Consider the following 72,089-nt stretch of genomic DNA (forward strand, 5'->3'; position numbering starts at 1 on the left):
ATGTTGGAACCTAGTGTTTACTTGGTCATCTACCATCCATAAAAGAATCTTTATTATCATAGGTTTGTGATACAAAATTTCGATAAGTAATATATTTGAATAGAGCAGTGGTAGTCCAACGGTGGAGAATTTAGACTTGCAATCATAAGTTACGGGTTTGATTTCCGAGTCACAATGTTACACACAGCAGATTGCCACTATCATAAACAGGCTTCCAGAGGATGGACAGCTACGTCCTTTTGGCACCCTGATAGCACAATCGCAGAGATCAACAACCCCCTGCCAGGCGTGACGATAATAGCATATCTTCTCATAGATTTCTTTGGCCGAGGCTCATAGGCGTGGGCAGAATTAATCCAAAAAATATTGCGCTTAATTCTTTTCTATATTTTCTCAGTTTATGTAAAACAATAAACCAAACATGACCATCGCTTATAAATATTGAATATAAATAAGTGGATAGTGACCTCGGTGTGCCACTGACACCGCCTCCAGCTCGCTACGTCGTTTCGAATACTGGAAAATAAAATTCAAACGATTTTTTTCTTGTTTTAAACGGTTCAGCGATGCGTATCGGTAAGTGGAAAGCGGAAATTCTGTGTCAGTGGAAATCGTGCCAAGGTGGAAAGGTTAGAAGAGCAAATGCAATATTTGCACTCCGCTCTGAGGAATTAATGTTTTTATTTCGTTTCAACTATCTTTACGCTTTGCGGAATTTTAATAGTAAAAGTAAAGTTAAAAATCTCGGCGATCGCACCACGTGTTTATTTTGATCATCATCGTCATTATCTCCATAAGAAGTCCATTTCTTGTCATAGATCTACCCGAGTAATTCCCTCCTATCGGAAATAAGATATCCAATGACTGTTGACGACCTTAAAAAGGTCATTTGTATACTTTGTGAGTGAACGCCCTTTCCGACCCGTGGTTTCCACTATAGAGACTTAAATCCCCAGCGGCCGTCTATTCTACGCTCTACGTGGCCGGCCCCAGCTATCAAAAATAAACTTCAAAATATATATCATAGCTATATATACAAAGGAGTCCACCTTTCCATTACGTGAAGCAAAATGAGACAAAATGCCTTTAGGTTGCCGTAGGCATATTACTTTTACAGGGGTTAGAATGGGATATGCAAAACCTCCACCGACTAAAGCCACCGCAATGTCCTTCATCATCACTATAGAGAAAAGCCCCAGGATCCTAATCTTCCATTCATAACTCTCTCAGCGACGGCCTATACAAATTTCTATCTCGGTGAAGAAAAATCTTCACTTTTCAAGTAAAGTTACACCAGAACTATGTGCACCTCACTTCTTGGACCCACCACCTAACGCTGGCAACGGACTCCTTTAAGTTCTTCACCCAGAGGCCAAAGGGAACCAAAAAGCGAGTAGTTCCTCAAGTACTGGCTCTTCTCAGCCCTTGGTGGTTTTCAATTACAATTCGGCCGTCGAGGATGATTATTACGAACAGCCTCACTATCGCTGCATCCCTACTTAATAGGATACTTAATAGTGTCGGAAGACGCATTGTAACATTGACAATCCTCTCTCTCCGTGACTCTGATTTCGCTGTAAACATAGAGAGATATGTTTCTCTATCGGTCATACTTCTAATTCAAAGGTCTCTTGCTTGTCTCGAAAGCTCTATGTACCAACTAAGAGCGACCGCCCTGTACCAGCCCAACACTTCAAGCCAAATATATTACTCTTCGCTTTACTGTAAATGACCAGGTTATGTCAAGACGAGGCTGAGGCAGTTCAAAAGGCGCAAAGAAGTTTGCGTATTGCAACAAACGATACCCATGATTGTAATAAGAATGCATCAGGGAAAAAGATATTCATTACACTGCAATGTATGAGACCCGTGGACCTTTTCATCAACTAGAATGATTATGTTAGATATTACAAATATTTTAGGCAACTAAGTTATCGAACAAATGTGGTACAAAATACTCCACTGTATAGATTGTGCCTAAATAGTAACGAAATAAGGTCCAAATTTATTATTTTCTGTGGTTCATTATCGTCTGGTAGAATCACTGTTTTTTTTTTAAATTATAAATGTATCTAAGATTTTATTACGTTATTCATTAGGTCAAAGTGCTATTTAAAATATATGGAGAAGGACTACGTCCAGTAATGGACGTTCCACCGTTCAAATCACAACAATGTAAACTACATCAAGTACTGAAACTTAAAATAAATGTATATTCCAAACTGCGAACCAAATAAAAAATAATTTGTATAATTTCGTACAAGTAAAAAACGCACTGTAAATTAAACAAACTAAGTAACCAAACAGCGATGTTTAAACCGACCGGCCTGGCTCTCCGAGCTGAAGTTTATTCAAAGAGCATAAAATAAAGTGCATTGAAAAATATAAAAGTGGCAGCGTTCTCATCGCGGGGGTTCCCCGCCCCGCCTGTTTCCCGGGGGTTCCCGGCGCGAGCGTATTTATTCCAACTTCCCGCGCAAATATCTGAAGGGAATTATGCAGCGAACGTTTGATCTAAAAACACAGCTCGCGGGAAAGTGCGCGCTGAATGGAGACTACGCCGGCAAGATTTCGAGCACACACCAGCTCTACGCTTTTTCGACGGCTGCCATTTTTGAAATGAAGTGTGAGAATGAAAGAGTATACTTCGCATTTACGGTTTCACGAACTTATTACGTTACATTGGCAACCGGCACTCTAAAAGTTTTGTGCGTTGCCTATACAGATGATTTCTGAAATAAGTGTATTTCTTTTGTGCATTAACGACATATAAAATAAAAATACATGCAAATAATATAGTTAAATAATAAATACCTCGAGTAACACGAGGCGGTTTTAAACATCTTCACTTTAAGTGTAACACTCTACCCAAAAATCAAATGATAAACAGTGATTATAAAAATTCCAGTACTACATAACAAAATTAATTATTGTTTACTATCTATCTCTGCCAACTTTAGTCTGCCACAAATTACAACCTATCGTATTTAAAAAAAAATATGGTGTTCATACGCGCACTAATGCTCACAGTAAAACGAAGGAAAATCGCTTACTTGGGACACGTTCTTCGACACCAACGATACAATCTCCTTCAACTTATCATGATGGGAAAGGTCGCTGGTAAAAGGAAGGTTGGTAGGAGAAAGAAGTCGTGGCTTCGTAACATTAGAGAGTGGACCGGAATCGCCAGCGCTGCTGAGCTATTACGCAGAACTAAAAATAAGGAAGAGAGCAGGAAGCTGATAGCCAACCTCCACTAGTTAGAGAGGCACTTCAAGAAGAAGAAGAAGAAGTGGTGTTCATCGCGATTTTTATACAGATCGGTTGAAAACGGGTGTGAAAGCTTAAAAGATTTTTGCTGACAAATAAAAAATATACATTCTCTATCTGAAATATTTTACACCAATAACCAACAAAGATACAAGATCGATCAACAGTACATTACAAACACCGTGTCAAAATAAATCAATACTTAACCTATTTCCTATTAATAATATATTACGCGCTGTCATAAAATAAAAAATAAATATAATTGTCTATGATTTATTTAGATATAATAGCGATATGTTGGTAAAGTATAATTTCAATGAATTGTTTATACTACTGTAATTATTCTGTAGCCATATAGTGTACTCAGTTTGTATTCTTCTTTTCAAGAAATTCAAATTAAAAAAAAAACGAAAGGAACATGTCAACTGTCAAAGCAAAAAAGATTGCGAATAAAAAAATGTCGTGAAACGAATTTCGTTGTTTGTTATTTTACACAAACTATAACTATAATAGCGAATATATTTTGCTAAAATAATATTAACAACAAAGAAACAAGGCAATGGCTTTAAGAATATTTATATATAATTATTTACAATGTTCAGTATAACCGCATAATCTAAAATTTGTTTGATTCATTATACACCAAAGCATGTTAGCTGACGAATCAAAAGAGAACCGAGCGTCAATTACTACCGCACATCTTTTTAACTGTATTAAAATTTATTAATTAAAAATGTTTTCTTTAATCTTATGTCTATCTGTTGAAAGTTAGACTGTTCATTTTATCCACACGTGTAAAATAACGGTTAAATTATGAATAAAACTTTATTTAAATATACAAGAATGTGGATGGAAAAAGATATATAAAATAAATTATAATTGCAGTGTACAGAGAAAAAACACTGCAGTAAGCAACAGCTGTCTCATTACTCTGAGTTTCTCATTAGTAAAGACATGAAAAATATTCACCTAAAAATATATCACGACAGTTATTATTTTTAACTCTAAATTTTTTAAGTACCATTCACATATATGCAAGTTCACGCAAAACGTTGAAGTGGGGTTTAAAAAAATTTAATCCTGCTGTTAGTATAAGTTTTTTAACGCAAAAAGATTATTTATATTATTTTAATTAATTTTTGTATATTTATATTGAAAATGTCATAAAATACTATTTACTTTGGATTAGTTTTAGCAACATCTGTTGTAAAATAAGCATAAAGTTTATTACGTGACTATTACGTTTATTATAGAACTGTTAAGATACTTATAAATCCGGTAGATGGCAGTAATTTAAATTTTACATGTAAAAGAAAATATAATTAAGAATTTTACAAATCCATCAACGTCAAAATAAACGAGAAACAGAAGTTAATTTTGCCTAATTTTTTATTTCTATTTATGTAATTGCATACAATATTCTGTGAACTTGAAGACAAAAGCTGTACCCTGTGTACCAACATCCTCCAGTGAAATGTCATAATAATGTCAAGACACAAAATTTAAGTGACATCCCTTAAACGACATTGATGACAGTTGAAAAGTCAAATAGTAGGATATAAACAAAGTTTCACGAAAGGATGGCTCTTTTCGTATCATAGCTAAAAATTTAGACATTTGATTTTATGATAAAAATGGCAGAGAATAAAGAGTACAGATGTGTCCACTGCGGGGAGCCGAGTGGTGCTTTATTTAGAACGTACGGACCTTCTGTATTAAAGCTTACCAAATGCGTGCGTATCACTTGCACTCGGTAATTTTACTAAAATAATTACTTGGTTTTATTCTTAATTTGTTTTATTCAATTATTTAAGTACACCAGCAGAATACAAGTTAAAAATATAGTACACGTTGCCCAACAACAGTATAAATAAAAAACAGTCAAACACGAAGAGATAAACGATCCTGATATTTTAAAAAAAATAACAATGTAAAACGTCATATTTTCGTTATACTGTTTATTATGTTTCTGCGATAATATTTTTAGGGTTTTGATACATATCTTCGCATAGTTATTGTCATTGCTGAAGGTATTCATCCTGTGGATAGGAGTTAAATTCTTAATTCATCTATTTACTTATTAGATGATGGCATCTATTGTGCATTGAAAAGAGCATAGCGTGAAGATTGGTGTTAAGTGTTGAGTAGATTTGGTCCAAGCAGCAGCAGCTGATGTTACTGTGGCCGCTCAGACATTTGCCCTTGTATTTACCAATGTCTATCAATTGTTCTAGATCATACCTGTTTTTTTCTATATGACCTGAAAACCCCATAACTCAGTACAGACAGTATTTGTTAAATAATAATTAAACAAAAATTTAAACAATCTATCAGGCAGAATTATTATTAAAATTGATTTTAAAATTAAACAATGTCACAAAATACTTAACATTGCCATTACTTATAAATGATGGAGATAATCCATTATTTTTCCCTTTGCTAGGTAGATCAGGGTTTGCAAATTCTGTTTATTAGGCATCCCAGCTGAAAGAGTTCCAAGGCTAATAATAATAATTAATTTAAAATGTGAACAACATTTCAGAAGAGCTGCAAAAACATTGTGGACAAGTACATAGAGTATGACCCGGTGATTGTCATGATAGACCTTGTGCTCATGTCAAGGGAGGCCCAGCGGCACATCCTCTACAACACTGACTTCAAGGTATATATATATATGCATCTTTGTTTGTCATTCTTTCTGTTAATCTACTAAGTATGAAATATTTTGGCCGATTCAAATGTCCATTGTCAAGTCAGTACCCCAATTCCAGAGTTTATATCCAGTTCAATGAATGTTGAGAGTTAAAAAAGAAAATTGTGTTAATGTCTTTTTATTTTCTTATATTTGGCTACATTTTGATGTGGTTATTAATATTATTTTCCTTTTAATATTAAGAAAAAGGTTTGAATCTAACCATGTAGGCTGGCTATGAGAGGAAAAGAAATTGTTAACAACTTCCATGACTAGAACTGCTCTGCCAAAAGTATACAACTTGGAATAAAAGCTACATAAGCTGAAATACATTAAAAAACCCTGCAACAAAGTTATGGGAATGGAATTTTTCAATCACCAAGACTAAAGTCCATCCTAACTAAAAAAGGGACTAATATATTGCTACATCCGCTATGCAGCAGTAGTCGTGCAATGAAGTGCACCACCCGCCAGCCCGCTGATATATGTGCATACGGCAAATAATGCGAAATACAACTACCACCATTAATTCACTTTACATGTGTTTCAGCCCTCCATGGGGCATCATCCACGAAATATGATGATTATGACTTTCAGAGCAATTTTGTAGTACGGTATGTTCTTTTTCAATTTTCCAGGCATATTGGAAGCTGTTCATAATTCTGACAATGCTGGAGACATATGCAGTGTGGCGGAGTGATAGCCTGTTTTCAATAGCTGTTAATACATTCTGCGGGGTGAAGAGTAATCATACAATTAATTCTACAAACTTGTAAGTGTATATCTGGTGTTTTTTTTAATTTTTACTTTCCATTACAATTAAGTACCAAGGAGTCAACAAAATATCTAAGAATAAATTCATAAAGAATTTGTATGTGGAGTTAGCTAGAGGTATTAACGTAAGGTAGGTAGGTAGGTAGGTAATAAGGTAGGTATCAGTGACTTCAATAATCTGTTGAAGGATTTATACATGTTAAGAGCAAATACAAGCTCATTCCTGGAAGGAGGTTTGAATGAAGGATAATTTAAAATTTGGTTATATAGGAAGAGATGTACAGTCAGTAAAGGTGAATGTTAATGTATTGCAAGTAGGTTTCTTATCCTACAATGCTATGGATCAAAAAATATCATTTCTTTATAGAAGAACTTTTATCTATCTCGCGTATGTATGTACAGATTACCAAAGGAAAATTGATTTTTCTCATCATGAATATGTAGAAGCTATAATACGTCGTGCGAAAGAGAGAGCACTCTACAATATCTCTCACCTTGTGATTGGCTGACTTTTGTGGTATTTTATTGATTAAATATTGTTTTAATACTTTTAAGAACTAGTATACACACACACATATATATATATATATATATATATATATATATATGTATATATATATATATATATGTATATATATATACTGTAAAATAACTAATATATTACTTTTTAAATATAATTAGTATTTAAATTAATTTCAGAAACATTCCAATTAACATTTCACTGCCTGATGCATGGTCAGACAATTGCAAGGGTTGGCTTGGAGATGGACGAGGAGATGACACAGATCTGTTTATATGGGAGAAAGACTTTTATGTACAGTTCATATCAACATTATCTGGTGAGTAAAGGAAGCTGCATTTAATTGTTAATAATTAGTTTTATTATTCTATAGAAACCATAACATGTAACTATTGGTTTAATTACATTGGAATGAAAATTATCATTGGTATAGGGGGTAGTACAGTAAAAGTTTCAAAAACACTGTACAAGTATAACATAATGACCATATAATGCTTACATATGACCCCATATAACACATTATATACATATTAAGGAAAAACAACAGAGGTCATTATTTTTTTCCCATTTTGGATTGTTTCTGATGAAATTGATGTTCTATCGGTTTGTTCTCAATATTTATATTATTAAATATTAATGCATTAAAAATTAAAATAATATTCAAACAATATTCAAAAATTTCTCTTGCAAACAGTTAAAAAATCCTTCCTAGGTCTGACTGTAGGCAATTGTAATAAAGCTATATATGTCTGCACAAGATATCTTGTGTTTTATATTTCAAATTAAAAGTACATTGTTAAATAAGTCATATTATAGCATTCTATAATTTTTCGTTAACCAATATGTGTCGAATTTGGTTTGTTGACTCATATGATTACAATGGTAGCTTACTGTTCATGTTAAAATAATCGATGCTTCATAAGATATTTTAAATCTCACAGTACAGAAATATAGAGTTATTCCTACTTTATAGAATAGAAACAGGTAATATTGCATAGTATAACGTGTTATATGAGTTGTTATATATAGGATGATAGGTTGCAGATGTAAAAGCTTCAAACGGTTAAATGCTTATTTGCTTAAAAATTATATAATATAATAAATAACGTAATGATAACATTGTAAGAAAAAGCGTTTTCAAAATTAGAATTACCACATATAAAAATATTTTTTATTTTTTATTTGTCGCTTTACAACATAAAAAATGAATTAATATAATACATTTCAAAGTGATCTCTTTATAAAGGGTGATTGGTAATAAGTGTAAAAAATCTCACAAACATTTACTTTAAAAATTTTATACCCAATCAATCATTCTGTATAAGGAGGAATTATAATATTTGTAAGTATTAATAATTATTCAATTTTCATTTATTTTCAGGTATTCTAACCTTTATCGCCACAATTCACTTTCTAATGAAAATATTGCAATTGTTTGCAGTTAAACATAAAGGTAAGATTGTTTATGTGACTAAAAATATAACATTATTTTATTTTTAATATGTAAACACTAAACTGCCTTTTCCTTCTTGTTAGTTCTTTTCTATTGTTGCTCGTTATAAATGACCGTAAATTTTATTTTATGCTGTTGATTATATATCATTGTAATATCTCTATATAACTATGTATATATACTCTAGTGTATAAAATATAATATGAAAACAAATTTCGTATCATACAATAAAGCTATTTTGACTTTCTAATCTGATCTTAATTCGAAGGTTGTGTGTCAGAGATCACCTCAACATAAATTGTTTAATTCTTATTTAGTTTAATTATTTTTATAAAATATTTTCAGTGTCATGCAAGCAGTTGGTAAAAGCGTTCTCTTTGGCTGACACCAGCACAATGTTTGCGCTGCCTATGCTAGTGTGGGGCAACACTGAAACATCACCGGAGACCAGGCTGGTGCATTATTCACTAGTCTTTATCTACAGTTTCATTGTCTTCTGTAATGTCTTCACGGGTGAGTCGAATCACTTTATTGTAATTTCTACCATCTTGCTTGCGAATACTGAAATTTTTCGGCCACTTAGACCTCAAACAACTGATGGTGACCGTAAAACTCGGGCTACTATCCCTCGGCACCAATCTTCATGATGTACTCCACAATGACAAAAACAGGAATAGTTGGAGAAGAATAATCAAGATTACTCCGTGTCCAAGGGATCAGACCCTCAGGAATGCTGATTGTGATGTTTGATATATGATAGGTAATGAGAAGAATTAGAGAAATATTTTGATAGAAACTAGAATCAGATTGTTCTTCCCTATAATGGCATCGTTCATGCTTCTAAAGCTTTTAATTCTGAGAATAGCCCACGACAAACAGACACAAGGTTTGTTTTTTATGGTCGCTTTTATAGTATCTTTAATACAGAGAGCACTTATTTTCCAACTTTATTAAAAAAAAACTTTTTTATATTTATGGAATTTTTTACGAGATAATTGAGAGAATTGAAGGTTTCTAAATAAAGAGGTTGGGCTTTCTATGTTTTTTTTTTTTATTTAGAGGTAGGTATAGGCGACTATTTTGAACTATTTTTTTAATTTGGGAGGGGGGTTATTATGAAATATCATTATTAAAACTTGTAGTTTAAGAATTAATTCTTCAGACATTTAATTCGTTTAATGATTTCAACTATACAATATCAACTGCTGGACATAGCATCCTATATAAATTTACAATATACCATCTGTCCACCCTGTGGGCGGACATTCACACACATGTTATACAAACATAATTAAATTGGATTACTGTGTTTAATAAGAAATCCGTGCACATTTGATATTAAACATTTTTTTTATCTGCACAATGGCTCCTATAAAATACACATCTTGTAAATATATGTTCTATTCATTTCAGTTCTGTATGAGATACCAACTTTGGTAATACTGCCAGTACTCTTCGCAAGTACCGCCGTGAAGTACTTCACAACGTTCCACATGACGCCGATCCTGAGAGGTTTCGTAACGTAAAGAAGCAGTTCATATCACAGAGTATTTATTTAAAAATATATACATCACTTTACAATAAACTTTTTGGTGATTGTTACATTTTTTTTCTCTATATATGCATAACAATATGGTTACAATGTAAAAATGTTGCTAGTTTAAAACATTACAAGATAATAATCAGATCTTAAAAATACTTCAAGAACTAAAGAAACAAACTTTAATTTTATTAAAAATGTCATAGTCATTTTTGTTTTTTTTTTAACATGGCGCATATTCTAGTTATGTCTGTTATTCAAATCTCACATAATTGATGCTGGATTTTGTAAAATACTATTTTATTTACAATATTGTAATTTTTCAAGACATTCCCATGTCTGTAATAAATAAAATGACATACAGGAAAAGATAAAAGTTTTACACATCTTTTTAATAACATTTTGGTGACTTAATTAGCACAGATTACATATAAAAGCTTAAAAATATCTTCTCTATGGATATATAGTTTCATATTCGAAACTTAAATACACAGAGACAATAAAAACAAAGCCAATATATATGAAATGAAATATGTTTATATTTCATTTCATTTTTTACCATTGAGATTAAAATGTAACTGGTACCTTCATTCAAGACAAGAATGATTCAAATATAGACAGCCATCAACAGGGATTTACTTAAAAATTAGAACATTTTAACATATACAGTTTCCTATATTTATTCCATGAAAAAATTAAAATTTTATATTAAGGTCAGATTGATTAATTAATTATATTATTTTATTAAAGATTATATGAAAAATAAACAATCTTGGTATAATCTAATGTCCACATGTCAAATAGACACTTCATAACAGTTAAAAAATGTTAATTGCATTTAAATAAATTATTATATTTCTTGACAGTTCTTCTTGTATGAAAATTCGGAACCTCTCAGTAGTCTAATGGGTAAATATATTTAAAATTTAAGTTGTAGCAATGTCAATGAAAGTGCTTATCAAAGAGTTTTGTAATAAAAAAAATTCCTACCGGAGTTAACATCTTGTATTATAAAAAACATAGAATTTTTTATATATACAAAAATATTATGCAAGGGTAAAATTAAATACACTTGTTCGTTTAAAAAGTCCCTCTCATATTTTATAGATATAGACATCTTCGCGCGAATCTGTGTGCGTGTGCTTGTAAATATGCAACTGTATTTTATGACAGCATTGCGGGTACAGTCAGTATCCACGGATTCAAATTTCCTGGATAAAAGTAAGTTTATTAGTTAATCCAGGATATAGTCTTTGTGTGCATCCAAAATAAGTTAACAATATTAATTTATATTTTTAGTAATATGATTCCAGTAAGATTGTATTATCTGTCTTACCTGTCACAAACACACACAATACGCGCAACGATAATTTGAACCATATAAAGCAGATATATTAAAAAAATCATTGGTTATATATATGTATTACACTTAAATTAAAATAAATCATAATCTAAAATCAATAAAATCATTATTTAAAAATAGATACAAATAAAAATATAATAAACATGATTGAAATATATTTACAACCCATTAAAATCACTTTTAATCTTATCTAAATGAGTATTCCGACTATATGCAGTTATACACTCAATGCAGTACACTCGAATTACATTTGTCATTTGGACATATGGTAATTATTGACCAACAATCAAGGTCATCCGTCTTTGTGAGTGGACATCTGCGGTCCCAACAGAACCTTAAAGCCCTATTGTCCATCTATTCTGTATGTCTCCTGCGCATTGACAACCACAACCATGTTGGTTGGTTTCATTTATCAATGGTTTTGTTTATACCTAATTAGATCCCGTAGAGAAATGCTGAGTATACCCCAGGCTCAGAGAGTGACTGTAGGCTTGTCAATAAATCCAAAAGAAAGAAACCTCGTTTCTCTACCATAGTAGACAAAAATTTAAGAGGATATTCAGATGTTTGAAGTGTTGAATATATCTCTTTTAGACATATATATTTACAATTGCTTCAGATGACAAATCTACCTGATCTGTCTTGAATAGTTTTTTTATTGTTTAATTTAGAGAAAATGATAAAATCCATATTCTTTTTGCATATACAAGGTGTTTGGTTATATGTGGAATAGTAATAAATGTGTGAATGTATAGGCCATTTGCAGTCAATGTATGGTATGTTTTTACGAAAAAACAATGACTTCAAAAGCTACAAATAAGGTAATTATAGTGTAAAAAGCGATTTATAAATTCGTATCAATACAAATTAAAATTAATTATTGTTTACTGTATATCCCGGCAGACATTGTTGCCTGTACTATTTCAAGAAAAAAAAATTATGTCATATATTTAAGTGACTTTATACAGGTGATTGGATGTAGGTGTAAAATGATACAACGCTTCTTACTGATAAATAAGCCACACATTCACAATCCCTTCAAAGATTTTACACCTGTAACCAACCACCCTGTATATAGTAATAAATAGCATGGTTACAATTACTTGGAGATGACACGTCTAGTTATCCACTCTCTGCTTATACAGTAACTATAATTAAGGATATCTGATTATAAAAATAAATAATTATTAATTAATGTGACATGCGTTTAGGTCAATAATTGTAATACATATTTGAATTTTCATATTTAAACCACTGTTTTTAGGTTTAGTAACAAAAATTTAGTGTGCAAAGGTGTAGTCACTGCTTGAGGTATGTGAGCGATGAGACAAAGAGATTGACTATACAGAATAAATAGCCAGACATGTGACCAAAAATTTGAGCAAATATGACGAGATATTGATCCGACATTGGCCAGACCTTAATGATATATGATAGTAAACAGTCTGATGTTTGTCTACCTTGCCAAACACATACCTCGGGATATGACTAACACCTTTATGCAAACTGTATCATTTAATTGTATACATTTTATTGTTATAACAAACTCCTTATAGACAAAAACTCAAATATTAAATAATCTACTGGCAAGACAAACGCACATATATAAATACCTTTCAGTCTTTGGCTACATTGAGCTCAAGCAAAGGATATTTGCTTAGAAAATTAAATAACAATTATTAGATTCAAAAAATTATTACAATCAGGTTCACCTAAACATGGAAATGTAGCGAATAAATATTAGATTGTTTCTGAACACGCTTGCAAGTGTATTATTTGTAGGTTATATGTTACAGATATATGTTTTAAAAGTCAATAAATGACTACAATATAGTTGAATCTTTTTTAGAAGACGCTTCTTTACTGAGCCTCTGTTATAGGATTTATTTTAATTTATTAACCAAAATGAATATTTTAAAAAGTTACAATTGAAAATGATTATATTATGTTATTAAATACCACACAATACATTGCATAAGAATAGCGTGTTTAATTCTATGGCCCATATAAGCAATGTGTATAATGAACATGTAAAAGTTATAATTATCGAAAATGTAAAAATACACTGAATATTAAGATGTACACATTACATTTGTCTGATTAATAAATAATTAATAAAAAAAAAACATTTTTGTCACCAAATAATTAAAATCATTAAATATAACTAAGCTTAAATATGACTTCTAGATTAACTTGAAGCTTACTCTTGAAATAAAATTATTTTTTTACAATTTACATCATGGTATACTTTTATTTTTCTGTTTCAAATGCTTTACAGAATGTATGGTTACAGGTAGAACTTGAATATATCATATTTGTTAATTTTTGTTATAAGTCCTATGTGTTTGTGTTTTTTTATGACAGCTGTACCAGTTAAGAACTGTGTTAAAGCCACTAGCAAGTCAGAACTCATTAAAAAGCGAAATAACAATAAAGTATTTAAATTCAAATTAAAAATTGTATTACCATTTATGCACCTTGTCATAAGAACTTCTTGGCAAGGTCTGCAATAAACACAAACAAGAGTGTAATCCATTTAAAAAGATCAAGATTCAGTTCAATCTAAACCGAAACTACATCATTGAATGAGCTCACATCATGCGAAGTCATTCGTCTCCAATGACAAAGAACTTGATTATCAAATCCAATTAAAATTTTCTTTTCTTTCTTATAAGTAAATTCTTGAAAATAATTGCGAAATAATCCATTGAGATAACTCCAATATAATAATAATTTAAGAAACTGTTTGCTGAGAGACATTATTGAGGAGACAGTAAACTGTTACCTGACTAACAAAATAGCCAGGAGCAGATTTATAGTAAGCCTGTATGTAGTGGAAATAGAAGCAAAAGGTATGTCCTGGTATTTATACAAGTTGGTGGGCATACCACATCAACCTTAAACTGTAGAGTTTTTAGAGGCATACCAAGCATTTTGTCTCAAAGTTTTTGATCCGCACTCCTCAAGTATGGAACAACCTACCGGCTTCCTTATTTCCCGAGAATTATAACTTACATCTCTTCAGGTTACAACCACACCTTTGCTTTTCATCAGGTGAGTTGTTGTTCAAATACAGACAAGGGTTAAAAAAGTCTGGGCGGTGATGGTAAAAACTATTGCATTGCAAGGTACACTGTATCAGTAGACTTGGCCACTGCATAGTGAATCAAAAAGTACATTTCACTGAATATGACAATTATTGTATGTAAACCTATGAGTAGGTGATAGCCAAGAGACAAAATAAATTAGAGAACTTGTTCATCAGAGAGCTATGATCTTTTTATTACCTTTGTGGACCCATCAGACCTTAGACATCAAAGACAAATTATCTGAATGTATAATTTCTTCTGCACAATTGTTGCTCTCATTGATAAACAATGAATGCATGTGTTGCCAAATGTGAATACCATTTTTATAAGAATTGCTATTCAGATATTTTCAATGACGCTCATTATTTCACAAAAAATATGTTTATATCATATGAATAGTAGTTTTTAACAAATGACTTGTTATTTAAAGATTAAAATAAATATGCACAGTATCTTTATTGTGTTCTAACAATAGACATTCATAGCATTTATATAGACTTATTATTGGTTGAAGATAAATATGTAATGTGTGTTGCCTATGTTATGTAAGTAAATATTGATTGTAATTGTTTGAGATACACAAAATAGTTTGGTTATATCTTATATCTATATGGTAGCGGAGATTGACCAAATCCATAGACATCAGAGAAGACCAAGGCGATCTTTCTTATACATATTAATATGTCCTTTTAATTCACTTTGTTCGAAAGTAGGGGGCCTAATCCTAGGTGGACCAACAACATAGTTAAGGTTGTGAGAAGTCGGTGGATGAAGGCACTGTAACACTGGTCATGGTTACAATCATTGCAGGAGGTCTATGCCTTACAGTGGGTGTCATTGACTGAGAAGAATAAAAAATGAAGAATAAAAATGTGTACTGCAATTTCCTGATATAACAGTATATTTTTTCCAACAATGTACTCTTAATTGACACTACTTTTAACTTTAAATGACCATTTTTAGGAAATATATGGCTCATGCACTTTAATACCTTTCCGGGGCTAGCTTCTGTCTGATCCTATCAGCTTATATTTTTGACATTAATATATAGGAAGTTGATTTTGAATTAAACTTTAACACAGGATTACTATCACAAATTATAAACTCTCATTAGTTAAATGTAATAATGCATTTACCTTGACCACAAAATGTCACATGTTATGAGGAAGATAAATACAACTCAAATTGTTTCATTATCCAAAAAGGTTTTATTTAAAATATTAATATATATAATATTAATATTTTATTTAAAATATTAATACTTAATAATCCTTAAAGTTTTTGATTTAATAGGAGTCTGAACAATATATAAAGAATTATTTTCTAGTAATACTAAAAACAAATATAATTTTAAAAACTCAAGAATTTTTGTGCATCTTTTAAAAATGTAGACATGTGTCAATGCAATTTTTAATTTATTTACAATTGTTCATCAGTTTCTTTCATTTAATAATGAGGTTGAAAGAGTACTATAGTGTTTCAAAATATTTGTATTATATTACATTTTCAATTTCATATCCTGTCCAATACCTTCATACAATGTGAATTGTCAAAGTTCACAATGTCTTAAATAAGGCCTATAAAGGAAATTTCTTAATCAATTATTGATGAACTTTTACATCACTACAAAACATAAGGATAGAACAAATTATGTGATGTGAAATTTGTAACAAAGAAAATTTTGTAATAACATTTAGTGCCATATGTTATCTATTTTCTCACAATTTATACAAGTTATCTGCTATACACGAGTGGACTACTAAGGACTTAAAGGCGGATCGTCTTGACCAATCATGACGTCTTCGTACATGACGTCGTTGTTTCTTCTGGAGTTGATTTTTTGGCGCGCGTACTCGATCAAATTGTATTTGCGCACCACCAGCACGAGGCCACAGCCTATCAGAGCTACAGCGAATATACTCACGACCGCGGCCGTCACATCGTGGCTCGACATGTACGAGCTGGGCGTCTGACACTCATCACCGACCTGGTAGAAGCCCTCCAGACATTCGCAACTCCTAGTTGTTTCGTTACAAAATTGATTCTCGGCCGGGCACGGTGCGAGGGAGGTCACATTGCAGGACAGGATGTGCTCTGTTAAAAAGAACACTCTGTAATGCGGAGCCTGATTGATTCAATTAAATAATTGTACGACACTCACCCGTGCAAACGCACAGTAAATATAATATTACTGTAACGGTATATGCAGTTTTCAATCCCATGTTATCTTCGTACCGTTTAATCGAAAATCATCACAATTAGTAACGCTTTGAACAGTTTTTGTCTACTTGCCGGGCAACGAGCACCGCAACGTCGCGACCAAAACATATGTCATTGTCAAATTGTATTGTTGTTCATCACTACACAGAAACGTTCCGTTACGCACAACGTATTTCAAACTTAGTATTATTCTTAAAAGTTTTTTTTATAAAATTTAAAATTTATTGAAATATTTTTAAATTAAGTTAAATATAATTTATATTAAGGTTTTCATATTATAAATTTTTTGAGAGAAATAAAACATTATTAATTTTAATTATTTATTTCATCACTAAAACTTTTTCTTAGCCTAGCAGTAAGATTAAAATAATTGCATTAAAAATGAATATGTCCATGTAAATCGTACTTACGATAAATTATTTACAAAAGAGTTTTCGGTAAATTGAAAGGTTATCAGACTAAAGACTTTTTGTATAATGTCTTAAATCTACAGAGTAGTAAATTAATCAGTCACGATATGGGAATTCACAAACGCCGTCGTATTGAGTCGTCTCCTCTACAGTCACATTGTTAAACATATGCTCTGTTTATTTTACTTTGGTATACTTTAAAAGTCATACTCGTCTCCGGAACCATAAGTATATTTTTCTGGGAGTTTATAATCATCTGGATTGTGTCCATGAGCTTCCACGCCACCGTTGCCGTCGCTGCCGCCCAGTCTGAAATGTTTATATAATAAATTTATAGCGTATATTACCCTAATGGATTCCTGATGGTAGTAATTAGATTTGTTATTTTTTAAGATTCAGCGTGATCATGCTTTCATTTAAAAAAAAAACTGTTGAAATTAACTGCTATATTTTGAAACTATAAAATTTTGGTAGAAAAGAGATGAATAATATATTAAATAACAATCAGTGGCACGCAATTGTTATGGTTTTGTCACAATCCTTTAAAAAAACGTATTTTAAACATCATTATTTCTTAATAAGTTTGTACTCACTTTAAGTCTTCATGTTGATTTTCATCTGCAGGACCTTCTTCCACTTCTTTCTCGTCATCTTCCTCTTGATCAGCTTCCCGATATCTCTCAGCTGTAATAGGATCCGATGTTAGTTGTTGTACAATATATACAAGGGTACCAAATTAAAGATTCAGTTCGTGTTTATTATTTTATTTTTCAATTTCTATATTCTACGCTTACATATTTGAAAACTTAATTATATTAAGACAACTTACTTAAATGTAAAAAGTATCAGAATTAGTTTCTGTGTAGTCGATGTTAAAAATCTGCGTAAACGAAAAGGTTAAAAGGTGGGTTAACAAAAACCACTGATGAGGTGAACGAAATGAAAAATGATTATCATGATTTCAGCTACAGGACATCCACTGCTGAATATAGGCTTCTACTGTATGTTTACACTAAGGCTGGTTTGTACTTCTAAATCAGTAATTAACTAATTGCCTGCAGAATTAGTGCCATTGAACAGTGATAAAATCATGAAAATTGTTTGCTAAATGTTATATGACTGGCGTTGGCATTGAGATAAATAAAAAACTGGTTTGACAATCTAATGATATCAGAGTAATTGGAAAGGAAGTGAACATTATCACTCCTATTATAGGACTTCCAATGCTGGGCATAGGCCTACCATTGGAAGGGAACGGCATCCAACGTTATTCGAAGACCTTAATAACATCTTCTTTACTTTTCATTGGCGAACGTCCAACGCTGCGTTGGTTCGTGATCTCCATTCCACAAGCTTAAGGCCTCAGGAACTGTCTGTTCTGTGTGCTTGTATCCTGTCCACTGTCACTTTATAAAAATAAAATTCGAGTAGATTTTAAATAGGAAAATATTTTTAGTAGGAAGAGTCTAAATATAATTGTCCGCTTATAGTAATTAGATAAAAACTATAAAAAAGAGAAACCTGACAACACCAGAGATTACGAAACCAGACGACCTAAAACAGCCACTTTAAAAACCGTCTAAAGAACTTGACTGGTCTCCTTATGAGCGGACGAGCTCTGAGCTCACCTCTCTGCTGCGGGTGGCTGTGCGCTCCGGCCTGTTCCTCGTCATCCAGACCGTAGGAGTCTTGCTTCTCGAACTCGTAGTTGTCTCCTGCCTTCTTATGGTAGGAGTCGAAGTGTTGGTAGCCTTTCTTGCCACCACCCGACTTCTTTCTCGAGAAACCAATCTCGCCGTCTCCATCGTTTTGGTAGGTCTTGTGGTAATTTTCAGGCTACGGATTAAAATGTAATAATATAGATTTACTACGTACTTACAACACTCTTAGTCAAGACAATCTCTGAAGTGAGTTATGGGGACATTGATTTAGGAATGAGAGGAGATTCGTGGACGAACGAAAGAAACCGATTGAAGTTTGAATCCCATCGGGCAGGCATCAAGGCAAATAAATTTAGGTGTTACAATCGAGGTGATATATAGTCATCATTATTTCAGCTGTAAGAAGTTCACTGTTGGACATAGACCTAGCTAAACCTAAGGTTTCTCTACGACTTTAGTAATGTCGTCTGTCAATTTTGTGGGTCGTCGTTTCAGTCCGTAGACGCCTATAAGGGGATATAACATAATCGCCTCGCTAGGCAGGCAGGTCGGCGATCGCAATGTGATAGTATGGAACACAAAGGACGCTGCTGTGTGAATTGTATAAGATTGTATCAAACCCGCAACCTACGATCGCAAGGCTCCGTTAACTACCGCTGGGTTTACACAGCTCGATTTTGTGAGTATCTATAACGTTGTGCACAAATCACTTGTGTATGCAATTAAAATGGAATCTCTTACCGCTGCAGCTCTCACTTCCCGAACATAGGAGCCTACTGACATCGTGTCGTCAGCCATTTCAAGGTCGTCCAGCGAAGTAGCCGGCAGACACATAGCGACCTGGAGAAATCCTAAAGCTAGCAGGAATAGCTTCATTGTGTTAGATCTGAAATAAAAATGACATTAAGAGTTAATAAATAATTAATCATCAAAGCTTCATTACTATATCTTTATACACAGTACTATTTTGCAACAATATCAATATCGCTCGTGCAGCCGGAGGCTATTGGGGCTGAAAGGTTCTGAAGTGGCGACCACGAGCTGATAGATGTGAGTAGGCCCCTTGCTAGGTAGACTGACGACGTGGTTAAGGTCGCGGGAAGGCACTGGTTGTGGTCGCCACAGGACTGATCATCGTGGCGATCTTTGAGGAGGTCTAGACCTTGCAGTGGGCGTAAATCGGCTAAAAAGAGACAGAGAGGGAGAGCGAAAGAGACAGAGAAACAGTACTATTTACTGTATCGCTACTTTGGAATACATTACCGTAAAATATAAATGCTTTTTATATCATTTACTTTATATATACTTTTTACACTACGTATAAAAGTCTAGATCTTTTAACAAAATTTTTAATAAATGTCATTTAACATTGAGACGTATTCTTCATTTATTGTGAACCTTGTCGATGTTAATTCAAATACCACTGCAAAAAAGTATATTTCTTATTTATAATTGTTTTTAGGTTATGTATTAGAGTAACATTGTTATTTTTATTAAAGGTTAAAAATTAATTTTCAAAGTTTAATCTTTCAATCGTAATTCATAATACATTCTAGATAATTATAAGTCTATTCGGCCTATATGATATAAAGTATTTCTAATTTAATCTTACTTAAAAGTTTTGCCACGTCATATGTTGATTTACCACCGTGGCACAAATATTACTATATATAGAATTATATTATATAGAAGTGAGGTAACATTACTATATATTAATCAAAAGGCACTGTAGTTATTAAATCATAAAATCTAGTTATTTGCCTATTACTACACTTACCGATAGAAAACTCTATTTCAAGTAAAAAAAAATAATTAACATTTATTATCTGTGCACATATGTCAATCGGATATAACACTAAAGGAAGTATTTTTATTTTAGCGTTACCTTTAGAATAAGTTGACAAAAACAGTACTCTGGCGTCGCTCACTAGACAATCTGATCTGGTGAATAAAACGCTTATTTTATATAACTGGTGCTTGCAACGAATTGTCTTGCACAACAGTCGGCCGCGGACTGTACTTTGCACAAGAATTTGCTGTTTGAATGTACCCCCGCTACGCGCGAGACAAGGGAGAAAACTTTTTTTTTTGTCGGAATAATTGTTTAATTTCCCATAGCACTAACGCGGATCAATGACCCGTCACGTACTTTATTAATCTGTGGTGCATTTCAATTTGCGCAAAATCGAGTTTAAGGTTGGAATCACTTTCCTTTTTCAATTTGAATTATGAACGTTGGTTACCGTTTCTTTTTTACAACTCATTCATTCACGATCTGGTAGATAATAAAGAAATTTTCTCTTGGTAAATGATTGAGGTTAATTGATTATTAGTGGTTTTTCGATAATAGTTTTTTGTGGAAATATTTCTAGAAAATATATTTTTTACTTAAACTTAAAAGACATTACAGCACTTCAAAAATATGTATTAAATAATATTCATATCCATGAAATAGTATTTTATATAAGTGAAAACAAACCAACAACTATCGATTTACAAATAACATAAAAAGAGTAATCTAAAATTTCGAAAATAGAACTTATAATCTTTTCGTTAGCTTAAGCTTCGGCGTCATGAATGTAACACGTGAGAATTTTACTCGTATGGTTTTTCACGATTTCCGTTGCGTTACACTAAGAAAATCACAATAGACTCAGGCTATCTCCTAGGTGATGAAACTTCACCTCGCGGTACCATGGTGATCTCTGATGGTATGATGGTGGTGACCCTGAGTTTGACAACAGACATACGCTTATATGCTTCACGCAATAGCTGTTATAAGTATTTGGTAAACCTTTATTATACCTAAAATAATATATAGTTTTGGAGGTCAACCAAATTATTCCCACATCTACTCTCTTCCATCGGACAAGAAGACGCAAGGATTCACAACATCTGTACACTGTGAAACCCCTTCCACTCGCACTAAGCGTTTCGTTAATTCTTTTACAGTGCGAACAGTAAAGGAGTGAAACAAGCTGCTGGCGTAATTGTTTCAAGACAATTATAACTTATGTCTTCAGGACAAGAGTGAATAGGTTTCTTCTAGACAAGCATGTACTAAGTAAGAAAAGGACCAATATTTAGCCACTTCCACACATGCAGTGGTAGTCGTGCAATGAAATGCACCGCTCGCCAGCCCGCTGATAAATGCGTATGCGGCAAACAATGCGAATCACACAACCGCCACCGCCAAATTACTCAACACGTGTTTCACCCCTCCACGGGGCATCTTCAGGAGTTATGTTACACAGATTAGTGCCAAACACAGAGTACTATCCTAGACTTCGTCATCGCTCATCAGGCAAGACAGAGGTCAAATTATTTACCTATAAACGATAAAAAAAGTGTATTTCTGATGTCTGACTTGCGAACGTGGGTCAAGGATTTGATTCACAGGACACAATAACAGACGACGATAAAAAGATTTGACTTTACAGTTTTATATTGTTATATAATATGTTTAATTCTATTGTTAGGATTTGTTAGTTCATTTGAATCTTACATACACATTTTGTCACCAACTTCTGTCAGTTCCGTATATTGTATACATTGCATTCTTTTTGTAGTTTGTTCTTGATAGAGTAGTTTTGCTTACAGGAGCCCTTGTACGATCTATCTCACAGTTCAATCTGCATTGATCGATGTTATAGTCCATAGATTCTTTGCGATTTTTTGGCTATAAACTGGACTGCTATCGTTCCCCAACCATCGTATCTGCATAATTCAACTCCGTACGACTGCTCGTATTAATCAGCAAACTCAAAAGGCTTATGCGGGGATGCCGTTTTGACACGATTGAGGAGATGAAAACCGAATATTAGAAAGTTTTAAAGGTAATAATGGAAAAAGAGTATTCCGGCTGTTTTGTGGACTGAAAGAAGTGTTGGCAAAAGTGCATTTTTAACGGACGAGGATTACTTTGCAGAAGATGAAATTGATTTGGACCAATAAATTATACTGTCTTTTTGATCACAGTTTTGTTTCAAAGGTACTTTTATACAATAAAATAATTTTGTGATCGGTAGAAAAGTTATATAGCTGATCGATGCAGCTGCTTAACCATACTCAACGCGCAAAAAGTCGACGAAATAAATTCCTGTCAAATTTTAAAGTTTCAGCGCAATTCTTAAATTTCTTTTTTTATTAAGAGCCTTCAAGTTATGACTTGAAATGGATTAATTTTTATTTACACAGATAATTAATGAAAAAATGTAGTTCTGGCGAAATAGTTGACAGTTAGTTTATTTAGCAACCCGCATTACAGTTGGAGGGCACGGGCACAATGGCTCTGGGCCGCAGCGACGCCGGCTGACCAATCATGACCTTCTACGGGCAAAGCAAAAACTGGCCACGATTCGCCACAACTCCAACACTATTCAACATTGCGAAAATTATTTGTCGTAAGAAAGTAATATGACGTTTTGTTGATGAAACGTTTATAGAGTGACGGTTCATTTATTTTTAACTAATGGACCCTTTCAATAGTTATAACTAACCTAAGAACTCCAAGTGAAATAGCTAAAGGATTTCATAAGAATGCTCAAGGTTACCCAGAAGGCAATAGAAAACTGTGATCGTAGGATCGGGTAATGATCAGAAATGAGTAGATCTGCAGAATAACCAAAGTTACTAACGTACCTCGAACAAAGCTAGAATGAATGAATGAATGTATGAATGAGTAGGCAGTGGGCGGGGCGCATTGTTCGTGCAACCGATGGTCGTTGGGGCAGAAAGGTTCGTAAGTGGCGACCACGAGCCGGCAGACACGGCGTGTGCCCACTAAATGGACAGACGACATAGTCAGGGTCGCGAGAAATTGATAGGGCAAGGCAGCGCGGTCATCTATGGGTTAGGCCTATGCATTACAGTGGGCGTATATTGCCTAATAAGAAAAAATATATTGACAATGGTTGGATGAACTGCTTATAAAATTTATATTAATGTCGATATTGAAAAAATAATCACAATATTATTATTTCTAATGGAGGTTGACCGACGGACTCCAGATTTTCCCCGGACACACTGAGCGACAACTTTTGCAGTTATATAGAGAAAATTTAAATGATTAAATTCAAAACACTAATGTTTTATGAAGTTTGGTATTTTGCTTCTTATACGTGAAATGCTTACGCCATTCAGTTACAGCTAGATTCTACTGAAACCTATGATTAAAAAGATAATAATTTAGAATTATTAGATCGCAAAGACTAGATAATTTATAATAATTTTATTGTATATGAGATGGAAGTTAGTGTTGCGTGGTTGCTTAATTATTTGGGAGTGTCAGTGAAGGCTGAGAAGACGGTAAGGGAGTGCCCCCGGCGTTTTTGTCCAACTCGCGGGATTTCAAATCTCGTTTTGTTCTTGCCGTCCCCAGAGACGACGCTGCTGTCTTGCCTCTCTTTTATCGCGTCTGGAAGGACGTCGTAGACAATCTGCCATTCTTTATTAAAATGCATATCTTCCAATACTTGTATGCTGCAACAATTTAAATAAAGATTATGGTGATGTAAGCCCTTATTATTAAATGCAGAGTAAGATGTCAAACTCGTAGTAGGCATGCCATATAGCCTGCATGACAGATGTTGAGGTCTAGAGGGGTTCAGGAGATCACGGTCCGAAAAGCACACCGTTAGACGTTCTCTCACAAGGTTGGTAGGCTACCTTGTTCAAGTGCTCGGAAGATATTGGATGCAGGCCGCTTCGTACTGGTTCTATTAGAAATTCTATTAGAAAAACAGTGGACATCTGAGATGACGATGATTTATTTTTGTAATTATAAAGTCACTTAAAAAGTTTCCGCGTTTCTTTTTCTTTGGTAATCCTACTAAATTACCACAATGATTAAATTATGAAGTTACCGAAGTAGTTGTAAAATTATATTTTCAATATTTATGCGATTAAAGTTGATATTCAAGACTTGGAACCGCGGAGACTTTATGAGTAGTCCAACATTAAAGACACTTAAATTCAGTTTTTGAAGAACCACAATTGGTAGAGACCACGCGCTCAATTCTTCAGACGATGGACTGGAATACAACTCCACGATGGTCTAAGCAAAGCGATAGTCAGGGCAGACTGGCGGGATTTCGTTAAGAAGAACGAACATCAGAACTAATAATTGGACAAGTAACGAAATAATATACATGTATTTATATAATATATACTTCTTCACATAATACCCGTGGTAACCTCGACTTCTGTCTTCTGTAGAGCAAATAAACCTTGGAGAAGCCACATACATTTGCATTTCATCACGGTCATCCCAGGGTTTCAATTTGTGCTCTCGGACCTTTAATAACACTAAATACTAACACAGCATTATTCGCAGCGTCGAATCGCAAGACGCTGAAGCCAATGTCCCTTCCGCGTTGCATGGCGCTCTTGGCCAACATCTGGATGACTTCTTTGCGCTGGGAGACGTCTTCGGGTACAATCATTATCACCTACAATAATATTTGATGTTGAAAGATACGCTTCAAATTGAACACCACAAAAACAGAACCGGAATTGAAGACAGTTGGTTTGAATGTCAGTGATATAGAGTGCTCTGCAAAATTTGGAAACGGTTCGTCTGATTTACCTATTGTTAATTTTTTTTAAACAAAATTACGTCAATAGATTAATATTTGTCATTGCTGTTATTGTTTCAGTTCATAGACACTTACTAGAAGACATGGGCCTTCCCCTCATAGATATATATGGAAATATACCATAATCGCCAAGCTTGATAGTCGGTTTGGCGATTGCAGTAATATTATGGTACGCAATTGGCGCTGCTGTGTGGATAGGCTCACCATTGGGTACACCGATGACATAGTTAAGGTTGCGAGAAGTCGTTGGACGCAAGCAGCGCAGGTCAAGGCATCGTGACGATCTTTGGAGGCCTATATACGAGTATCTTACAGTGGGCAACTATCGGCTAAAAAAAAGAAGAATTATGTTAATTTTGAATAATAATCGAGTCCATTATGCTACCCCACGTGTATATTTTTAATTTGAATCTGATTACATCAGATGAAATGAAAATTATACAATTATTCTGGCAATGGGTGCAAGCAATACGGCCTTCAGCTGAAAAGTTGCTGTGCAGAATATCGGCACAGTATTCACGGTCACATTTCAAAACTGTAATTAATTTCTCGTCCGTCCGGTTAAAACAAAACAAAGTCAAGGCGATGTCGACACCAGATTTCGTTAGCTGTCAATCTTTTTATCAATTCTTTCCGAGGCAATCATTGAAAAAGTTACGACGGTTTCACTGGGATTAAATAAATAATCAAACGACACAGTTTGTAATAATTTCGCGACCTGAGAATATACGTCATATTCACACTAGATTACTTTTTATACATAAAGAGAAAATTAAATTATTGAACATTGGAACTATTAACAAAATTCTTATTGATCGTCAACTTACTGTTTATTCATTTTATTAATCTTGACTTAATTTTGACTCGCTCTGATTCGCAAGAAGCAGGAAGAAACTTTACAACAACACATCTTTTAAGTAAGAAAAGGACCAATATTTAACTACTTTTGCACATGCAGAGGTAGTCGCATAAATGCGCATGCGGCAAAGAATGCGAATTACATAACTGCCACCGTTAAATCACTCTCAACACGTGTTTTACCCCTTCACGGGGCATCTTCAGGAGTTATGTTACACCGATTAGTGCCAAACACAGAGTGACATCTTTTAGGTTTAACAATACAGATTTATACATATACACTTTATCAGATGTAGCCTAAATGAAATCAAAATAATCAAACTACATCATGTAATACATTTTATTACAAAAGAATAATAGGAGTTCAAAAGATATATTGTACAAACAACTTGCATCATTTCGAAATATAAATTTCTAAATCAATAGATGTGATTCTTGAACTACATGCAGACTTCTGTTTCATTTTAAAACACAAAATAAGAGGTGAATAGGTGTATTCCTCAAACAATTAACACATGTTTTAAAATACAAAACAGGAGATTATTCGGTGAGAAAAACTCAAATGAGTATATTTCATTTCAAAATCAAAAACACGAGATCACAGCGTCTGTTTAATGATGTACGTGAACAAGATATACTGCCGATTTTGTGTAAGAATTTACTCAGAAATGTAACAACGTAATGTCAGCCCGGTGTTACAGATGAGATGATAAATGTTTATATCACATATAATTTGATAACTCATAGGTGTGATGAGAAGTACAAGACAGTGTTCAATCACCTGCAGGATGTTGTGCACCTGGTACTTGTCGTGCAGCGCGGGCGCGCGGAGGCAGTGCGCGGTGAACATGAGCAGCTGGCGCGAGCGCGAGCACTGCACGCAGCGCGCCCACTTCTCCAGCGCCGCCGCGTCCCACTTGCACATGGTCGTGCCCAACGCCAGCGCGCGGATCCGCGACACGTTGCGCTTCGCCTCCTGGTGTTCTGCTATCATCGAATGACCTGTATGCAAACAACAAATACTTTTTCTCGTGGTCATACAATAAGAAGTCTCTATCGAAATTTTATTACCGATATAACCGATGTTTCATGATGTTCAATGATGTTTGCTCATGTTCAGTGATGTTTAGTGATGTTATAGTTAACTTTATGCAATTTTACTTCTTTGTTATCGAAGCTAGCTGATCTTGATTTCATTCAGAAATTATAGAAGACGAATCATACCAGGGAAATTAAAACACACCCGTTTTTGGGATCCTTTTGTGCCACCCCTATCTATGTGAGAACAGAGATTTCATTTTCTATATTAAATTTTTCAATTCCTTTTATTATTTTTTTCTCTTCTTCCATTCCTCACAATATCTATCTTTCTCTCTTTCATTCCATAATTCATTCTATTTTTCTCTTCCGCTCTTTAAACCTATCGTCCATCCTCAATCACTGCAGTTAAGTCTAATTTATAAGTATAATTTATAATATCACTGATTTTATTTTAGTTTTCCTCTTATATATACCACAGTTCTTTAATTTATCACGACTGCAGAATTGTTATTTCTTACACTTTCACTTTTCTAGTTCTAATTTTTTCTTGCCTGTTTTACTTACTTATTTTCATTTATCACAGTTTTTGCCACCAACCTACAGAACTTGAAGGATTCTCTTAAAGTTAGATGGTTAATTGTGATAGTGTAGTATTGAATATATACCTTGAGCCAGGGCGCGGGAGACATAGTCGGAGAGGACGATGTGGGAGGCGCTGGAGGGCGCGGTGAGGGACGGCCACACGTCGCGCGTGTGCTCCCGGATGAAGGTGAGCACGCGGGGTACGTCTGCTGGGCGCGCGCGCCGCACTCGGATGTGCTCATCGCTCTTTGTGTCGCGCACCTTATTGAAAAGACCACAGTTTTGATAGCTATATGGCTAAAGCAGGTCTTTTCAACCTGTGTTTATAACATACCATGGTCTACCAGAAGCATATCAAAACGTTTCCTTGTTCAATAAACAACCAATACACTCTTTCGAGGCTCTAAAATTTGTAACATTTTCGTAGACTTTGCTTTGTACATATATAGTCTCAAATGCTTCTAAATCTTTATCAAAGAAAATGTATGACAAATCCAATTAGTTAAAATACACTGCCCTTAGCTGCAGTTGGGACACGTTCTTCGACACCAGCGATACAATCTCCTTCAACTTATCATGATGGAAATGGTCACTGGTAAAAGGAAGGTTGGTAGGAGAAAGAAGTCGTGGCTTCGTAACATTAGAGAGTGGACCGGAATCGCCAGCGCTGCTGAGCTATTACGCAGAACCAAAAATAAGGAAGAGAGCGGGAAGCTGATAGCCAACCTTCACTAGTTGGAGAGGCACTTCAAGAAGAAGAAGTTGCAGTTGCTAGGAAATTGGTAAAAATGATCACAGAAAAATCTCTGAGTTATTTGTAGCCTTTCGTTAGATCAGAGCGCGTCTGGAACCTTCGTAGTTATTAAAGTTGAAAGACGTCATTACGTAGGCATTTGATAAAGTTTCCGACAAATTTATATCTTTTGTATAAATGATAAGAATAGATTAAACTTTGAAACATAACTAGATATTTCAGTAGAACGAACTTAAGAAAGAGAGATATGATAGGTGAGTATTACATAAAAAGCTCTATTAAGAGATGCGAAAACGAAAAAAGATTTTGAAGCACTAACATAAAGGTTCATAGAATCTCATGGAAAGGCAGTCCATCTAAGCTGATATAAATTAGCTACAGAAGGGCAGATAGTGAGAAATCATTAGCTGCATCATATTTAAGTTTGTGTTTAATAGGTTAATATAAATGAACTAAGCCTAAATGATAGTATCATTTCATTTCAGCGCCTTAAAAGCGAATACATAAAAACGCATTATGCGAACCAATAGGCCTCCGTCCTGAAAACTGCATTTCAGCGTATCTGATAGAGTAGGAAAATAATGCCGTCCATCAAATAGTGTAGAACACCTCAGAAATACTGTTCACTCTCTACACAGAAATTCAGCAAAAAGGAGAGAATAAAATTGGTGAGCAAGGTGTTTACGTGTAGACAATTATTATTTATAATAACCTTGTTAATTATTTAAACATAAGAACAGGACTATCTTGAGAAACAAATTAGATAGAATTAAAAGCCTTCACTAGTTTTGTCATGGAGATAAAGATTTAATTCGTTTATTCAACGTTAGAACTTTTTATAGAACTATTTCTTTTAATATATTTCAGTTTTGACTCTACTCTGCTTCGCAATGTGTTATAGTTGCGGAGAAGATGCAGTAAGAAACTCCAAAACAACACATGTTTTAATAAAGTTTAACCCAGATTTATACATATACACTTTATCAGGTGTAGCCTAAATTAAATCAAAATAATCAGGCGATATCACTGCCAAGGATTCTTATAATTTAAATTTTCGTTTTTTGGATAACAAACTTTTATCGTACATTTATTTTTAATGTGCGTTTTAATTTTGTCATAGGCATCTTTTACAACATTATTGAATGTGATACTACAATAACGTAGGTGAATAATTTTGGGTTGGGAATGTATTCCTTATACGTGTAACCAAATTCATTATAAGCGAAGTCGAATTGCTAAGGAATAGAAGATAAAGGATAAACTAGTGTAACAGAAGATATTTTTCCCCTTACCACTACATCTGAAGGCGAATCCTTTTTAGGCACGTCCGCAAAAGATCTAGTGAGTATGTATACACTGCTTGCTGGCTTCCTGAAGTACGTCTGCCTGATGAAGAAAGTAACGCGATGTGCGACGTTGGACATCATGGAATAGTCGGGATCGTCAGTGGTGCGTCAGTAGATACAGTTTCATTGTCTCGGTCCGGTGTTGAGAGTCATTTTTGTTTTTGTTGCCTATTTTAATTTGTAATAAATTATTACGGAAAATTTTTCTTCGTCATCAACCTGCCATTTTTGTCGACATATTGACAGATTGTATTTATATTTTTGTCATACGGATGCGTGCCAGTGTTTGCTACGTTTTCGATGCCTATATTATCCTTAATTTGCATACTTTAATGAGATTCTGTAACTTCATTAACTTTCATTATTTTGTTAATAATGATATTTATCAAAAATATAACGTTCAGGGACATTTGTAATCGAAACTCTTTCGTCTCAATTGTCAACTAGCAGTTACAAATTAAACCTTGACATATCTCATTTTTACTTCCTTACACATTTAAACATGCAATAGTCAATAAAAATTAAATATAACAAAAATGTTAAAATCAATCTAAAAATAATCAAATCGTATGTTTTTTTTGGTGTAACAATGTATCACTTAAACGCGTGCCGTCTAGCTACTTTGAGGTCAAGGACCTGGAGGTTACTACCAGCGACCAACTTGACCATAACAAGGCAACGGAAGAAATCACTTTGTGATGTGCGTCCAGATGAAAAACCGGTAAGATTTATATTTACCTATTTATTACCCTTATTGTGATAATGCCGGAAATTTCTATCCTAATTTTATCATCATTTCTGCTATAAGAAGTCAACTGACATAGGCCTCCCCTATAGACATAGCTTATCTGATCACCTGATGGGCGGATGTCCCACGCTGTGGTTACCGGTCCGTGGTCTTCTCTCCCCAAAGTAATCAATAGTAACTAAAGACTAAAATTATTACAAGGATACTCTTGTTAATCTATCTTCTTTCAAAGAATATTTAACAGTATTTTTAAATTAGTTTTCCACATATTTTTTTAAATATTCTTCTTTTTAATTCTAAAGTTCTCTAGAAAAAGATTGAAGAACGTAAAGAAATAACCTTACAAAAGGAAGATGAGAATACCGTAAAAGAGAACGTAATTTTTTTTTCCTAAAAACAGATTTAGATGTAGCAAATGGATATACTCTTTTCAAGCTAAATGTTTCAGCATCACTTATGAATGCCTCTGCTCTTTAGTATTTGAATAAATGGAACTGTATAAAAGTTTTATGTAGGATCAGTTATATCAAAAGGTTTTAAAAAAGACTATGGAGGAATTTGGCGATAACTATTTCGTTGTTTCGTGAAAGGATATTCTTTGTAGGATTTTCTCGTTATAAAAGACCCTTATTCTCACCAACACTACGTTGATAATACTGATTAAGAATGGCAATATTGGTAGTCTGTTGTTGCACTTATCGGTTGTGTTTTTTTGGCAGTGTTTCGATATCAGTAAAGTGACAGTGGAGCGAGGGAACCCTTGCCACGCGAACATGATCCGTCTGTTCCTCTACAACCACTACTGGCCGCGAGAGCCCAGCGTTGTTGGACTGTGGATGGCCTCAGACAGCGCCTATTTGGACATCTTGACAGACAAGTACTCAAACAGTGGTAAGATAGCTCACGTTGATTATACGATATAATACTGTTAAGACACTGATTGCAAAAGCGGTTTCAAGATTTTCTATTTCAAAATTGGAAAATTTTTGATCCCTTAATACACTAGTTACCACAACGCTACTAAGGAGCTATCTTATTATATACCACTACACGCCTAAAATATGTATGTGTATATATATATATATATATATACATATACATATACATATACATATATATATATATATATATATATATCTATATATATATATATATATATCTGCATACGATTTCTCTCTTCGTTGATTACTAAATTGAACCAAATAGCGATTTTATAAGACCGCGAGAAACGATAGCGCGATGTAGTAGTCTACTGCGCCATCTATCGATACTCTAAATTACCGTTCGAATATAGCGTCTAGTACGCCCTGTTCGTACGTGTCTTATTTACTTATATATCTACTTAATATCTGTAACTGACTGTTTACAGAATTATAAAATACTAGTCGACTCGATAGACTGTACTGTCAAATTATTAAACTAACTACTAAAATCATTCTGAGAACAGCCAATATAGACCGATTCCGCACTTAAAAGACAAGACATATAAATTCGCGTCGCGTGAACTATCAAAAACGTGACGTTCATAGTAAGCGATCGAAAATTCATAGTCATTATATTTTCTGTAGTTTATTAATTTTTTGCACAATGTATAATTATATTTCAATATAAAAACCTTCTACAAAGTAATAGAAAATTTATAAGAAAAAATGAATAAATTTGGTACAGTCATTTAGTCTAAACAGTCAGGACCAAAAAGGGAATAATTTTTAGATACACGTTAATTAGTCAAATCTGTAAAAAATTTGAAGCTGTGAATTAATGGCTGATTTGTCAGCGATGTCTCTGAAGTATGTAATAATTATTCTTTATATTAGAATGCTACAAGCCAATAACTTTTGGTCTACCAATAATAACAATATCAATTGGCAAACTTTCTAAAGTTTGCTGATACGGGTTGTAGACAATAATGAATTGTAATAAATAGTAATTTGAATTTCAAAACCACTTTTTCTACGCTTCGTCGTTTCGGCAATAATTTTCTCTGAAACTATTCATTCTAGCAAAGTTTCACTATATTTTAAGTGACAGAAAATGAGCTTCATATTAACGCTTCAATTCAATTATTATAATTCAAAAAAAAACTAATATTTAGGAAATGAATACATCATTTATGGCTCAAGGTATAAGTATATACAATAAAACTGTACACTCAACTTCAGACTTACCATTGGACAGATTTAAAACCAATATAAATCTATCTAAGAATACTATACTGATGTTAATGCGTGGAATTAAATGTTGTTGATGCTCACTCAGGGAGTTAATTATCAAACAAGATAATTGTCAAACTCTTTATAAAACTATATTTGTAAAACGCAACCGTTGTGTTTCTTGGCAGCTTTTCTCAGCAGAACTGCCTTCCAAGTCGGAGGTAGTTTCCTGTAGGGACAACAATGCTGACATATCTATCATGCTATCATGCCTATTCGAATAAATAATATTTGATTTTAATTTACTATTCTGGTTAAAGAATTATATTTCACCTCCAACTTTCAAAGAATTCATGAAATTCATATAACTCTGTTATCATTTGAAGGTGATCGATTCTTGGTCTTCGAAAAGCTCGACCGAACGAAGGAGTCGCGTCTGATCGGTGTCAGTGCAGCTTACAAGGTGTTCCCGTGGTCCATCGTCGAGCTGGAGGACTGGGCGCATTTTACTCTCTGCAAGCCGGATCGCACGCGCATGTACTTTATAGCTCACTGTCTCAAAAAGTCCAACCTTTTGAACAAGTATAATGTCGAATTTGTTTATGACGTAAGTAATTGAAATATTTTTAGTTTAAATATAACCTAAACTTAGTGTTTATCCTCATTGAGAGGTCATACATTATAAAGTAAATGTCCTATAAAAATCGTGAAAGACAATCATCAGTAAGAAAGAAAAGGACCAATATTTAGCCACTTCCGCACAGCAGTGGTAGTCGTGCAATAAAGTGCACCGCCCGCCAGCCCGCTGATAAATGCGTATGCGGCAAACAATGCGAATCACACAACCGCCACCGTCAAATTACTCAACACGTGTTTCACCCCTCCACGGGATATCTTTAGGAGTTATGTTACATCGATTAGTGCCAAACACAGAGTGTAACATTAAATATTTAAGACAATCATTATCGTCATGTAAGCCGAAAGACGTCAACTATCAGGCATAGGCATCCCAAAAAGATTGTTACAATCAGATTGTTCCTGCAATCTTTACTATGTCATTTGTCTACTTTGGGGTCCTACTCTCGCCGCGTCTACCGGCTCGTCTACCTTTCGGTCCCGAAGGCCATCGGTTGCACGAGTTATGTGGCCCGCCCACTGTCACTTCGAGCAATTCTTCGCCCTTGGTTCTTTGTAAGTTATATTTCGACGAGATTTCCAAGTAACTAATATAACACAGGTGGAAGTAATTGGAACTGATGCGGAGCTGGCACGTCGTGGTGTCGGCAAACTGTTGCTGGACATTACCCTCAAGCATGCTGAGGACTTGGGGTATCCAGTGGCGCAGGTCATAGCGGTTAACCATTACGCGTAAGATTGTTTAATTAAAATTCATTTAGCACGTTCGTCCGGGACCCACTGTATCGTGTGGTTGACTCATACAGCGATGACGCACAAATAATCTACTATCTTCCAAAGTGTATCATTGTGTATTTTGTCAACCTGAATTGTATCACGTCGTCTTGTATAATGGGTACCATAAGCTGCAATCTAACAACACCCTCGTCATTGCGTTACTGTGTAGCAATATCATCATCATTTTAATCACAGGATGTCCACCGTTGGACATTGGGACTACCCATAGATTGATATAGATATGAGATATAAAAACTAAAATTAAAACAAGAAAACAAAGTATTGTAAAATGTTAAATAAATATAGAAATCAGAATAAAAATTGTAAAGTGGGGCAGTCCGAAGAATGGTTGAAGGAAAGAGGCGATTTATAAAAGGTAAAGGAATGAATAAAAATGGGAGATGATGTAAGAGAAAAAAGAAGAATAAGTAAAAGACTTTAAAATGGATATAAGAAGAGATACCGAATGAAAGAGAAAATAAAAAAAATATTAAGTCAAAATTGTTCTTGTGTACCCAAAATGGAGAAATAAGCGAGAGGCCCCCGTAAATGGGGGCCGTGGAAAAAGACCCTATCAAGATTGTCAGTCCAACTTGTGGGCAGACAGCCTACGTTGTATACTCATTTTGTATTTCATATAATGATTGCAACCAAGATGTGAGTGGTTTTCGAAATTGCATCACTTGGAATTGATAATTCTACATTATACTTCATTGCAGGGCGAAAATCTGTGCGAAGTGTGGCATGAACCTGGAGTGGTCCATGAAGTACCACGATTACGTGGACAGGACCGGTCACCAGGTGTTCTTCCCCAGGCGGCCCCACGAGAACGTATGCGTGTACTCTAAATTCTTTAACCCCTCGAAGCCGAAAGTCCTGCCTTGTCTCCCACCTTACCTCTGATGTAATTAAACTTGTTAAGCAATTTAATTTGATTTTTTTTAAATTAACAAAAGTTTTTGTCAAAGGTAACTGCGTCATATCGGTAAATTCAAATTCGAAGACTGTCAACCTATATACATAAATTTAAATAAAACAAAATGAGTAATAAAACTTTTAGTAAAAACCTTGGGAATAATATGTTTTTACACAGACGCAATGCGGCGGTCGAGTTAGATTACAATTTACACAAATAATAATGGATTTTATACCATTTTAGGGGCAACATTACGTCATAGTTTGCAGCGCATCGAAAAGAGGAATTCCACAGTTTAATATTTTCGAAAAAAAAAATTGTTGCTTAAGTCTATTAACCTATTTTAATGACGTCCTAGTTATGACTAGTTTTTAAAATTACGTTTCAGTTGACGACTTTCTCATCCCTACTCCATATTGCTATCAGTTTGTGATTGTATCGTATAGATCAAAGGTGTGTATTTTTATGACAGCATCAAAAACGTCATCATCACCATTTCAAGGTCTTCCACTGCTTCAATGGGACCGATTTGGAAAAAGGCTGCATCTAGCGTCTCCAAATATCTTCCACGTTGTTTGATGCGAGATCTCTATTTCAGTAACTTGACACAGACATCTATTCTGCGCGCTGTGTGGCCTACTGCCACCTAAAGATCTCAAAACACTGGGATATCTCTATTACTTACATTTTATGGATCCTATTTCTTAAATCCTATTTCTAAATCTTGATTTGAACTCGTAGGGAAATTTCGAGCAATAACTTCCTTCATGGCTTGTATAGTGATTTTTACAGATTTTTACATTACAGATAACATATTGGTCATAGGAAATTGCGGGTGTCTAAATAAAAATTGTGTATTAACGAAATATGGATTTAATCTAAAGAAATATTTTACAAAGAAATATAAAATTATTTCTGCAACCGATATAGGAATACCGTCATATTTTTAATATAATAATCAACAATGATCTAAGGTTTCTATTGATAATTTAACAAAAACAAGTATTTTAAGATATTAAATGGACAGACGCTTTTATATATGGCATAGAAAACATGTACAGTATGAACAAAAATGATAAAACCGCAAGTCATAACTAATCAAGCTAAACATGTTTGACGGTTAAAAATAAACTCTCTTGGTGCATTTTTATGAATACAATTTAGAATAAATATCAAATTCGTCATCAAAACATCTCAAATATATTTTAACAATAGCATATAAATAGAAGATTATATTGAAAACAGGGTTTACAATATCAAATCTTAACTTAAACATGTATTTAATAATTAATGTTAGATTACCTCTAGAAAGTATATTTGGCCCCAAAAGTTCTACATGTAAATAATTAATGTTGTTTCCATCACTTCACCTCGCTTGACGCTGGGCTAATTGAAGATCTAGTTAATATTTTGTAGCTAATTTTTCTTAGCGTGTCCCCAGTGAGAGCCTCCCGCTTTGCCCCCCTTTTTGCCGTACTGCGAGTGGCTTTCGTTGTGTTCTTCGTGTCCGTCCTTGCCGTCGTAGCCTTGGTGATCTGCGTCCACGTGGCCCTTGTTGCTGAGGAACAATTACAATCATCTCTTAAGTGACTTTGTACGAATATTATTTATGTATTTTTGGATTTGTCTTTGTCAGGAATAGGATCATCATCCATCTAGAGATTTTCAATAGGACAGGTACAAAGCTGCCTGTATCCAGACCGTAACAAGGTTGAGTGTATTTATGGAATCAGGCGTTACCTTGCGAAAGTCCATCCTAAGTATGAAAAGGACCAATATTTAGCCACTTTAGTGTGCACTAATCGGAGTAACATAACTCCAGAAGATGCCCCGTGTAGGGGTGAAACACGTGTTGAGTGATTTGACGTTGGCAGTTGTGTAGTTCGCATTGTTTGCCGCATGCGTATTTGTTAGCGGGCTGGCGGGCGGTGCACTTTATTGCACGACTACCACTGCATGTGCGGAAGTGACTAAATATTGGTCCTTTCCTTACTAAAGTTGTCTGTCTACATTGTGAAATAGGATAATAAGTGTGAAAAATATTTTCATCAATAAAAATTTAGCATTAAAACATGAGACAAAATAACAATCTAGCTGTGTAAAAAGTTGAACTTCGAACTCTGTTCATTCTTTGACTGTTAGATGGAACAAAGGTAAGGTAGTTTTTATATCCATTTTGAATAACGTATAGTTGTCAATCATGTATATTATAGGAATAACGTTAGAGGTCAAATTGGGCGTCAATTTGACAGACGTTAGATTTAAATTGAGTTCTCCAAATATGATATCAATTAACATAAATATACGAAAGTTCCAAACGTGTCTTGATCTACTAAGAGCTTAAACTTAGTTTGTGATCATTTTCACAATATAGTAAATACTGTAGTTAGAGCAATTAATTTTCAAGTTGTATTATTATTTAAAAAATTAATACCATCAGGATTTTTTTATATTATACTTTTGAAATACTTAATGCTTCAATAATTTTAATTATGGAATTTATAATAAAAAGAGAAATGTAAAAAGGCTTCTCAAATTATTAAGTGCATTATTAATTTTATGCGCAAGATATTTACAACTTTTTTTATTGGTAGCACTATGCTATTCTGTTATATCACATGGTATAAGGCACACTGCTATAATGCTATATTTTATGCTACACTGCTATTTGAAATATTATGGTACTGATACAACACATTGATTGTGTTAGCATTGTAATGTTCCTACGTTCCGGTTGAATACGATCTTCCTTTTATAAAAAGACTGGAAGAGTCGACTCATCCTCATCTTGAATTTCATATTTTTGGTTCTGGGATAACTCGGTTTCCCTAATAATTTTTTTCTGTATTAAATAAATTTTAAACAAGCGGTCGTCTGTGGCAGTTCTAACGAGTAAGTTACACATTGCACTAGGGTGACAATTTGGTAAAGTGTTGTTATTGGATAATTAAAGCTATAAGGTACCTGTATCCCTTCTTGCCGCGCTCCACGAAGTCGTGTCCGGCGTTGACGTGGTGCGCCTTCTTCTTGCCGCTCTCGTTGCTGGCGTGCTTGGCGTTGAACTTGCCGTAGCGGTGATGCTCGCCACTCTTGTGGAAGTCGTCGTAGAACTTGTGCTCCTTGTGGAACTCGTCCTTGTGGTATTTGTTGTGGTAACCTGGTGCAAATGAAATGTTCAACATTTAACGTTCTACATGTTTGCACCTTAGTACACATCTAAAACATGGCTACGATAGTTTTGTGTTAACTTATCTCTTTTATCCAAGACATAGCCCCCCCTCCCCTCCCCTCCCACAAAGATCGGTACTGTGACCGGTCTGCGCTACTTGAATCCACTGACTTCCCGCGACCATATTTATATTCTTGGTCCAACTGGTGAGGAGCCCAAGACTTATGGATCGCGGTGGCCACTCGACAACCTTTTGAATCCAACAGTCGTCTTTTGTCAATATTACTCATTAAATAAAAGTAACTATTAACCTTCGTAGTTATTATGCGAAAAAAACTTCAAAAATGTTAAATAAATACACCAATACCTCACTTTACGTCGTGGTTACGTTCCAAAGAAACAAGACGCAAATTAAAACGACGCAAAGTGAATTATGATTTTCTATAAAAACTATGTAAAGATCGAAGAAAGGTTCCAGGGTCATATAAGTACTACTTTTTAAAAAGAAAATTGAACAAAGTAAACATTTAAAAAACAAAAATAATATAACTCGGCGAATAAATAAATTGGAATAATATTTACCGTTTTTGTAACCAGAAACAATACGTAGAAATTTATTTAAATTTATTATTCTTTTTTTTAAAAAACGTAATTGAAACTGAAATAAATCTGTATTCAAATTGCGTTGATTTTTAGTTAGAAAGGGAATCCCCGAGTTTTTATGGCATGGCGCAATTAGAAACAAGTGTTGCCAACTTTTAGAAAAAAAATCCAAAATAAAATAAAGACTCCAACCTAAAACAACGCAACCTCGAAAATCTAACGATACACAGTGAAAATTAGAACTAATAAGCAGCGAAACGCAAAACGAAACGACGCAAAGCGAGGTATTGGTGTATAACAAAAGCCCTAATAAATCCTGGAAGTAGCTTTTAATTGGATACCTATAATGAGCAAGCGTGAAAAACATCCCCGAGTGCCGTCCTCTAGACTGAACTTGACCGGATTGGACCGGGAAGAAGTGGTAGCCTAGCAGCAGAGGACTAAGACTTCAAACGCTGCGGGTTCGATACCCGGAATACAGTCTTATTTATAATTCATACATTGTGCTTTAATTGTACACAAATAGGTTTCTTGAAGATGGGCAGCAGTGTTCTCTATGTACCAAAATGCGATCGCCAACCTACCCTCAAGCGTGGCGATTATGGTAGATATCTTTGGGGAAGGCCTGTTCCTTCTAGTGGGTGCCTATGGGGTGAAACGACAGCGTCGATACGGTATTTAGAAATACCTGTACAATGTTTATTGTCAATAGAATATTAAAAGTCATTATAACATTTGAAATGACAGTGGAATACTTGCAAATTTATGTCATTTTAGTATGAGAATATTTAAAACTAAACAAATATGATTCCCAAAAGCAAATTAGTGAGATGTTGTCATATTGTTTCTCATACAATGGCACGACCCCCGACCCCGCTGTGACATTTGACTTTGTCATAAATACAAAAGTGATATTTGAAATATGCATACAGACAAATGATATGGGAAATATCTTATTTATCTGTTACATAGGTAGATTTATGATTCTAGTGTACACGATGGTGTCGTATTTTCAAAATAACTTTGCGATTGGAATGTCAAAAAATTACTTATGCTCTACAATAGAAGGTTCGAGAAATGTTGGCGGAAGATTTAGCGTAATTATCACATGAGTAAAACGCTGAATGCTGGTCGCTTGCACACGGTTCTATAAGAAATGTATGGGTAGGGCCTATAAACAACAGTAGATGTATTATGGTAGAAATGGTGGTGGTGATGATGATGATGATGTCATGCTGATTATGGTAATGATAGTGATGATAATGCTTTGATGGCGGTGGTGTTGTGAGTGATGATGGCGGTGAAGTTAGTGATAATGATGGTTGATGGTTATGGTAATAATGTGGTGATGGTGGTTATAATAATGATAATGACTATTTTGATTGTGGTGGTGATGATGATGCTCATGATGATGATGTTATGATTATGGTTATTATAATGATGATGACTACCATGATTGTGGTGGCGATGATGACGCTCATGATGATGATGTTATGATTATGGCTATGATAAAGATGGTGACTACTATGATTGTGGTGGTGATGATGATGCTCATGATGATGATCTTATGATTATGGTTATAATAATGATGATGACTACTATGATTGTGGTGGTGATGATGATGCTAATGATGATGATGTTATAATTATGGTTATGGTAATGATGGTGACGGCGACGATTGTGGTGATGATGGTGATGATGATGCTGATGATGGTTATGATCATGATAACGACGACGACGGTGGTGATGATGATGATGGTGATGTTAGTGATGACGATGACAAGTAATATTATAACGTACGTGTATATTGCACGTGTATATAATGTCATCCTGTTTCAATACGTATATATTAGTAATTAGAAACCCTCTATCTAGACATCTACGCACGGCAATAAGTTTACAAAACACAGTGTGTTACAATGTAACGAAAATCATATAAAAGCTACATTGACCTTGCACAACTTTCGATTATAATTAGTTTGATGTTTTATGCAATAATCTAAAGCCTGCTTTGAATCTAAACCTATAAGATAAATCATTCAAACAATATCAATCTCAATAACAATCAACAAAATCAAATAATAAAAGAAATTTTTTAGAGTAAAATAACTTTCATTCGTTGATCAAATTTTCCACGGTAAGTACAAGTCGGGCAACGATAGACAACATGAACCGGCCGTCGAGGTCAAAGCGTCAATGGAATGCGAACAAAACAAAAAAATTTATGTAACGTAACTGCACGCTTTCACTTGACCGCAAAGTTACATTTTCTCGTATAATGGGCGTGTAATTTGAAGTCATACGACTCGTGAAAAAGGTTATTAACAGTTCATTATTGAAGTCGACGCGTTGCGCGGTGTGAAGTAACTGATTGCGAGCAATGTGAATTAATCGGACTAGTACGCGGTCGATTTGCAAATGGCGTAAGGTATTTTTAATTATCTCGAATGTGAAAGAGATTTTTTTTGCAAATAGTTACTTTAAAACTAAATTCTTTTTAACATATACAGGCATTTACATCCTTTGTATAGTTTATAGGTTGCAAAAGCTTACAAGGGTTTAATGTGTAGCTCATTTCCTCATTGAAATGCGACAGACCAATAACAAAGCCTGAATGGACACATCTTCTTTTCAGCCGATAGGCATAGACATAGGCGTTCACCAAAGATCTCCACCATGACAGTTCCAGCGCTGCTCACATCCATCGACAGTCACGACCTGAACTATGTCTTCGGTCGACCTAGAGAGGTATCTACCCACGCCTTGTCGACCGGCTCGTGGTCGTCACTTGACAACCTTTCGGCCTCCACGCTCATCGCTTGCACGAGAAATGTGCCCCGCCTACTAACATTTTAGACGAGCAATTCTTCGAGATACGTCGATTATCTTGGTTATTCTGCAGATCTCATTTCTCTAATGGATCCAGGCGTTATTTTGCGGAAGTTCATACTAAGTAAGAAAAGGACTAATATATAGCTACTTCCATGCAGCAGTAGTCGTGCAATAAAGTGCAACGTCCGCCAGCCTGCTGATAAATGAGCATGCGGCAAACAATGCGAATTACACCACTACCACCATTAAATCACTCAACACGTGTTTCACCCCTCCACGGGGCATCCTCAGGAGTTATGTTACACCGATTAGTGCCAAACACAGAGTCATCATTTCTACTTGGATGTCACAGCGAAACTTCGAGCATTACCCCCTTCATTGATCTCTGGGTGACCTTGGACCTTCCTGTAAGGCCTGTCGTAAGCGACCACGCCTTCGATCCATACATGATCACTGACAACACATACTGGTCAAAGACTTTCATCTATAAACATTGCGGTAAAAATGAAAAAATATTTCGGGTTTTCCATAACGCTGTTCATCCGAGTTGGATTCAGTGACTGATCTCTTTCTCGATGTTGGGCTTACCAAGCGAGACAGTAGTATATGAAGATAGATAATAAACAATAATTAATTATAACATGTAGCGATATGAATTTTGAATACGTTTTCTCTTCGTGCTGATCGTTGGGGAGGCCTATACCATGCAGTGGTCGTGTATCAGCTGACATGAAGAAAGTGATGATATCTAAATTTTAATAAATAAATATATCAGAAAAAAGTAATGCAGAACAATTTTCACATCATCAATTAGCTTTATTAATTAATAAGAAATCTTGCATCGATCTCTCATTAACAATGCCTACGTTATTGTCTTGATATTGCTTGGTAGCAGCGCTTCTAATTGGTCACTGTCTTTTTAAAAAAAATCTGTTTACATTGGGTTTCACGGACAGTCCTTTGTGCCGGGCGAGCCTAGAAGAATACGAGGGTCAAGGGTCTGCTTGGATCTCTTGATAGGTTAGCTTCAGCCCGCAGAGACAAGCCTACATTATTCTTCTTCACAATCAAAGTAATTAAAATTCAAATTAACCATATTAACTGTAATAAGGAAACGAACCATCCGTATTCTTACAATAAAATTATTAAAACCAAGTTTAATAAGACATTTGACAAGCAAAAAAAATTATGTAAATAATTCATTACGAGACGTTTTCATGTAATTTGTTTTACAGCCTTCATTCATTTTGATATAAACGGAATAAATTACTTGACGCTTTACGTCGAATTTTAATTCAGCCATGTTTTATTTATTTCGCGAAGGGTTAATTCTGCGAACAATTTTCATAATTACCGTATTTTTTTTGATATGTCATTAGCTTCCTCTTTAAAATGTTTTATTTTAACATATATATCGCAAGTTCTCTTCTGAGTTCTGTTTGATCATTCGGTCAAGTTCGGTAAACATTGACGGTTATAATAAATTTAATTTTTTTAATGATTTTATCATCTCTAAAATTTTAAAAACGTTAATACATATGAAAACAGTTTGAGTTTGGAATAAAAATCGGTAAAAAAACTTTTAAGCTAAACGGTTTTATTTGATACCCATATTTCGGTGGTTGTGGAAAAATATGTACCTAGTCCGCCATAATGGAACGGCGTCCATCTTGAATTTTAAATTTTGACATAATCATCGTGTTTTACTAGTGCAGCCCTTTCATTTGATACCCATATTGAGGGGGTTAAGGAAAAATATGTAATCCGCCATTTTGTATCGGCGGCCATCTTAGATTTATAATGCTATTGATTTTATTATATTGTATTGTCATCTAAATTAAATGTGTGTACCAAATTTCAGATCAATCTGACAACGGAAAGGAGCTTAAACTTCAATTTTTAATTTTGACCCAAATAAATAAACAAATAAATTTCGTGCGGGTCGAACTAAATAAAACCGTTTAAAAATGATAGCAATGAGTGATATTATCTTTTATAGATTCCATTTATCCACTACAGATCATTTATAGTGACCACTTGACGTACTCCAGAAAAGCCCAAATTGACAGAAACTAGAATCAGACTGACTTTCTTTATATTGGTACTGTAGCGACAACAGCGGCAGCATACTGCGCTACAAATGTGTTTGCTGTGATGGACGTCATGCTGCGAGCCGACTTAGGCTTTGTGCAACCTACATATAAATAGAGTACACTATGCTTAACACTAAAATAAACATACATCACATTTATTATCTTTCTAAAGACTTCTATAACATCACTGTTACATTTAACATAGATTATTAGTGGCTTATTTTATTTTAATTTACAGCCCTACACTATACTTTATCTGCTAAATACAGTTATTAACATTTATATATAAACTGTTATAAATATGACGAGCGCTTGTACATCTACAACAGGCAAACAAATTCATATTTGTTTAATATTATATGAAACTAAGGTAAACTTATATGTTTTACCATTGAAGTTCCTATTGAAAATAAATATTGGTTAAACATTTTTTGCCGCACAAATCTCCTCCTAAAATATTTTTTTACTTTGTTTCACTACGCTGGTGTATATATAAACAGTAGAATGTCATTTATTTGAGACTGGATTGTTATAAATGTTTTAATTCTTTGTTGAAGTTCTTATTTAGACAATGTATGACAGACGCTATCCATTGCAGTGCACATATGAGCGCAAGGGAACCAACGTCTCGTGAAATTAGAAATGGACATGTGAACAGTTTAAATGTTACATGCCAATAAGAAACAGACGTGAACATTCGCAGCGTACCCGCTGGAACGGTTCCATAGTTTAAAGATAGGCTGGAGACAGACGCAGAGCACCCAAACACCGTCTAGAGCTCGATCTAAAATTACTTTTGGATCATTCAATTCAAAGAGTACTATTGTTAAATATGTAATTATACAAGATTTAAAGGCTCAATAATGATATCAGAAATAATAAATACGTAATGATGATCCAATCATTCTGTATGAAGTGATAACTCGGAAATAAGTTACATTAATTTATTTTATATTTTCGAACACGGATAGATAGTAAGCAATGATCAATTTCAATATACATTAAAAAGAATTTTGAAAACGGTGTTTAAGAATTATGTTGTGTATTATTTCTGAAAGCATTCATTTTTGGATACATATCTTTTTTTATCTTCCATAGGCGAAATATTTGACCTCTGTCTCGCCTATCTTTAAGCCTACAAGGTCTACGATGAAACTTATTAACTGTCTTGAAGACTTCTAAGTTATATATGTATGTCTAAGTTTCATCCCATAAATACCCGCTGGTAGGTAAAGGCATCTTCCAAAGAAATGCATTGTATATTACTTGGCAGTTGAGTTGGTGGTACGTAAAGGAAGCTGCTACCCATCCTCTAGAACTTGTTTATGAGCAGTGGCAATCCTATAGTTGATGCACAAAGTGTGAAATAAGACTATGATGGAATCAAACCTGCGATAGCAAGTCTCATTCTACCACCGCTTGGGCACCACTGCTCATGGCATGTACCATAAGTTAATTGACTGCAAATAGCTACATTTACACACCTATAACTAATCATCCTGTATAATAATTTTAATGTTAATAACAAATCATACCTTGATGGGATGGTTCACTGCTTCCGTTATAAGAAATGTTACAATTAATTATGAATTAGTTTCGTCTCTTACCAGGCATTTAACGGTATTTTACTTATATTTAAGTCATATTTCGCGCTTTTACCTGTTCCATCTAGAATAACATAAAGCTGAAATCTTTTACAACTATGCATGCTCACCCTTAGTCTTATGTCCCTTCTTGTGTCCCTTCTTCTCTTCGAAATTAGATCCTCTATGGCCGTGAGCTTCTTCTTCGTGGCCACCCTTGTGTCCGGCATGGTCGTGATGCTTTGTCTTCTTGCCGGCAGCTTCCTCGTATTCTTTGCGATGGTTTTCGTCCTTCTTGAATCCTTTTCCGCCCTTGTCTACGTATTGATCTGTCTTAAAACCTTTGATTGTCTGAAAATGAAGGTACATATTAGAAGCAGAAAGTAAATTTATAAAATTATAAATACATTTTTTGTATTGACAAATCATTTGGTGTTGTAGATATAAGAAAAAAGTAGATGGAGGCATATATTGCCTTATAATTCCAGAAAAAATTACTCAATTTTTGATTCAGGAACAGTTGAATATTCAGATTGATTGAAGCCATTATAGGTTGGGTTTCGAGTGTCTCCAGGTAAGTTAGTGTAGTCAAGATGATATAAGTTACCTATCAAAAATAATAGTGGGAGATTCTAAGCATAAGTCACATCGTCATTAATTAAAGGATCATTGAGTTGAGGTTAAATAAGTTAGCTTAAGTGAACCGTTGCTTTCATCACAATCACTTCATCAAACGGACGGTGGAATGACCAGTTGGACTGCCGGTTCCGTGACTACGCTCTAGACTTTACTGCTTCCGCGGCTGTTTCGCGCTATGTGGCCTGCCCACTACTACTTCAGCTTCAATCTGTTGGACTATATCGGATACATTCGATCTTCCACTAATCTCCTATTTCTGATTCAATCTAGCCCTTGCCTTAACTATAAGGATTAAAATTGGAAACACTGTGTCAAGTTTGATTGTGTCATTTGAGATATAACAATCAAGAATTCTCAGATCAAATTAACAATTAAAAAATTGCTAATGATCCTTTGTTTATCCAACCACAGTTGCTTTGGCTTCACTCGAAGAAACAGCCGGAAACCTTTCGACTTTCTAAACCATAATGTTATTCTTGACGGCGAGTTGGCGAAGATCCGTTCGAAATGTTAAGACTGAAGGCGGAAAAACACTGTCACATTTTGTAAACTTTCGATTGTTTGGCGAATTTGTCTTCCGTTTCATTTTGCGCAATTGTTTTATACACTTCCCCATTATGGAACAGTTAACAATGCCGTTTATCTGAATAATAGAGATGCGAGACAAGTTTAATTAACTTTCATTTCATTTGTTTAAATATCTTTAGACTTATTTATTACCTGTTTTCATATAAATATGTATATAGTACCAGTTTGAGCATTGGTGGCCCTGCTGTAGATAACTGTGACTTGCGATAGTAGGTTGCGGTTTCGATTGAAGGGATACAATCTTGTATAATTCATACTTTGTGCAATCATTATTTAGTATTAGCCATAACGTGGCAACTATGGAATTAAATATTAAATAGATATCTAGGGGGAGGCTTGTACCTTGCAGTGGGTATCTCCAGGCTTAAAGGTCGACTACGAATGATACCATGTTAGTTCAGAACATATATGAATAAATGTAATTTTTGACCGGTTCTCTAACATTAAAGCATTTTAAATTTATATATTTACTATGCATCTAAACATTTTCAGAATTATCTACAGAAAGTACTATATAAATTACATATTGTTACATTTTATTGCATCTCATATAGGTAACATGACTAAAAAACAATTTAAATTAAGATGAGATTATTATGGCGTCTCGTTTTACCCCTATCATGGGTGGACAAGGGCTTTATTTTCATCGTAATTTTTCAGGTAACTTTAATTAATTTCCTCTCATCTTTTCTCCTTCTCAAACTCTTTCATTCTTTCCTCTAATTTACTTCACAATATCTTTCATTCCTTTCCACACTTTCCTTCTACACATGGCCTCACTTCCTTCGCCATCCATCTAGAGTTGTACTTTTTTTCCCTTCATTATTTTTATCATTTATTTAAATAATTATTCATTTTTAATTTCTGTTTATTTTCTTACTATCTGTATCGCACAAATTTATATTTCTTATATCACAGCTATTTCATCACTCTTGTTCATAATTTACATAATCCTCGTTTTATTTATTGTTATTCCTGGTTTATTATCTAGATTTTTGGTGAATGTGGTGTTTACGCCTTAATGTTAGTTACGAGTTTATCATAAAAATACCTGGCTATTCATTTAAAATACTTGGGGATAAACATTTTTAAGTAAAAGTTAAAACTGAAAGTTTATACAGAAATTTACTATTTATACTTCTCATAGCGTAGAGTTGTTCTAATATAAATTAAATTAATTTAAAAGTGTAGTAATTCACATCTATTATTTATTTAAACACTTCTAATACTATTCATGTGTAACTTCGAACTTAATGCCGTAGACATTTTTTCTAGTTAATCGTTTAGCAGGTGCAGAGATAAATTGATGAAGGTAGGTGAAGCAAGTAAACACCATTAAAGACAAAAAAATAACAAGTAAAATCAAAAATTAGAAAAAAAATTAAGATAAAAACACTGCATAAATAACTTTATTTTTATATATTTAAATGTCTACATAAACTATTTAAATAAATATAATAAATAATAACATCTAATTATCGCGATGATTTCGTCAGCTTATCAAGCGACAGCTTTCTAACCTTCGCTCTGAATGCGCAACAATTCCTGATCATCTTGATATCGAGGAGGAGCGCGTCCAGAGAAGAATAGGTTGTAATGCGAAGGAGGAGGCAGTAAACTTAGTGTAAATAGCATAAGCTAGGTGCCATAAAAATCTTATTTGAATTCTTTCAACGTAATCATTATGAACTTGGTAACCCGACGTCCATAGTCCAAAAATATTTCAAATTTCTTTTTACTGTACTGTTTGAAATTAATTTTTAAAATATATAACCTCTTTGAGCATAATATGACATATAGGTATTCCAGAAGCTTCTCGAAATAATTTTTTTTCCTTTATAGACGAAGCTATTGACCTCTCGCTTGATGTTAAGCGATGACAAAGTACGGTACTACATGCTTGCCCAGAAGAAACCTTTTCGCTATTGTCTTGAACTTCTAAGTTATAGTTTTCTAGAAACATGTACGCTTATATTTTGACTATAATCTATATTATACAGATATTAGCGTCCGTGGCTTTGTTTTTACGATTATATTTAATATTTTTGATTTTTTTGCTTACGTTTTTGCATGTTACGTGTTAGTTAAGTCTCTAATAACGTCCAGTTTTTAAGATTACATTTCGTGCGACCAATTCCTCATTCCTATTCTACATTGCCATCCTCAGATCGTATGTCAGTATCTGTGCGGTGATTGCAATTTTTGCCACATCGATTAATCTTAAAAAAGTTAAATGAGTAAATGGTTAATTAGACCAACAACTTGTTTAATTCTAGCTAATCACTAATATTAATTTTTAATACAAATCTATGTTAACCAAAGTATAATTATAAAAAACCTTAATCCACAACCTTGCTTCCAAAAATAGTTTATCTAATTATAACTTGAACAAAAAAAAAAGACCAGAAACAATCTCACTGAGAAGAAAGTAAAGCCAACGAAGCGTCTGTTTTTGGGACTTACGTAACGTCTCCATTTTTTTCACCGCCATCTTTGTTTCCGTTCGGAGCGTGTTGACAAACAAGATGTTTCTAGACGATTCGATCGTATTAGAGAAAGATAAATATGGAATTCCGTTTACAATTTTTTTTTACTTTCTATCATTTTTTATATCTCGTGAACTAATATGTATATCGTGTAGACATTTAATGGAAATGAATCAACGAGTTTATTATGTCTTCTGTAAATTTACAGAGAAAATATTATTTTAAACAATAGCTTAATAGCCTAGCTCCTGTTGTGAATATCTAATCTTTATCACAACTGTGACACAAATACAAGGTTAAGAAAACCAACTCTATCAGCTGCTTTATTCGATATTTGAATTATCAATAATACAAAGCCTTTTAGTACATTTAAGTGTAAATTATTAATTATTAAAATAAATGAATACTAAGTAAATTTGTAATGTTATGTATACTATTTTTATATTACAAAATAAGTGTTAGTATTAAAATACAAAATCGAGTATAGAATCAGCATGAACTGTCACCATCACGGTTATATAAACAAAATAAAAGACGATTTAAAAGATCGTTGAAAATATTATACATTTCAAATACATAATTTGTGATATTTATTCAAAATCCACTGCTCCAGAATACTCTATCAAAAATTGTAAATATAAGTTAACATCAAGAGGTGACGGTAAAAACGTTTCAATCTATATTTAGTTGCAGTTTCGATGAAGTATGAAGGTCTGTGATCTGGTCTGGTCTCGTTGGAGAGCATTGCCTCGCCTTGGTCGCCATTATTAACTTTTTTCATGTATTTAATATGATTATGGTTTTATAATATTTAAGTTGTAGATAACACGATAAATGGTCTCGCTCCGCTATATAAGTAAGTAAATGACCCGGGGCATGACCACGACCATTCTACCAATAGTGTGAGTTTTGGAAAAAGTTGTTTATGGAAAAACTCCGACAAAAATAGTAAAAACAATACCTGTAGTTATCTGTTGAATATTTGATTCCATTCAAAATAAAAAAATGGCGTGTATGTTTATGTGTAATTTAACAAAAATTTACAATGAAAATATAAAGCCATTATTACTTAACTTATAAGATTAATACGATAATAAATAAATAAGTAAAGTGATTACTCCGAAATTTAAAAAGAGACAGCACTTTGCATGTAAAGAATTTTTATAATACTACTCATAATAATACCACGCTTTATACGCGGGTTTGCGATGATAATTTTGTAATATGTTTTACTATTCTGGTGCGCAGGCGACGCTGCTGCACATCCTTTTAAAACTTGTCTTGTGAACAGTGGCAATCTTATATAATTGATAAACAAAGTGTGAATTATATAAGACTGTGTTCAGGCATTCGAACCCGCGACCTATCAATCGCAGTCTTCTAACGCCGAGCTACTACCGCTATACCTATACTGTGTTAAATTTGTATAATTCGGAGTGTAATTATAAACAATAATATCCAGTAAATCTTATAAAATATCATACTATATATGGTGATATACTATATATCATTTATAGCGATTATTTGTGCGTAATTCTAGAAGATTGATATGTTAGAAATCAGAACATAGTTGCATTCCTCTAAAATGTTTATTGAATCTGAAAATATATGACTGCAGGGGTTTCAAACGTTTCTTGATACAAAAGCCCAAAACTTAAAGAAGTAGAAAAAGAAGCAGTCTTTGTGTTTGGCACTAATCGGTGTAACATAACTCCTGAAGATGCCCCGTGGAGGGGTGAAACACGTTTTGAGTGATTTAACGGTGGCGGTTGTATGATTCGCATTGTTTGCCGCATACGCATTTATCAGCGGGCTGGCGGGCGGGCGGTGCACTTTGTTGCGCGACTACCACTGCATGTGCGGAAGTGGCTAAATATTGGTCCTTTTATTACTTAGGATGGACTTCCGCAAGGTAACGCCTGATTCCATTAAAAACTAAAAAAGCCAGAATTAAATTTTTTTTGACCTCAGGGCGTTTAACAATTTGGTTTTGATATATATCAATGCAAAGCGTATTTGTAACGGACTAAATTCATTTTGATTTTTTCTTATTTTAGATTACATCGCGGAGAGATAAAAGAGCTTTAAGTTTGAAAATTTAAAATATATTTGCTTTATAAAAGACAAGCCATTCGAGCTATTTACGGCTCAAGACGCGAATCCCTTGAGAAATCGGTTTAAACAGGTCAGTATTCTTACAGTGTCAGTCTTACTTGCAATATATTTATGATAATATTTTATACATATATTTTATTATCATCATAATAAATAAAAAAACCCGGGGACGTCGATAGTGTCCTAGGCAGCGTGAAAAACTGTCTGTAGCAAAGTTTCGACTGCAAAAAGTCTCTTATTTATTTGCAATAAACGGAATCACATTCTTTAATAAAACTTCGCAATACTTTAGTGGACTACCATTTACAAAATTTAAAAATCTTATTAAAAATAAATTGACGGAGAAGCTTATTATTCAATAATATTTAAATGACAAGAATCATTGGGACATCGCTTGATTAATTTGATTTCATTTAGGCTATATATGATAAAGTGTATATGTATAAATCTGTGTTGAACTTTATTAAAATATTTGTTGTTGTGGAGTTTCTTCCTGCTTCTTCTTCACAACTATAGCTTTTAAATTAATAGTATGTTGACGATCAATAATCTAAATTTTTTCTTTTATTAGAGACATGTATTAAATTTTAAAAATATTTTGTCTCCTTTACCTTTAACTTTATTCTATAATAAATATTAATTAAGACCTGATATATTTTTATTTTTCAGTCACTACGTAGCCTGAGTTGGCATATATATAGTATAATAAACTAGTTAGAGAAAATCATTTTTTAACTTTATTGTCACTTAGGAACCCTTTACAATGTAAAGTACATTTTAAACTTTTTTTTTAAATTATTATTTATGATAACTTTGGCTGGCTTAAATAATTGGGTAAATATATATTGCAGTAATTTTAATTTTACTTTTAATATGACGTCGTCATTTTAAGTAAATCTAAAAATTTAAAACTAAACATTCAAGCCATTATTAATGAATTTTATAATTATTGCGAGAAAGTTTCACAACATTTTGAAAAAATTATTTCATATTTCATTAATTTCAGAGTAAAGTTATAAGTCGTGTAGTTTTACTGAACTTGAATTATTAATAAATCTTTGGAATAATATGATGGCAGATGTGGTCAAAAAGGTAATTTAATAGGTTGAACTTGTGCTTATAATAATATTCTTAGAACAGTGATGATACAAATGTTTAATATCTATTATGATATGAATAATACAATAACTAACTATTATACGCATAGCTTCATTATAAATTACTTGAATTTTATGACTTCACTGTGAAGGTTTAACGTTATTTATGCAGCTTTAAAATCAGAATAACTATTTTCGGGTAGAGTATTCACTCCGTAAATTCTATTGAATTTACAACATTAATTTTAATGAGCCAAAGTTAAATAAAAACTAACTTAAATAAATTAATTAATTATGGCACAAAGGACCGTACTACGTGCTATCGGCACGCCTTGTTAAGTGTATATCTTTATCAAATACCCTCTTCATAAAATAATACAATTAATAATACAATTAATAATACAATTTCTATAAAACAAATATAGTCTATATGGAAGGGGATTTCAAGTCTTAAAAAAAATTGAAAACACGCAATGTACTCACTTTCCCGCCGTGATCATTATATTGATGACCTTGGTGACCATGTCCACCACCCTGCTCGTGGCCGTGATGGTGCTTCTTGTTGTGGTGGTTGGCTGCAGGGAACTGGTCGTGGTGGAGCTGGAGAATCGGCAGCGGCGCCGGAACGATTACAGGAGAAAAGCCAGCTGCGGAGACGGACACAGAAGCCGGAACCACATCCGAAGCATGGTTAGACGAAGCAGCGTTAGAAACACTTAGAGGAGCCTGGGCTACTGGAGCTGCTTTCAAGGAGGCGAACTGAGGGTAAGACGGCACATGACCCAATGCATTGGCTGGTGGACTCACGTCGGCGTGCAGATGTCGCGAGGATTTGGAGCCCGGCGCGGGGTGGACTCTGTGGTAGTGCTCGGCGCTTGCAGCCAACATCTCCTCGTACGGCACCGAGGGCTGTGCGGCGTCTTCGCTGAACTCGTGGACCTCGTATTGGTGAACTTGACGAGGTCGCCTCACGTAGTCCGGCTCAGAACTCCGCCGGACCCGTTCCGGCACATCGCAGTCGGCCTCCTCGTCGACCTCGCGCCTCCTCCTCTCGCGCCTGTAATCCTCCTCGTTATACGGCTCCTCGAGCTCCTCCTCCTCCACCCACGGATCTTCGAACTCGGCAGCGGCGAGCGCCGCGAACGAAGCCACTAATATCAGCGTCAACCTCATCTCGCAGGCAGACGGGTTTTCTTTTTTCTTATATACCTATAAACGGCCTTTCACCGTTGGTCAACTGTATTGTAAAGGATCCGTTGCTAAATAGTTGCGGCGCACTTGTTGCGTCGGCGGTGTGCAAGCGAGTGCGGGCACCGCGACTGCGCGTGCGCTGTTGGACCCGCGCGGCTCCCCCTGGCGGCGAGCGTGGCGGTTAATTCTTCAAGTCGGGTGACCGCGTCGATGGACAGCGCGCGACGGACTTTCCCGATCTACCTTCACATCGCGCCATTTATTTGCGTTGCGTTTGTTTATCTAGCGCCTTATCTCGGGAAAGCAAGCCGGCGCGATGTGCAATCTCCTGTGTGCGTAAGGACGTTCGGATGGCAGCGACCAGATTGACGCGCCTATCTCTGGACAAATAAAGCGAAAGCCGTGCAATGCGATGCAGTTACTCTGACACTTTTAATTCTAGATTACTTATTGTCATTGTTTATTAGTACATACTTATGAAATTTATGTATTTTATATAATATCGGTATAATTTAGTCTATACGACTTTGATTTAGAAATGAAAAACGAAAATTCTTGACAATATTTTTAGGTGAACTTTTTAGGTGCTTAACTGGGATAATGAGATGGTTTACGACACTTATACTGTGAAGAGACCTGTTTCCATAATGGAAACATAACAAAGCTTTTTTTGAAAGCATAAAGTGTAAGATAATATAAAATTTTAATTAACATTTTACTGTGATATTAATATCTGGTAGCGGCCTATGTGTGTGACTTTTTATAGCTGATATGATACCGATGGTAACAATATATGTTTGTATATAAACTATACTCTAGCGTATAATATTTGGAGAAAAGCCCACGGATGGGCAAGCTGAGTGTAGTCCACCAATTCAGTGAAAAGATGACCTTGGTAAGGTCGATGGAAACACTACTAGATACAGTACGTTTCCAACCAGTTTTACTGGAAATCTATGTGGGAGGCTTATGTCCAACAGTGGACGTCATACGAGAACGGAAATGATGATAATAGTACATGATACACATGTGTATTATATTTATATATACTGAGCCAACAGACATCTTGTCTTAACTTCCTTTTCTTCAGCTGATAGACGTTCACTATAAGGAATAGGCCTCCTGTTAAGATATACTATAATAGCCACGCTTAGCAGACGGGAAGTATAAAAGATTCTTAGGCCGTTTTGGGGCGCTCTCGTCTCTCTCTCCTCTGAAATATATAAGCAGGAACATTGTTTTCAATAGATTTTTCACATTTTTTTTGTTATTTTTATGCTTCTTTGATCATCTTAATGTTTTTCATTTACTCCTCTGTTGTTCTACACATTCTCTTCTATTTCCATACCTTGTTACCTATAATACATAGTATTTGTTTTAGATATTTATTCTACTATTTATATATTTATTAAAGTTTTATTTTGTGCCGATTATTTTATTATACTTTAATCTTATACGTTTCAAGCGGCAATCCGTTTTTTACGCCATTTTATAAGATTGTATTCCGAGAATTGAGCGTGCGACCTATGATCGCAAGTCTCGGTTCTTTAAAACTGGGCTACCACTGTTCCACCACTACCTTTGCTAGAAATAATCAATTGTGTGTTAGTAAAAAACAGTTCAAAAACATCTTTTGTTGACACTTACGTAACATGACAACAAAACAAGATCTACTATCTGCGCCGTAAATGAATAAGGGAATATACAATAAACAATATAAAAATGTACAAAACATGGGTAGATACCGCAATATTGAACGACTCCGTGCTATTTATTTATCGACATTACAAATGCAAGCCGCTTTGGAGATTGTAATTTTTTCCATTAGAACCTTCTACAAACAATTAGAAAGCTTACAAAGATAATTGAAATTGATAAAGTCATTTTTATTTGATTAATTAAATTTGATTAATATATGTACAGGATGTTCGGTTATAGATGTAAAAGTTTTAAAACGGTGAAAGTATATACCTATATAGCGCATTTATCAGCAATAGTATTTAAATTTTTTACGCCTAATTTCAATCTTCAAGTACAAAGTGATCACTTTAAAGGTTTATTGGAATTTACGCCAATAACTGGCAGTACAAAATCTGTAAGGGATAGTAATAATAATTACTTTTTAAACGTAATTATTTGAATTTTGAATTTATGTATAGCATACTTTTAATGTTTTACACATATATGAGACTTGAATTTAGTAAATAGGTACAGTTTTTAATTATTTTTTAATAAGCGGAGTGATTATGCGATATTTTTCATTCATCATTCACTTCTAACTTAATCTCTATCATCTCCGTAGAGTTAAAACTTCTATTCTTAAAGTCCTCAGCAAACATTCAGAGCAACATAGCCAATGCAATGTTACATAACAGCAACGCGCAAAATGTATTTCTGTTATTGTATCTGTCTGGAGTTATGAACACTGGGCCAACAAAGTTTCGCAACCCGAAATCGTACAGCTTATTTCCTAATGAGTTCGCATTTAAATTATTTATTTACGTGACTAATTATTTAATCTAGGGTTGTATATAACACGAGATATTACAATGATTGTTAATATTTAAATAACGTATTAAATACAGGGTGATTGAATATAGATGTAAAAGCTTTTAAAAATTATCAATTAATTGCTCTATAATAGCAAATATCTTAAAAAATCTTTCAATCAACCTGTATAAAATGATCACTTTAAAATACGTAACATTATATTATATCTTGTATTAAAGTGCGATAGGCTAGTACCTATAATCAATAACTCCATGTATGTGACAACGTGGCGGCTTTGTAAAGTCGTGTAAATATCGAAATTTGATTTTAGTCAGACAGGCATTTAGTTTTTAAACACACTATTGTTAAGGGTAGGTAGTATTCCTTTTATAAATAAGGACACATCGACGGCATAAATAAAGGAGTTGTCGCTTGAATCGCCGAAGCGATTATATCGTTCAAGTCTTCGTTAGGCAGTTTTGTTGTTCATATGGTTTATTAGAGATCTATCTGCACACTTGAACTATTATTCAACTGTATTTGATTTCATAAGGTTACCGAAGCTGTTAAATTTAATGTCTAAAAATGATCAAAACCATAATCACTGTAGCCATTAATACAAACTACTTTCATACATTTCCAACGGGACTAGTTTTAACCGGCCTGCATCCAATGTTTTCCATTGGCCTAAACAATTTCCAGCTTGTAAGTGAACGTCCTATGTGGAGCATGCCGGTCTGTTACCTTCATTCCAGAAACTTAATCCCCTTAATCTCCAAAAAAAAAATTATTTATCAATAATTATATAGGATTGCCACTGCCCACAAACAAGTTTCTGAAAGATTGACAGTGGCGCCCTCTGCGAATCATAATATCATACTGCGATTGCCAACCCGCCTGCCTATTATGGTATATCCCACCATAGGTATAACTAAAGCTACAAGGTATTGATTCTCTTAACAATTGTCAGTAAAATTTTATTAAGCAATACTAAAATATTGGCTATTATAAATCGAATTAAACATTATTATTCGAGTACTTACGTATTGGTAATTATAATCAGATTTTATCACCTAAATAGACTCTTTTAGCAGTGATAGTTCAACGGTACCTGAGCCTTTTGATTGTAGGTTGCGGGTTCGTTTCCTGGGATAAAATATTATATAACTTACGCTATGTATATAAATAAATAAATAAAAAAAGGATGGATAGAAGCGTCCTCTTCTGCGACTGCGATCGCCAACCCAGCGAGGTTGGTTGCAAACCCTGTGCCTTGCAATGGGTGTCGACGGGACAAAACGACGATCCTGTACCATATATGAAGGCATAAAATATATGTTACAGCTTATATTAAATTACTGCTGCTTGCTGGTAGTCATATATAAGATTTCCTTTAACTTTATTGCAACCACCGAAACTATATAAGTTATATTGACAGAGCTGATATTACGGCAAACGCACTGTTACACGCCCACAACGTGCACTTATGACTTTTTTAAGGTTTTTTTTTAATAATTCTAATTTGTATCGCTAAAGTTTTTGGTAACAATATTTTTTTGCTTTTACTAAGCGTAGAAAGTTGGGAGAGGGTTGCCGCTATTTGATACGGATCTTCATTCTCCCAGCTGCGAAGCACGACAGCGTTTTATAATTTTTACAATTATTCTTACACAATTTTCTACTATGTTAACAAAAAAATTTGGAAGTTTTACTCAATTATATATTAGTTTGTACATTGTTTTTTTTATTTCAAATAGCTTCCCAAGCGCTACAGACCGTTAAATGCCTTGAGATTTAGGACAATGTGCCGGGCCAAAACTTATTTAGAAGGTCCGATAAGTTGAACGGAGGTATATTAAGGTTTTCACATAAGGTAACGTGGTTACGTCTTCTGAATTCGAATCGGGAGCAGTGTCTGGGTAAGCGATGAGACTTTTTTAAGATAGTCGAAAGTATAATAAAGATTTACAGTAATAACTTAAAAATCATTCGTTTTATATGACTTTAGCATATTTATTTATTTTTAAATGAAACGACATATATGTAATTGAGTGCAAAGTTTTTTTTTAAACAACATTGAACAAATTTGTAATACACGGTCAAATTTTTCATTACAAGTGAAAGCCTATTCTCGTGATTCGTGATTATTGGTTACGGTTTTGATGCGTTGCAGGTGACTTTTTGTCTTGTGTTTTTGTAGCAAACAACTGTAAGATATCTATCAAGCAAAATAAGGGCCGTGTTTCAATCATGGTAAATACATATATATATATATATATATATATATATATATATATATATATATATATATATATATATATATATTTAATACTTATATACATGTATTATCATGACTAATACAATACGTTAGTGTTAGAAATTGACATTTACAGAGAGGTGGTCATTTACGACAGGCCTCATAAAAAGGCTCGAAGTTTTAGAATTGAGGAGATCCACAAAAGAACCGACATCACCGACGTAGAGTAGCGACCACGAGGTGATGAGATGATAAGATGAGGTGACGAGACACTAGGTGGACCGATGACATAGTTCAGATCGAGGGAATCTGCTTTTTAGTATATTAAAGACAAAATATAGTGCACCTGGACTACCAAATTACGGCGTGAACAGCGTAATATGTTGTGAATTTTCAGTTAAAGTTATTTGTACAGAAAAAAGAAAAATAACATAGAAAAGTATGATGAATAACTATTAACAAATTCTTCATGGGCCTCAGTGTACGCAAATATAGTAATTCCGCAAGATATCTTAAACTTCCTTTTTTTACTTTTAAATCTAAAATTAAAAGATAGATTTTGAGAGCTTTTAGTTGATTGAAATGTTTGGCTTTCAACTCATTTACATGATTGATATCGAAATGTACACATGAGATATTTTAAAATACCAACTGTTGAATTACTGACCAGTTCTTCTCAACAGATCGGCGCTCTGCTGATGGTAGCTTACTGCTTATAATGTAAAAATAATCGACGATTTAAAAGCGCATATAAAAGCAAAAGCAACTTACAGTTTTAGCACTGTAAATAATGTCACACTTGTTACGTGCTTCTCTTGTTACCATAAAAATTGTAACACCTTTATGTTAAAGGTTTTACAATGCACTCTTGTATGACGTCTTAGAAATTTTCATTAATTCATGTCAGGTCTTTTACAACCATCTTGTATTTTTTTTAATTAAAACTAGTATATACTGTGGATTTTAAGTGTTAATAAGCTTCATTACTATATGAATTATATTGTAAAAAAGACAACAAAAAATAAATAAATCAATATGTGTTTGTTGCAGGCTATGCTTAAATCAGCAGGTGTTTGGAACCCTCGTAGTTTTAATTTGATAAAAGCCATCATTGAAGAACAAAATATAATTATAGTCATCTATCAAACAGGGCTATATTGGCTTATTCTTGCGATGAACCCAAGTGTTCATTGTAAATGATCCTTTTTTGATAATATTATAGATAAATAAATAAAATAACAAATTGTAATTGTACATCCCTAATTCGACTTTTGTTTGATTGATCAAAAATATGTCAGACTTCGCAATTTTCGATACGAGAACAATCCGTAAGCTGTTAGCGCCGCTCGTATTTACAAATAACTCGCGGAGAAATCTTTTGACAATAAATCACTTTTTATTTTAACAACACAATAGTTTCCATTTAAACAAAGTGAAGTCACGTCGTGTGTTGCCACAGTTTGATTGGCGGTTTTTTTTTTGGTCTCATTTTTAAAGATAATTACTTTAATCTTATATATACACCGCCATCTATCGGTAGCGTTGTAAACCATAAACGGTAAGTAAGTATATATGTTTTTGTTATAGAAGTTAATATTAGCAAAAATTTTTTATTACTTCCTTTTTGGGGGGCAAGGTTGAATGAATGACGAATGAAATGAGAAATTGAATGACGGCTATATTCGATGATAGTAAATCTATAACTCTTTATACCCCCTAATAGGGACATCTTTAGTTAATGTGTTTTAAAATAAAAATCGAAGTAAACAATTTTTTCTTATTTAAAAACAATGTCTTTGGTAATAAAATTATATTTTATATAATTATGACTGACTAACGTAAATTTCTGTGTAAGTCGCCAAATTTAAGTGTTATTATTTTTTTAATAATTTACCTTTTTATTTTTTTCATTTATTTATGATATAAATAAAATTAGATTAAATGATTTTGGATTACTTAAAAAAAAATAAAAAAAATGCGAAAGTTAGTCAAATTTTATTTAATTTTTTTTTTTAATTATATCGTTTTTATATATTTATGATAGTAAACATGTTAAGAATATAACAAAAATGTATGAAATTTAAAGGAAACAATAACTTTTCAATTTTTTTTTTTAATTAGGAACATGAAATTGTGTAGGGTTATATAAAACATATGTGTGTGATGTCACAGAATTATCATGTAATAAATATAAATATTTCCAATAGGAACGTGTCAAAGCTTGAATCCAATGTCTTCCGGTTACCTCAGCAAGGCCGTCTGTCCTTGTGGGTGGTCGCATACCATTGTACTTGCCGGTCTGTGGTCTTGTGAATGGAGGAGGTTTATTCTGTGAAATAATGATGATGACATTTAAAAGAAAACTATAGGTATAAGTAAATTGGATATTTTGTAAATGACCACAAAGAAACATCCGACCTTGTTGCGAACTCCACTGCGATTAGAACTCTTTTGGAATCTTCGTAACTTTAAATTGAACGTTGTCATTACATGAAAGCTTCATTTTATTCTGAATTTATACCATTTGGGGCTCTTTTAACATTCGTTTCATGAAGAACAAGTAAACACTAAATGATTCAAAGTGTCTAATTAAACAGAAATGTTTGTATGATTTCATCACAGAATACTCAAACTGCGTGTGAACGTCCATATCTTGTTTGATCTTTTTATCAGCTAGTTGTCATTATTATAACCTTTGCTGATATTTACAAGAACAACACAAACAGATGTATATTTTAATTCGTTAAAATAACACTCACGACGGCCTTAATTCTTTAGCAAATAGCATGGAATTGCTCGGTCGCTATTTTATGAGCAGATTTATTTTAAGAGTTTTCGTTTATTATGTTAATTTATATGTTGAAAAAAGCAGTTATATGGACGTCGAGTGCAAGACATAAGCTTCTTTTAAAGATCGCTATGATGACTCGTGCTGCGCTGCCCAAACCCAGCGACTGTTCGGGATGTTAGCTGACTTCGGTCTCGTGGTCACCAGTCGAGAACCTTTCGGCTCCAACGATCCTCGGTTGCACGTGCCATTTGAGACACCCACTGCCTCTCCTGACAAGCAATTGTTCGAACTACGTCACTGTATATACGTATACAACCTTATATACATATAAATAACGTAAAGAATGCCAAAACTGTTATTCGACGGTACAAAATTGTTTACAAGTGTAAACATACCTGTAAACTCGCTGGAAGCGCTTCAAATTAAAACAATGTCACAACTATTTTGTGTTTAAGTTCGACATGCCACTTCCAGGGCGAACTTAGCGAAATCCGTTCCGAAAACATCCCTCCAACTTGCAAGTCAAAACAAAGTCAAACAACTTAGCGAAAGCATTAGTAAACTACTGTGGAATGTTCCCTTTGTGGTCGCCGCTGCATGTTATAAGCGGAAGCGATTTGTTACATGTATTTGTTAGTTTCCACATTTGAACATTTATATATTAACGCCCGACCGCTAACTCGCGACAAAACCACATTTCAAGTTTATAGAGAATAATCGTCTTGTTGACAGACGAAAGGAAAAAATTCTAAATTGCAACTGGACGAAGTTGATCATTATCGCAACAAAGAGTCATTTATTTGTCGCGCGACTATGGGAAACCTACATGATATTACTTCTACATTTGTATAAAAGCCATGTAACTTAGTTAAAACAAGCATTTCGTATTAGAGTTCCATATGGAACATTCACGTGTTATACTTCAAACAACACATATTTCAATTAGAATATGTCAAGTTTCTTTATATGTTAATCGTAAATTTATCCTTCTCTGTTATATTCAGTTCAAAAACTACGCATGATAATGAAATAATGAATACACGGTCAAGTTAATAGTTCATGTGCCTTGTATCCTTTTTTCTACCTTCCGTTGAAATTAGCTTGAAGCATTGTAGATGTATTGTCATCGCAAGTTACTCATCAGTTGGTTACACTGGATTAGGATTAAGACTACATCAGCGTAACAGCAGCACCAGAAAACTAATGTAAATCATTAAAAAGTAAAATTGCTTTAGTTTGCATTAGATGCAACAAAAATGTTTGTACGGAATGTTAAGGAATAGACGAAAAGTGAGAAATACATCTATTGAAAATATATTTAAATTCATTTAAGATAGAAAGTCGCTCAGTGTATTATTAACCTACTTTTTAAACGGAAGAATTAACCAAAAAATTAGAATATGGAGGTCAATGAACTTAAGATAAAGGATAAGATATTTTATTTAGTTCAAATGGATATATCCTCTGTATATTATTCGGAACGCATTTTTGTAACCGTAGTCGTTAAAAATGAAATACTCTATAGGGTGAGCAATAATTCAATTCGTGTAGATCACGGATGCACAGACCGCGGCCCGTGGAGTGCTGGTGGTCCGCTGACAGCAAAAATAGTACTCTCGTACATTCGAAGAATATTGAATTGTATTCCAAAAAAAAAACAAAAAAATTTAATTATCTATACTTCTGGCGGCCGACCCGCCATCAGTTCATGATTTGCCCGAGTGGCCCCTAGTCTTAATAAGTCTGTGCGACCATGGTTTAAATTGAACATCCTTACGGGTTTTCTGATTTTAAAAATCATGTGTTTTTTCTTTATTAACGTCATTATTATCTAATCCATCATTAGAGAAATGTGTATTCTATTAATAAAAATACAGTCGTCGAAGTTGTATATAAATGTTTTATAAAATGTTATAAAATATCCAACCTATAATATTACACACCCCGCTACCGCTCTTGCCTTGTACCACATAACAGCTAACGTGTGACGTTTAATAGTTACAGTTCTCGCAACAAAGTCGTGCGTCGCCGCGCCGCGAGGTGCCGCGGGCGTCAATGACTTGCTGCCAGGCTTGCTAAACTTGCGCTGGTGAGTCAGAGAGTACTGCGCAGTGTTTACGCTTGTACCTCGCTCAAACATTTACATCAAGCCAAGAATTCACTTCGTTTACTGAAACCACAATTAACAAGATATTTCACATTGCTACGAATGTTTAACATCTTATATTCTTCTTCTTCTTCCTTCCCGGTTTCCTTTATTTGGGGTCGGGTCTCCTTATCAATTTGCGCCAGGCCACTCTATCCTGGGTTGTCTCTGCATCAAGTTTAACATCTTATATTATAACAGAAAATTTAAAGGGAAAGAAAAACGTAGTAACAATTCAGCTAACACGCCCACCGCAGGATATAGTTGACAATTAATGCTGAATCAAGTTGATTCTTCCATCCATCCTCAGATTTGTAGTGTGTTTTAAAAAGGCCATCATCATCATCAAATAGACTTCCCCCATAAATTGTACTTGTTTTCCTGTTTACTACAGTATCTATCTTGTTCAATCCTTATCATGGACAGTTTTTATTTACAATATGATTTTTCTAACAAATTCATATTTGGTTCTTCTCAATATCTTTCATTTCTTTCCATACATCACCTCATTTTCTCCGCCTACCATCCATGGTTCTACAACCTCTATTATTTTTATCACTTGTTTAACAATTTATTTATTCTTAATTATTATTTTTACTATTTATTCCGCACTTAATTTATATTTCTGATATCACAGCTATTTTCTCACTATTGTTTATTATTTTAATAGTCCTTGTTTTTTTTTCATAGGATACGATAGAAGATGCCTGTATCCACCATCTCCTTTTCGTCTTTAACAAGGTCTTAACTGTAAAACTTCAAGGTTACAGGCATCTAATTTACGAACCTGCGCTATGAGTATCTCAATTACTTTCATTCGTCTACCAATCTCTATATTTCTGATTCGAACTTGTAGAAAAGTTCTAAGCAAAGCTTGTGAGCTTGCCAATGAGGCTCGGACCGTCACGTTTTTATGCCGTAAGCCACTGGTAATGTGTAGTATGCAGCTTCTCCCGTACAAACTTAGTATTCGAACTTCAATCGTATCAAATGAAATAAAAATGTTCTTTATTTAAATAGGCTGTTGCAAGTACTTTCAAATCATCAATCAATATAAAACATTATTGTCAGTCCTACATGAACCTATCAGCTTGGAAGGCAGTTCTGAGAGCCGGCGAGAAACTCGACAGTTGTTCTTTACAAATATAGTTTTACAATAATTAGCTTCCTGCGTGCAACATACTGATGGTATATTTGAATAAGTTTTTAATATTGATTTTAAATTTTTCCAGTGGAAGATATGAGGTTGTGGTATTTTATTGTACTTGCGTATTTCTTGTGCCTTATATTATTTAATGAATTGTTTATATATCTGTTGATGTGTCTTTCAATATATATTCAAATATAGAACAATAATCGGTTAGATTTAATTTTAAGCAAGAATTAGTTTATTTTGTTTTTAATATTTATTAGACTAAATACTAGGTAGATTTTGTTTTGCTATAAACTTTCATGCAATATTTTTAAAACTGTACGCACAATTTCGATAATTGAATTGTGGTTAATGTTGTTATCTTATGTTAATTAATATGCAATCTACCTTAATATAGTACCCCTACTTTCACTTGTTAATTAAATTACTTCTAGATATATTTTTTTAATATTTGTTGCGTTCTGACAGATGTGATCGTGTGTCGTAGGTTCGATTCTCGGCACACAATCTTACATAAATCACATTTTATGAATTAATTCATATAAGTTTCCAGAGGATGGGCAGAGTCCTCTGCATACCATAACACCACACTGCGGTCGTCAACTCGCCTGCTTACCTTGGCGATTATGGTATATCCCCCTATAGATATCTTTAGAAGGGCCTACCTTGCAGTAGGCGTCTATGGGCTGAAATGGCGATTTGTTTCGTTTCCTATAAGAATGAGTCTCTCCATAGATTTCTTACTTATCTTGTGAGTGAACCTTAAGGCTTTAATTAAGTCTTTTTACACGTCCTCTTGTGTTTTTTGGTATAAAAATGCTTAATAGTATAAGTAAAATTTTAACTTTTATCTTTTAAGGTTACATTCAAGTTACAATGAGTAAATAAATACGGAATGGTATTTGAATTTATTGTTTTCATTTAAATGCTAGTGGAATGCGTATATTTAGCTAAAGAAACGAACAATTCAGATGCCTTTCATTACTTAACACAGCGCGATAGCAATCGGCCAACCGTTAAAGAGATTTCAAATTTATTGGCTCTATTGAAGTTACTTTATCTTATATATTTGCTTTTATCTGTCTTATGAAGGTTATCTTCTGAAACATTTCAACTGTTGCTATGTTTGTTTTTAAGCGTGTTCAGATTAAAATGACATTATTTTATTTACAAAGTCAAGACACGATTTCTCTACAGCATGACGTTTCCTAGCTAGTTTAAATATCAAATTTTGTATATCTATGTATAATATGTCATGAAAGATCCTAATTTATTTTAAATATTATAAACGAATAGAAAAGATTAAACGAATATAAAAGTTCATTGAACAAGAACTATAAAAAAACGAATAATGTGAATTAATCAATATTTAGTGATAATATGTCTTGGAAATGTTTTACTGTAACTAATGAACTAAGGATGTTTCGGAAGGTGACAACAAATATAAAATACGGCTGACTTTCTTGTAAGCTTCTCTTAGATGTCAGGGTTCGTTCAGAAACGTTTTTATCTTTCGCAATTCGACCTCTATCTACGATGGTAATAAGATGGTAAATGCTTGCTTAGAAGAAACCTGTTCACTTTTGTTATGACGACTCATAAGTTATTGTAGGTTCTTCCACTTGTCTATTTGTATAATAAATACATTTAAAGAACTTTTAAGTTAAACGGTTTTTTGATACCCATATTGTGGTGGTTGTGGAAAAATATGTTCCTAGTCCGCCATATTCGAACGGCGTCCATCTTGAATTTTAAATTTTGACATTATCATCGTGTTTTACTAGTGTAGCCCTTTCATTTGATACCCATATTGAGGGGGTTGAGGAAAAATACGTAATCCGCCATTTAGTATCGGCGACCATCTTAGATTTATAATGTTATTGAATTTATTACATTGTATTGTCATCTAAATTAAATGTGTGTACCAAATTTCAGATCAATCTGACAACGGGAAGGTGCTTAAATTTCAATTTCTTATTTTGACCCAAACAAATAAATTCCGTACGGGTCGAACTAAATAAAACCGTTTAAAAATATAAGCAAAACACTTAGTGTGGGTGGACGGAACCGATGTCCTCCATGAACGATGAATCAATGCGTCTTGTTGTCTGATGGAATAAAAGAGATGGAGGAATTATTTGGCATAATTCCGCTGCACACTCTCCAAAATGCAGCCTATAGATAAAAATACGAATCGGCAACCGCAGCGTGCGAGATCTACCTATGTGGTAGGGAGACGAAATTTTTGAAGTTGAATGATACGGGAGGTCGATTTTACCTGGTCTTATCGGATCTTGGATTTTCACGGAAGGACTAATAGTCGAAATGTCGAATTCGAGTGCCGGTCTGGCGTTAAAATCAGGGACAATAGCCTCCCTGATAGGCGGAAAGGAAACTAGGGAAGAATTCCTCTCATGCTGCAAGAAAATTATTAAAAAAAGTTATACAAAAAAATAAAAATTTAAATAGACAATAAGAAAAAAGGTGATATAATGTCACTCAAATGTGATATAAAGTATGATAAAAATGTAAATGAAAGAAAAAAGATAAAATGTAACAAGTAATGAGGGAGGAATGAAAGGACACAGAGCAAAAGTGAAAGAAAGCAGAATTGTGGCATAAAAGAATAGAATGAAAGATTATGTGAAGAATGAAAGTAGAGAATGAAAATAAAAAATTAAATTGCCAGTAAAGACCCTGTCCCACCTAAGATAGGGGTACGAGAGGCTCCCGCTATTGGGGGGGTACTATTTTAAATAAAAAAAAATAGTCGAAATGATGGCGAAGATGATGATGATATAGGTTTTCATGACGTTGAAGTAGCTCACCTGACATCAGGCCCTTGTTGGGTGAGATGCAACGCACATGCATCCCTCTCGTATTCACGACACCGGCGCTCGCGTGCAAGTGATGGTCAGGGTCTGCCCTCGTCGCTTCCGACCGCTGAGTAGTCCTTGCTTCGCAAATCTACACTACGCTTCAGTCACGACACTACTCGTACACTTACACGGGATTAGTCCCTTTCCGGGCAAATGGCATTGTTGTGACTTTTTTTTGTACCCTTATTTATGGTGGGACAGGGACTTTATTCGCAATTTATTTTTTTCACATAGTTTTTTATTTTCTTTCTCTTCTTTCGTACTTTATTGTCTCTTTCGGTTTATTATCAATCTTTCATGCTACAGTTCTTCTATCTTGCTCTGTTCAATCTTTTGTTCTTTCCTCTTTTGTTATTACATTTTTCATTTTTTTTATTGTACATTTTTATTTTACATTATTATTACTTATCCTATAATTATTCTCTATTACAGTTTTATGTATCACTTTGGTTCTATTTTATCCTTTTTTTTATTTCTTTTTTTTTGATATGTAACTTTGATACGATCTGCTAGAGTAAAATTTTTACGTCACGGACATTTCTTCGACGAAGATGCACAAAGCCAAAATGGCTAACAGCGTAACATAATAGTAATCATATATTATGGAGTAGTTCCGAAATTCTACTTCACACACGCCATTATATACCATGTCCAAGTACGTAACACTTATAAGTCCTTTATGAAGAAAAATTGACTGATCCAATACTTTCGTCAGTGTTTGATAAAGTATATAGTTTATGACGTGGACTAGAAGGGAAAAGTTATTTAGACCCTTCGCAAAAACATTCACCCAATTCTCAAGTGGACACAAACTCGGGAAGTTCTGTAACGTAGTTGGCAAACTACCGTCGAGTGCTCGGTGTTGTTAAATCACAGGACAGACCAAACCCGTCCAATAAAAAAGAGATATATCTAGAAAACTATATTTGAATAGTTTTTATAGATTTAATGGAATCAGGTGTTACCTCGCGGAAGTCCATCCTTAGTAAGAAAAGGACCAATATTTAGTCATGATGGCTAAATATTGGTCCTTTTCTTACTTAGTTTTTATTGACTCAGCCTTCCTACCATACAGATTTTTGGATAATTACAAAAAAAATCTATCCACGAGATCATCACTAGAGGAGGCATTTATCCATTCTGGGATTCTAGTAGATTAAATAAATAATCAAATTGAACAAATACTTATGTTAGGATTATACATTTGTTATAATATTTCAAGCTCCGAAACATCTCGTTCAAAATACCGCAACATTCGAAGTCGTACGGATCCGCAACATGGTCATTTACAACGGACCTCATAGGAAAGCTTAAGGTTACTCAGAAAGCAATAGAGAAGGCTATGATAGGAGTTTCTCTGCGAGATTCAATTAGAAATGAGGAGATCCGCAGAAGAAATGAGATCTCCGACGTAGTTCGGAGAATTCCTCAACGGATGAGGCAGTGGGCGGGCATATCTCTCGTGCATCCGATGACCACTAGTGGGCACCACGAGCATGTAGATGCGACATCGGTAGACCCCTCGCTAGGTGGACCGCGACGACATACTTAGGGTCGCGGCGAGCCGCTATCGTGGCGGTCTTTGGGGGAAACCCATGCCTTGTAATGGTTGTCCATCGGTTGCAAAGAAGTATGTATTTGACGTAAAATTATACTGAAATTTTTTTTTAGAGACATACATAATTTAGTTAAGTAAGAAATGAATAAATAGGATAAATAAATCTAAATCACTCACGCATGTGTAGTTGATAAGAAATGTAAATGGAAATAAAAGTTTATACATTTACTATTGATTCAATGTTGAACAAGTACATATTAGAAAAGAGGTTTTATTAAATATCTGCGTACTCGAGGAAGTTAAACATACTAGAAAAATATTTTTTACGTCCATCTTTCGCCCAGTATTTAATGTAACAGCATTATTTTTCTACTATCGTCGTTATCATTATTTCAACTACAGAACGTCCACTGTGGGAAGATTCCCCCGCGGATTTCCAGGAAAATTCTGTGTAAGGTACTAAATGAAGACTATTTAATGTCTAGACTTCGTAAACTTTAGTACAAAAGAGACATCAAATGAGAACTTTATAAAAAAATCATATTCATCAGAGATTTATTTTCAAAATTATATTAAAATATCGGGAACAATAGAAAAACATTAAACAGTAAACTAAGGTATAGAATAGAATGGAAAAAGTATTAAGAACGGATTTGCCTTGAAAAATATTATTTGTGAAAGAGATGTCGTTAATTTTCAAAATCAACCACATGTCGGAACTCTGTAGTTTCGGCCGGTGCCAACAGATGGCGTTAGTAGTCTCCCAAAATTAACGTACATAAAAGGGGCGCCGTGCTGTAGAACCGACACATATATGAAGATCTCTACAGAAAGTAGACCATTCTGATGCAAAAGTAAGCATTTCTTCTCTTGTTAATCTAAAATAAAACCATTTTTGATTATAATTATGTAGATATTTCATTTAAATTTAGAATAAAGCAATAATTATACATTTTATTACAATGATAACACTGGGTGCGGCAATAAAGGCTGTTCTGCCCAACTTAAGGCCAAGTTAATTTGTTTTTAATGAGAAGGCTTGCTCTTAAATACCATTAAGGATAATCAAAGTGTAACGCCGCTGCGCGAAATAAAAGAGATTGATATTAGCGAAGTGATTCGCAGGATTCTCTTAGCGCTACGTTTAATAGGACTAATTCCTTATTGTCCTCCGACTGTTTAATTTATTTTAATAACAGTTGCAATTTGAATTATTATTAATGATAACAAATAATCTTTCTTTAACATGTACCCCACATCATGTACCCCACATGCGAATTTGTGACATAGTCAGATGTCTTCAATGCAATAATAGCATGCATAGTGTTATATGCGGGCGGTGCACTTTGTTGCACGACTACCACTGCATGTGCGGAAGTGGATAAATATTGGTCTTTTTCTTACTTAAATCTAGAATGTGGTCTGCAATCAGCCAACCCGTCTGCCAAGTTTGGCGATTATGGTATATCTCCCTACAGATAACATTTCGCGTTTATATTCCGAAACGACGACGACCATGAACTTATATATCTAGTAATTTTATGTAATTTATTAATGACTTCAAAGAAGATATTGTTCCTTGTATTTCATTAAACAGTAAGTCGAGTTAAGAGAATGCAGCCGCGGCAGGGAAATTAATATCGGAAAGCATGAACGCCGAGAGAAAGATGGTAGCCGCACGGAAATCGAGTTTGTTTGATAAATTTTATAGCGGCGGAAAGTTTTAAATGAAAAACGCGGTCAGAGATAGCTGGTGCAATCCGCGGGCGGGCGGCGCGACTTCAACTCATTGCTATTGTACGAAAGTTGCCGCTCAAGCACGTCCAGAATGAATTGGAAAATACCAGAATGTTCTAATTTTATCTGAACGAGACTGCTCGCATACTGTTTGTAGCGCTTCCCACTTTGTATCACTAAATGATCGTGAAATAAAAAAATTATTACCTGAAACATATTTTAAAAGAAATTGATGTTCTGGCGTTTGTTTCTTAATACACTATGCGACAAAATTTTGAATTGTTATATCAAAAACAGTGATTATCTCTAGATAAGTACAACGAATTTAAAATTCGTTACGTCTAAATTTCGTCTTCAAAGTTTAACAAAATTCCACGGTCTTTGTGTACGCATATTAAATCTGCAAGATATCTAAAATATTAATTTTCTTAATTTAAATCTAAAAGTAAAAAAATGGTTATTAAATATTATAGAGTTTTTAATCGATCGAAATGTAAACTACTTGTTTGTCGAGTCATTCAAAGTTTTATATGAGAATGTAACACTACCAAAATTGTTATTTTTCATTTAAAAAAAACATACTGTTTAGTTTCTGGCCTGTGGGCGTGTTCGTGTGCGTGTCATATCCTTATTCTCTAATGACAGTTCGACAGTCTCAATGGTATTGTTATTGTTAACAAATGAAAATAGTCACTGCCACGATATTAGAAAAATTCAATAATAAATGACAAACGACAAAAATGTTTTTGTCATAAGTATATACTTAATTATATGATCACATTCAACACGAATCTACACATGTACTAAAAATCACATTATTTGGAGGTACTATTAGACGTTCACATTTTTCTTGAATTGTTTTTAAATAATTATATTACATAATGACATCACTTAAAATTTTCAAATTTAGAGCAATTTCATATTTGTATTACGAAACATTGTCAACAATTTACTAGCAGTAATCATTAGAGCATGATCATAGTAAATTAGATTTATATAAACTTAATTTTGATATAAATTGAAAATTGCCATGTGTTAAAAAATCTGTTTTGTTGTTCTAAAAGAATAACTATTAACGTAAAAAAGTAACGCTAGACTAAAAGAGTTAATAAATGAATGATTGATATAATGAAGTAATAATATTTATTGTCGGCAATCATGAAAATATATTTTTTGTATTAAAAAGTTAAGCGCCTGCTCGAAACTATTAGCAAAAAAACGTAAAGGGAAATAAACTATTTATCTGCGAATTATTTAAAAGAAAATTTCAATTTGTTGAAAAT

General features: G+C 34.0%; 6 protein-coding genes across 10 annotated transcripts; 2 read left to right on the forward strand and 4 right to left on the reverse strand.

Annotated features, from left to right (window-relative positions):
* The first annotated feature begins 4,834 nt into the window (after positions 1-4,834).
* Arv1 (ACAT-related protein required for viability 1) lies at positions 4,835-10,468 on the forward strand. 4 transcript variants are annotated; one of them, XM_068771829.1, is made up of 7 exons: positions 4,835-5,003; positions 5,813-5,932; positions 6,601-6,734; positions 7,436-7,575; positions 8,638-8,709; positions 9,055-9,222; positions 10,123-10,468. In XM_068771829.1, exons 1-7 carry the CDS (start codon positions 4,896-4,898, stop codon positions 10,233-10,235), a joined length of 855 nt encoding a protein of 284 aa, XP_068627930.1. In that variant the 5' UTR covers positions 4,835-4,895; the 3' UTR covers positions 10,236-10,468. The 4 variants fall into 4 exon arrangements, with proteins under 4 accessions (XP_068627930.1, XP_068627931.1, XP_068627932.1 ...); XM_068771830.1 differs by having other exon boundaries at positions 5,816-5,932; XM_068771831.1 differs by having other exon boundaries at positions 4,913-5,023.
* A 3,387-nt stretch (positions 10,469-13,855) lies between these two features.
* Positions 13,856-17,021, reverse strand: LOC137928768 (uncharacterized). Its single transcript, XM_068771731.1, has 2 exons — positions 16,863-17,021; positions 13,856-16,795 (listed from the first exon to the last, which is right to left on the reverse strand). The coding sequence occupies exons 1-2, from the start codon at positions 16,921-16,923 to the stop codon at positions 16,461-16,463; spliced, it is 396 nt and encodes a 131-aa protein (XP_068627832.1). The 5' UTR covers positions 16,924-17,021; the 3' UTR covers positions 13,856-16,460.
* Positions 17,022-17,528: 507 nt separating this feature from the next.
* On the reverse strand, positions 17,529-19,868 carry LOC137929060 (uncharacterized). Its single transcript, XM_068772121.1, has 4 exons — positions 19,734-19,868; positions 18,960-19,167; positions 17,925-18,015; positions 17,529-17,640 (listed from the first exon to the last, which is right to left on the reverse strand). Exons 1-4 carry the CDS (start codon positions 19,866-19,868, stop codon positions 17,529-17,531), a joined length of 546 nt encoding a protein of 181 aa, XP_068628222.1.
* Positions 19,869-24,265: 4,397 nt separating this feature from the next.
* On the reverse strand, positions 24,266-30,247 carry LOC137928908 (uncharacterized). The gene is made up of 5 exons (XM_068771913.1): positions 30,116-30,247; positions 28,153-28,330; positions 27,228-27,448; positions 25,311-25,441; positions 24,266-24,473 (listed from the first exon to the last, which is right to left on the reverse strand). Exons 1-5 carry the CDS (start codon positions 30,245-30,247, stop codon positions 24,266-24,268), a joined length of 870 nt encoding a protein of 289 aa, XP_068628014.1.
* Positions 30,248-30,758: 511 nt separating this feature from the next.
* Positions 30,759-35,386, forward strand: LOC137928909 (uncharacterized). Its single transcript, XM_068771914.1, has 5 exons — positions 30,759-30,890; positions 31,637-31,808; positions 33,457-33,677; positions 34,308-34,438; positions 35,203-35,386. Exons 1-5 carry the CDS (start codon positions 30,759-30,761, stop codon positions 35,384-35,386), a joined length of 840 nt encoding a protein of 279 aa, XP_068628015.1.
* Positions 35,387-36,368: 982 nt separating this feature from the next.
* LOC137928784 (uncharacterized) lies at positions 36,369-53,952 on the reverse strand. 2 transcript variants are annotated; one of them, XM_068771753.1, is made up of 4 exons: positions 53,088-53,952; positions 45,811-46,030; positions 38,364-38,556; positions 36,369-36,957 (listed from the first exon to the last, which is right to left on the reverse strand). In XM_068771753.1, the coding sequence occupies exons 1-4, from the start codon at positions 53,775-53,777 to the stop codon at positions 36,816-36,818; spliced, it is 1,245 nt and encodes a 414-aa protein (XP_068627854.1). In that variant the 5' UTR covers positions 53,778-53,952; the 3' UTR covers positions 36,369-36,815. The 2 variants fall into 2 exon arrangements, with proteins under 2 accessions (XP_068627854.1, XP_068627855.1); XM_068771754.1 differs by having other exon boundaries at positions 36,372-36,957; positions 53,412-53,952.
* Positions 53,953-72,089: the final 18,137 nt, after the last annotated feature.

This window comes from Battus philenor, unplaced genomic scaffold, assembly GCF_028537555.1.
Source record: "Battus philenor isolate CCGP_79_NKW_IND1 unplaced genomic scaffold, ilBatPhil1.0.hap1 SCAF_4, whole genome shotgun sequence".
NCBI lineage: Eukaryota > Metazoa > Arthropoda > Insecta > Lepidoptera > Papilionidae > Battus > Battus philenor.

Excerpts from the sequence above, each read along its gene's own strand:
- Arv1 (XM_068771829.1), top strand. The coding sequence starts at position 4,896 with ATGATAAAAATGGCAGAGAATAAAGAGTACAGATGTGTCCACTGCGGG. Across the intron at positions 6,735-7,435 it reads ACAATTAATTCTACAAACTT|AAACATTCCAATTAACATTT; the intron begins GTAAGTGTATAT and ends AATTAATTTCAG. Across the intron at positions 7,576-8,637 it reads GTTCATATCAACATTATCTG|GTATTCTAACCTTTATCGCC; the intron begins GTGAGTAAAGGA and ends ATTTATTTTCAG.
- LOC137928768 (XM_068771731.1), bottom strand. The coding sequence starts at position 16,923 with ATGGGATTGAAAACTGCATATACCGTTACAGTAATATTATATTTACTG. Across the intron at positions 16,796-16,862 it reads TTTACTGTGCGTTTGCACGG|AGCACATCCTGTCCTGCAAT; the intron begins GTGAGTGTCGTA and ends TCTTTTTAACAG.
- LOC137929060 (XM_068772121.1), bottom strand. The coding sequence starts at position 19,868 with ATGAAGCTATTCCTGCTAGCTTTAGGATTTCTCCAGGTCGCTATGTGT. Across the intron at positions 19,168-19,733 it reads GGGAAGTGAGAGCTGCAGCG|CCTGAAAATTACCACAAGAC; the intron begins GTAAGAGATTCC and ends TTTAATCCGTAG. Across the intron at positions 18,016-18,959 it reads CAGCCACCCGCAGCAGAGAG|CTGAGAGATATCGGGAAGCT; the intron begins GTGAGCTCAGAG and ends ATCCTATTACAG.
- LOC137928908 (XM_068771913.1), bottom strand. The coding sequence starts at position 30,247 with ATGTCCAACGTCGCACATCGCGTTACTTTCTTCATCAGGCAGACGTAC. Across the intron at positions 27,449-28,152 it reads CTCCCGCGCCCTGGCTCAAG|GTCATTCGATGATAGCAGAA; the intron begins GTATATATTCAA and ends GTTTGCATACAG. Across the intron at positions 25,442-27,227 it reads AGGTGCACAACATCCTGCAG|GTGATAATGATTGTACCCGA; the intron begins GTGATTGAACAC and ends ATATTATTGTAG.
- LOC137928909 (XM_068771914.1), top strand. The coding sequence starts at position 30,759 with ATGTATCACTTAAACGCGTGCCGTCTAGCTACTTTGAGGTCAAGGACC. Across the intron at positions 31,809-33,456 it reads AGACAAGTACTCAAACAGTG|GTGATCGATTCTTGGTCTTC; the intron begins GTAAGATAGCTC and ends TATCATTTGAAG. Across the intron at positions 34,439-35,202 it reads ATAGCGGTTAACCATTACGC|GGCGAAAATCTGTGCGAAGT; the intron begins GTAAGATTGTTT and ends ACTTCATTGCAG.
- LOC137928784 (XM_068771753.1), bottom strand. The coding sequence starts at position 53,777 with ATGAGGTTGACGCTGATATTAGTGGCTTCGTTCGCGGCGCTCGCCGCT. Across the intron at positions 38,557-45,810 it reads GAAGGGACATAAGACTAAGG|GTTACCACAACAAATACCAC; the intron begins GTGAGCATGCAT and ends CATTTGCACCAG. Across the intron at positions 36,958-38,363 it reads CGCGGCAAGAAGGGATACAG|CAACAAGGGCCACGTGGACG; the intron begins GTACCTTATAGC and ends ATTGTTCCTCAG.